The sequence below is a fragment of the Arvicanthis niloticus genome, chromosome 7 (assembly GCF_011762505.2).
Source record: "Arvicanthis niloticus isolate mArvNil1 chromosome 7, mArvNil1.pat.X, whole genome shotgun sequence".
NCBI lineage: Eukaryota > Metazoa > Chordata > Mammalia > Rodentia > Muridae > Arvicanthis > Arvicanthis niloticus.
This window is the reverse complement of record NC_047664.1, coordinates 11,531,452-11,592,399: the sequence shown is the minus strand read 5'-3', so window position 1 is coordinate 11,592,399 and position 60,948 is coordinate 11,531,452. Positions and strand designations below refer to the sequence as shown.

General features: G+C 43.5%; 2 protein-coding genes across 3 annotated transcripts; one reads left to right on the top strand and one right to left on the bottom strand.

Moving 5' to 3' along the window:
• The first annotated feature begins 520 nt into the window (after nucleotides 1-520).
• Nucleotides 521-13,939, top strand: LOC117712791 (glutathione S-transferase alpha-2). Of its 2 annotated transcripts, none has more exons than XM_034508935.2 (7): nucleotides 521-544; nucleotides 4,181-4,285; nucleotides 7,351-7,402; nucleotides 8,211-8,343; nucleotides 10,226-10,367; nucleotides 12,826-12,957; nucleotides 13,743-13,939. In XM_034508935.2, the coding sequence occupies exons 2-7, from the start codon at nucleotides 4,199-4,201 to the stop codon at nucleotides 13,863-13,865; spliced, it is 669 nt and encodes a 222-aa protein (XP_034364826.1). In that variant the 5' UTR covers nucleotides 521-544; nucleotides 4,181-4,198; the 3' UTR covers nucleotides 13,866-13,939. The 2 variants fall into 2 exon arrangements, with proteins under 2 accessions (XP_034364826.1, XP_076794046.1); XM_076937931.1 differs by lacking the exon at nucleotides 521-544 and adding an exon at nucleotides 1,179-1,231.
• Nucleotides 13,940-29,141: 15,202 nt separating this feature from the next.
• On the bottom strand, nucleotides 29,142-41,949 carry LOC117712712 (glutathione S-transferase alpha-2-like). Its single transcript, XM_034508813.1, has 7 exons — nucleotides 41,883-41,949; nucleotides 38,830-38,934; nucleotides 35,726-35,777; nucleotides 34,783-34,915; nucleotides 32,752-32,893; nucleotides 30,162-30,293; nucleotides 29,142-29,372 (listed from the first exon to the last, which is right to left on the bottom strand). Exons 2-7 carry the CDS (start codon nucleotides 38,914-38,916, stop codon nucleotides 29,250-29,252), a joined length of 669 nt encoding a protein of 222 aa, XP_034364704.1. The 5' UTR covers nucleotides 38,917-38,934; nucleotides 41,883-41,949; the 3' UTR covers nucleotides 29,142-29,249.
• Nucleotides 41,950-60,948: the final 18,999 nt, after the last annotated feature.

Below are 60,948 nucleotides of genomic sequence, written 5' to 3'. Positions count from 1 at the left end.
ACTCTTTCACGAGCAGTGTTCAAACTCTAGTCATTCCTGTGGCAGAGGCTGAGGCTGAGGTCCTGTGCTGGTGCATGTCACCCTGAAAGGCTGCATAAAGAGGTTGTCATCTGTTTTTAGCAAAGTGAAGGGCCCTTGAGGAATGAAGTTCTATAGCTGAAGAGAAATTATCAGTGGACACCAAGATAAAAAGAAGCTAGCCCTGCTCACTGGTAGGGTATCCAGCCTCAGGCATGTGTATCTGGCCTCAGCCAGATCATGAGGTAATGATTAACAACAAAGACCCATGAACCAACCATTGTAACTAAAATCACAAATCAGCTTGTGGGTGTGTGAGTGAAGCCAGTGCTGTTGACCTTGTGGATAAGAGCTATGTGTCTGAACTTGGCAGGAAGAATGAGTTATTCTCACTAGATTGGAAATGACATTGCTAATGGTGACTAAGCAACTTTCCCACAGGAGTAACTGCAGGGACTCACAGGCTGCACTGAGACCTAGAGCAGGCTGGACAGAGTGTGGATGATCATCCCGATAAAAGTTAAGTGTGAGTTGTGACACTCCTTTCTGCCTTTCAGCTCTTGATTTTTTAATCAAAACAGGACAAAGATCAGGACAGATGTCATGCTATTGTGGGATATATATATATATATATATATATATATATATATATATATGATGCATGCTTCATCAGACAAAATAGGCAGGGGCAGTGTTACCTGTATGTTCAACTTAGCCTTGAATCTGAGACAGTGTATTAATTCTGTAATTTAGGGCTAGTTAACAAGACATCCCTCAGATCCAATAGTTGAATGTCGCATCGTTACACAGCTGACGGTTCCGAGGGTTGACTCTATGGTTCTTTTTAGCTTCTAGTGAAGTTTTTCCTCCTTCCTTTTTTCCCTTCTAAAGCTAGATGTCTCTTTAGGGTCAATCAAAGAAGCATGGAGGAGAGATGATTTAGGGACACACAGCATTAAACCAAGGAATACATGAATGGATCTAGATCTCCAGGGAAAGGTTGTAGCTTGTCAGCCCCTCCCCGTGACTTGTTACCTTTCTAGTTGATCATGAAACTCTGGAATCTTGGACTCTATGCATATCTATGGGAGGGGCTGTTTCCTATTGGTCCCCATGCTCTCTGCAAGAACTGTCACCTTATTAAACTAGCATGCACACTCCTCTAGAGCTGGAGCTGGGCGCTGAGTGGAGAAGCAGCCAGGACTCTCACTAGGTCAGTACTCTCTTTTGTAACCTGCATAATGTGTTCTCAGGTCTGCATCACTGCAAAATAGTTTTTAATGTTTTATTTAGTCAGCATGCACTAATTGTATAAAATAACTGGATTTATTATATAACTTTCACTCCTGTATGTAATAAACTCTGATCACAATCCATGCCCATTACCACTGATTTACCTGCAGTTGGTTCTGGTTACTGAATTGCTTTGAGACTGAACAACCAGTAGCAACCTATTGTTCTTCCTCTGTTCCTCTCTCTCCCTCCCCCTCCCTGCCTAACTCTGTCCATCTTCCTCCTTTCCTTCTTCTCTCCTGTGCTTTATTCTTCCCTTCGTCTGTTCCTTCCTGTCCTCCTGCTCCTCTTTTTCTCCTTCTGCTTCTCTGTCTGTCCCCTCACCTTCTCCTTCAGTTTCACTGAGCCAAAGGGTGAGGCTTAATGTATTTGCAAGGGAATCTAAGTACATGGGATTTAGGATAGTGAGGAGTGGACCTGGCTTGTCCTCCCAGGCAGAAGGGAGATCGATAATGTCTTCTCTTGAGTTGCATTCTGAAACCCACAGGAACTTGCAGAGTCCTCTCACCCCAGACTCTCTCCCAGGCCACCCTCCCAAAGCACATTCCCAGTTTGGTTTTCTAGATCGTTTGTGTCATACCGTTTTCTATTACTTTGATAATTCTGTTGAAAGACTAGCAGGTCTCATACTTAGGATCTGTTACTTTCTTACTAGTTTATTATTTAAATACCCAACACAACCTGTGGGTTGAAATGGTGAGCCTGAGAAAACAAGAGGGGAAAAAGAGTGAATCTTGAACTATTGAGCCTTGTGATATCTGGGGATGGTGGCCTGAACATGCCACCATGTCCTATGTTTTCTACGTGATCACAAAGGTGTGTATAAGGGAATGAGTGGCAGACAAGAAAAGGATAATCTTTGGAAAACATAAAAGGTCTGTGAAAATATAGCTGGAAGAAATCAGTCTGTGGAACGAGGTCAAATACAAGCTCCGACACTGAGCAGTTGTGTGGCCAATCCCATGCTGAGGATCAAGGCATCCACAAAATGGTGAAGGCCAAGGACTCTCAGGTAGCATGCAACTCTAAATCTGGGAGGTTAGAGAGAGCCACCCAGCTCAGCATGACCGCCATGTATAAGGCGCATGTCACCAAGAAGGCTGCAAGGCAATAACCTGATCAGTGCTGTGCAATGTCTGCGGCATGGGAAGGATGGTGTAAAGGACTTCCCTGAAAACCTCAGCATCTCAGAGTCCTGGTGACATCCCCAGACTGAAGCTGTCCAGGGCAAACTAGCACTCATGGGGGAAACCAAAGAAAATCAGAAAGGCAAAAAGAGCAGAGCTTTATAATGTGCAGCAGGCAGCTGTGAGGTGACCATGAGGAGCCGCTGCTACCTGAGTGTAGGGAGGCCAACAGCTAATGGGGAAGAATGCTGCTGAGGCCTGGGATTGGTGACCAGCAGGCAGAGGCCACCACTCTAGAGGATCTGATGTCTTCTAGGGTTTATAGCCACTGCACCCAGGAGCGCACACATAGAAACACACACACACACACACACACACACACACACCATGTATAAATAAAAGTAGAATCCTTTTAAAAAGACAGACTCTGAAACTTCCTATCATATCACAAGTTAAAATCTCTACCCATGGCCATGATTTGAGTTAGTTACAATCACTGAGCAGCAGGGACCCAGCATGTCTGCCCACTGCAGGAACTCAGCTGCATTCACCAGGGTTTTCTACTCATGACACTGGAGAGACATCAGTCTCTCTGTCCTGTCCAGCAGGGCATTAAACAGTGATCTGGAGAGGTCACCTGAAAGAGAGTGGAGGTGGGTTGGTGGAGGGGGGACAACAAGCTAAGACGAAAAGAATGGCGATCTGTCTATAGTCTGATCAAATCGCAATCTTTACTTTTTCACACAGGGGTTATATACACAAAAAGGCAGGATGTGGGAAAGGGGATGACACAGGAACGTCAGTGTTCAGGGGGAGTACAGATACCTTCCAGAACAGACTATCAGCTGGGTGAAGGTTCAAGGGACAGGTCACTATGACTCCGCCTATAATTCACTTGTCGTTATCTAAGTTCATACTGTCCACCAAGGCTACATATCTACAAGGTCTATGATGACACAGGTTGGCAAATTTCCACCAAAGCTGCTTGTTTACAATAGCTGCTAGCCATCTGTTTCAGTGTTTTTCCACAGAGACCCAAGACTTTGTGTTAGCAGGCTGATTTAGGCCTATGGCTGATTTTAGGCCTTCAGTGTATAAGCGAGGCTGCCCCCGACATCTCTTCTGTAAATTTGCAAGAGCGACAGCTCTGCATCAAGGGACTTTCTGATTTTAAAAAGTCCAGTGAGCACTTACTCACGATGTGGTGCGCACCAAAGGCAGCTAGTTGCCCTGGCATGTGAAGCTGACACATCAGCTACTCTCCTTCTGCACCATGAAACACTGTTCAGTCTCACAGTGAGAAACAGAACAGCAGCAAGAGATGACCCTTCTCCTCCCGGGAAACTTTGGCACTGGCACAGCCAGGGTGACACAACCCAGAGGAAGCTGCCGAACTAAATAGTCCAGGAGCCAAGAGCCGGGAGGGACCGTGTCTCATCCCCTCTGGGATGGCTCTGCTCTCCAAGGCTCAACAGGCTCCCAGGTTTTTAATCACTGCAGAATCCTGACAACTCTGTTTTATGTCCTCAAGGTGAAGGCCTATGGCCAGCTGAGACTGGTTTGGTGCAATTGCAGGTTGATGGTGACCAATGGGTGAGAAATTAAGTTACAAACTTCTCCCTCGGCTTCCTGCAAGCCAACCATGGAGGAAGCAGACTGCCCTTCTCCAGGGTGCATTACTAAACACACCCCACACTACAGGCTCCCCCGGGTTGACCTCTCTGCCTGTTCCCTCCTACCAGTGAACCACAGTTGCTGCTATGGCTGGGAAGCCCGTGCTTCACTACTTCAATGCCCGGGGCAGGATGGAGTGCATCAGGTGGCTCCTGGCTGCAGCAGGGGTGGAGGTAGGTTGTGCAGTGCTCTGCACTGGGCCTCAGATCCAGTTTAACATGCTTCTCGAAGCTGAGAGACTCCATGCCTGGAGAAGTGTGGGAAGTTTGTCTTAAATGGTACTTGTCTTGTACTAAAAAAAGAGATGGACTGATTCGAAATAGTATAATTTTACTGTGCTTTCTATGAAGAATACATTCACAATTAAAAAACCTTTTCAGGAGGAAAAAAATCAAATACTTACTTGATTAGTTGCTTATTTGAGATTGATCAAATTATATACTGAGACACGTGGAAATAGGCATTTGAATATTGGTTATTAGGTGATACTAATTGCTTATTACAGATTTATGGTATGATAGTGTGGTTTTAGAAATGCCACTACTCTTTCAAAACGAGTGTGTATTTTTGGAGTACATAAGTTATGTGGTGTTTGTGGTGGGGACATGTGACCCCGCAAGTATATATACATTATAGTCTGTCTCAGAAGATGGGCACAGAGATGGACAGGGTGGACTGCAGCTGGGGTTATTGGAGCTGGGAATTGACAGATGAAGGATATTTGTATCTTGTAGTTTTATGACAGAGAACCTGGAGTTCCCATGATAAAGATGGTTTAAAGGAACCAGGACTGAAGTGATGGCTTAGTGGTTAGAATCCCAGCCTGTTCTTGCAGAGGGCTGCTACAGGCTGCTCACAAACTCCTGTCACTCTGACCCCAGAGGGTTTCCATGCATTTGACCATCATGGGCAATTGAGCAGACATGTGTATGGATGCATGCATGCATGTGTGGGCAGGCACACACACATACATACACAGAGAAAGAGAGAGCAAGAGAGAAAGAGAGAAAGAGAGCCGGGTGGTGGTGGCACACGCCTTTAATCCCAGCACTTGGGAGGCAGAGGCAGGTGGATTTGATTTCTGAGTTCAAGGCCAGCCTGGTCTACAGAGTGAGTTCCAGGACAGCCAGGGCTACACAGAGAAACCCTGGAGAGAGAGAGAGAGAGAGAGAGAGAGAGAGAGAGAGAGAGAGAGAGAGAGGACTTTCCATATATAGTATTAAAAAAACATAAAAAGGGATAAACTATACCAGAAAACTAAATAGAGTTAAATTCAAAACACGTCCACAAATGAGATGCCTGACACAAAAGGTTGTAACAAACGACCTGTCAAAGCAGAGCAACACTCAGTTTCTCAGGTATCAAATACCAGGCACAGGGCTGTCTGGAAGGTAGGAGTGGTGAGTGAGAAAGAGCTCGAATCTTCAGGGGCCTCCATGTCTATGAGCTTCAGCTTTCAGTGTAAGTGGCCCAAGTGAGAAGGACAGCAGCCTTCAGCTGTTAAATGTTTTCCTGTCAGCTGCTGAGCAGAAAACGCTGGTAGGCTTTAGTGCTGCCCTCTAGAGGCGTGATTGAGGAAAAACCCCTCCCGTTCACACCATGTGAGCTCAGCAGTTGGGAAAGACTGGGGATGAAGTAGTAGACACTGCTAGCTGAGAATCTTGCCCTCGGATAGGAGCAGACTGGGAGCCTTAAAGGATGAAGTGGCACCCTGGGAAGGCTGCTGGTGTCCTCCTTCAGTGTAATGGCAACCTGTCCACCTCACCTTAACTGTGGAATCACACCTTCTCCATTCCTATATGAACAGGATTCTGGCTGGATCCGTTCTGAATGAAGGACAGCATAAGAACTGAGACGTTCCAGTGCTGTCCCCAGGGGAGAATGCTTTAAATAAACACATAGCTGGGTCCAGAGTCTAAATGAGAGCTTTGTGGCTCTGGGATATGTGCTGAGCCACTGGGTTGTTGAGTTCATCACAAGAGGAAGGCAGGGATGGGGCCATCTGCACAGAAGCCTTCCTCTGCTGAGTAGCTGAGAAGGCAGTGGGCAGGGCTGTTAGAGACCCTGGCCCAAACCTTCCAGATGAGATGTGCCTGCAGCTGGCCATTGACATCAACCTCACCATCGACTTCACCCCACCAACCTATCACAATTCAGCCCCTGTCTGTGATGCTCAACAGTCAGCTCTCCCTGTGCCTCTCTGGAGGCTGTGCAAGTGGCTGCTGCTTCCCCTCACATTGCCTATCAACCCAATCCTGTGGGGTTGTGGAACCATCAGCAGATTGTCTCACCAAGCAAGGGTGAAGCCAATGTTCAACCTTGCAAGGCTAAAAACTTCTTTAAAATATGAAGGAAAAAGAGTGGTTTAGATTACTCTAGAGGGTTTGAGAGATGGCTGGGCCTAAAGATTAATCATGGGTTCAGATCCGAGTGATATATGTAAAAGACCATGGTGGGTTGTTATTGGGTATGTGCACACAAAAAGATTTAATACTCACACATAAAATAAATAAATATTTGAAAAACACAACAATAGTCCTAAGACTGAGATGTAAGCACTTTAACAGGGGCTGTGTAATGGCTTAGCTGTTTAGAGGTCTTACTGCACATGCAGACAATCTACTGTGGTTTGAAGCACCAGATAAGACAGCTAATAACTGTCTGTTACTCCAGCCCCAAGAGACTCTCTAACTCCTGGTCTCCATGATCTTGACCTATAAGAGGGATGTATTCACATGTACAAGCCATAGACACACAAACACACACACACACTCACACACACACACGTTTGCAAACATGCACAATTAAAATTATTAAGACTAAATCCTGAAGAAACAAAACCCAAGTAGTCATGGGTCCATGCTGTATGCCATGATGGAGATCTGGAGTGTTCTATCCTGATCTTACTGGAGTTAGCAGGCTTTCCTGAGAGCCCCAAATCTCAACAAAGTCCCAGTGCTTGCCTGCCAGTGAGATCACTCTCTTCTTAGAACCTCAGCATTCGCCCTTGTGGGTTCAAGGTAGAGGAACACTCCAAGAAGGAGCAGCTTGGTTGTTCTCAATATCCTTTTGTTGATGGATCTAATATGAATTTCCAAGTGGCCGTGATCAGACTCCTTTGTATCTACTGGAGGTTTTCACTTCTGCACATGAAGTACCCATCAGGGGTCACTGAGTTCAAAAGTCTACAATAAAACAGAATGAGTTACTGAGCGTGCTTTTACTTCTCTGCTTTCAGTTTGAAGAGAAGTTAATACAGAGGCCAGAAGATCTGGAAAAGTTAAAAAAAGGTAACAGTATCTGTATGACTGCAGTGAGGTGCCGCAGAGAAGGCTGTCTGAAGGTGATGTTGTGGGCAGTGGGTGGGAACAGTCAGAATGGAAGAGTGACAGTGTGATGTAGGTGGTGGGGCTCCCTGAGTGGTCTGAAATGGGAACAGTGGGGACAGGGTGTGGTCAGATGTCTCCAAGGATTTGTCTGCTGACTTGTGGGTTTTTTCTCATTTTTTTTCTGCCTCAGAGTGAGCTAGTTCACTCACACTCATTCACTTCCTCTGTGTTTTACCCCCGCTGCCCATCAACCAGACAAACACATGACCAGGGGTTAAATCATGATGGAGAAATAGCTGGGATGGTTTTCTTGAGCATTTTGATTATAGCTACTGATGAGTTACTATTCCCTGACAGAGACAGGCTGGAGGACCACAAGGTGGCTCACTACATAGGAAACTGTCTTACATCACCCTCATGCCATGAACATAATGAGACTTTCAAAGTTCTGTACCTAGCTCTGTTGCATGGTGGCCCTTGGCTGTCCCTCCTCACCTCATGAATGTACCCAGGGACATGAACATAAAACCATGCATGAGGGATATAACATGTGTGTGGGTAGGAAATAGAGGGGGATGACAGATGCTCAAAACAGGATGAGGTGGGTGAGACAGAGAGGAAACAGGGGCTGAAATACAGAGATTCCCCTAGAAAGACTGGCAGCCGAGCCTTCATCATTCCTCTGCATGTTCAGACATGTCAATCCTTTTCTGCTCCCGAGAACTGAGACTTGGACAGTTGACAGAGTTTTCCTTTTATCTTTTCACAGATGGGAATTTGATTTTTGACCAGGTGCCCATGGTGGAGATTGACGGGATGAAGCTAGTACAGACCAGAGCCATCCTCAACTACATTGCCACCAAATATGACCTCTATGGGAAGGACTTGAAGGAGAGGACCCTGTATGATGTATTTCCTGTTATTACCCCAGTGGGAAACAAGGGAAGGACTTGGGTTCCTCTTTCAGTGAGCAAGAGAGTGGCAGGGTTTGTGTCTAGGAGCAGGCTGGTTCTCAGCATAAACACTTAGGCCAAGTATGGCAGAGTCTGTGGAGGGGAGGGAAGAGCAGATAGGGTGGGTTCAGGTGTGACTACAGCAGAGGATGAGGCCCTCAGCACAGCACAGGGACCCAGCTCCTGAGCATGGTGGAATCATGCCTTCAGGTGCTCAAGCTTCAGGGACTGGATCACGGTCACCTGAAGCTTTTCATTCAAGACTGAAGCATCCAGGCTGATGGCAGCACTCCCACTGGGACCCACTCTGCTCTGGCAGAATCCTTCATTCATAAAACCCATGTGGGAGTATCACAGTTTCTTCAAGAGCCATATGTGGTACTAGCAGCAACACTAATGGGGGAGACATGTGTATGGGGAATGGGCGCTTGGCTTTAGCTGTGCATGTACAGAGATACTCCTCGCAGCATTAGCTATAATTTTCTACTGGTGAATCAGTCACAATGTTCAGTAATAGATAACAGAGGAGCCCAGGTTCCAATTTTAGCCGTGATAATAGATGGTGTGGTGAGGGAAGCAGAAAAAGATAAAGAGCAAGCATTATATTATGTAAAGGAAGCAAACACTGGCCACGTGTTCCATGGCTCATTTCATGGAAAATGTTCCTGTCCTTAGCATGGATAAGAAGGAAGTGGAGGGGAATGGGGATCACACTCTTGTAACACTGCAGTGTGCTCACGTTGTTTGACTGCTACAGATGTACTGAGCCACAGAATCCTATCTTTCAAGGGGCCAAAAATGCTATGGTGTGAAAATGTCACAATGACTCTCTTTTCCAAAAAGAATTCTATAAAATACAGTTTAGAACAAGGGAAAACATACATCTGGTGATATGTTGTGGATTAACAGAATAAAGAAATAGACAACTTGTCACTTGGTGGTGGGGTGACCACTTTTAATCTAAACCAAGCACTCAGGAGACAGAGGCAGGCAGATGTCTATGAATTCAAGGCCAGCCTGATCTCTAGAGTGAGTTCCAGTATAGCTACATAGTGAAACGCTACCATTAAAAAAAAAAAAAAAAAAAAAAAAAAAAAAAAGACAAGTTTTGACAAAGGTTAAGAAGCCTAGAATCTGGCAGCAGCATGTGGAGGTCATACAGACTTGCTTCATGAGAAATGGATGGAGAACTTGTAACACTGACCAAGAATGACTCTGGGCTGTGAAGCATAATGAGAGATGAACAGAGAAATTTCTGGTGGGTGAACAGAGGGATCTGTTTGACTTATAGGAGCTGCAGCTTGCTAGCTCTGAGAATCTCAAACAAACCATGAGAAAGAGAGAGAGAGAGAGAGAGAGAGAGAGAGAGAGAGGGAGAGAGAAAGACAGAGACAGAGAGAGACAGAGAGAGAGACAGAGAAAGAGAGAGAGAGAGAATTCCCATTGCAGAGTTCTGGTTATGTTCTGAGATGCCACCAAGTATCTCATGACTGCATATCCAGAGGGGTCAGTGATTCTTTATGCTTGGGTTGGGCCATGTGTGTGTAACAATTCTTTTTTAAACTGGGAAGAGTGGAAGGAAGAGGGGAAACAGTGGTCTAGATACAATGTATGAGAGAAGACCTTTAAAAAAATTGTAAAAGTGTATCAGGACCAACACAACGTTCAAGGGGAAAGTCAATATATCTGTTAATTATAAGAGACAATGACAAACTAGAGGGAAACAACTTTGTGACCACCTTTCAGTGTACATTTCTCAGGGTTTCAGATTAAAATGTTACATAGGGAACCACTGACAACTCGTGACAATTTGGATAATTTTGTCTCTTAGGATTGACATGTACACAGAAGGTATTTTTGATCTGACTGAAATGATCCTGCAACTGAAACTATGTCCACCTGACCAAAGAGAAGCCAAGACTTCTTTGGCAAAAGACAGGACCAAAAACCGTTTCTTGCCTGCCTTTGAAAAGGTAAGTAGGATCTTTGAAGTCCTTTCAGGGACAAGAGAAAGGCAGAGGCTGGAGACAAAGGCTGCTGCACCACTGGCCTTCACTTCCACGAGCCTGTGTGCAGCTCCCTGCCCCACAGGCACCGTGTAAAACAGCCTGGGATGGAGCACCACGTGCTCATGCCCATCTAGCATCCAGTACTGAACAGGCTTCCTGGCTGCAACCAGCACTGGGCCTGTGGAAGGCTGAGCCACCCCAGAGAGGGACCTAGATCCTGAAGAATACAATGGGCTTCCTTTCCAGAGAAAACTGTAGAAAATAATAGACAGAGGAAAACATTCTGAGTTACACAGGGAGGCCAGAGAGCAGCTGCCTGTCAGGAGAAATGATAGCACTTCAAAGACAGAGGGGAAATACCTGAACAAGGACAGTGATGGAGGGTGGAGAGGAGGAGTCTGAGGAAGAGATGTTAAGGAAAACTGACCTGCAGGATGAGACTGGGGTCTCATCTTAAGAGATAAACCACACCCACTCAGCAAATGAAGGTCAATGCACACGTAGTACCATTCACAGTCAGGGCTTCTCTTTGGAGGTAAACCACGAACACTTAAGGAATACTTAACTTATGCCAAGTAAAAGATAAAAGCCCAAACTATGACCCTAGAGGATAAGGGCATCTTGCAAGTTCCCAAGAGACCTTGTTTTCTGTTCTAGAGGAGGTGAGACCTAAGAGAATGGAGTCCATAAATGAGGTGAACTGAAGTCTCGGGTCAATAGACCACTTTATTCAGAGCATCAGACAATTTTTACTCTGAGGGTTATGATGAGTCACATGAGCAAATTATACAATCATTAGAGCTGGCCAAGTTACAAGTGAGGAAACCATGTTTTTCCATGTAGGCATACAAATAGATAATAATTGACAGTTGTAATGAATAATCTGAGTTAAACTCACTCCTATCCACTAAAGCTGAGAGGGGCAGAAAAGCATAATCCAAGAACAATTCCATGTTTTTGGAGGAACTGAGGTCACAAGACTCCTGTCTTGGTTTCTTAGAGATTTTTCCACAAGCACTTAGAGATCTCCTCACATGACTCCAGCCTTGGACCAAGTTCTATCAGAACCTGAGTTGAAAACGCATTTTACAAAGAATCATCTTGTTTTTCATTCATCACTGAAAGTTCACTCACTGCTGCCTCTGCTTTGTGGAAGCTGGAAGGGCTTTGGGAGCCATCGGGTCCTCACACAATCCCCTGAGGCCTGTGGTGCTGACAGTCATGAGGCTGTCTCATAGAACAAACTGTCCATCCATCATGGCTGAAATTGTCTCTCTGAGCTTCATGAACTCCGTGTACACAGTGAGCCATGGACTGAAGACCACTTGATGCCTCCTTCTTTTGTATTTTTTTGGTCTTAGTTTTCTTTTCTTTCTTTCCTTTTTCTTTTCTTTTCTTTTCTTAAAGCAGAATGTCTCTATAGACTGGCCTCAAGCTCACAGACATCCACCTGCCTCTGCCTTTTGAGTGCTGGGATTAAATGTGCATGCCACCACACCTGGCTGCCGATGGTTTTCGATTGTGGTAGTGATCGCTTTTTTCCTCTGTATATATATGTACAGGATGGTGAGGTGACCACAGAGACTTCAGTGGGTCTTTCTTTGTAGCTCATGATGTGGCATGTTCTTTTCCTTTGGTTATCTGGGATTTTCATACCTATGTGAATGCCATATGACTGCAACCAACACAGTGTTATTCTTCAAGCTTCACACAACCAGAAATGTTGAGATAAATGTCAAATCAATATTTAAGAAACATAAATGCCCGCAGGATTGCAAGATTAGCATCCTATGGTGGTAAGTATGATCACCATGTTCATCTGTCCACTCATATCTCCATCGGTCCAACATTCATCAGGTCAAAGTTACTGACAGAGTCCAACTCTGTTCACCTTGTACAATTCAGCATGTCAATCATGACCAGTGAAGGTAGGAGTCAGAGCCAATGCTGTAGTTCAGATCCCAGAGAAATGAGGAAGGCAGACAAAGGAGAAAGGCAGACACTGGATGTTCTCTGGGATGAATGATGCTGGCCTGAATGTGAAGCTTTGTTCATGAAAGACTAAACAGAGAGGATAGAGAGAGGAATGTCCTGAAATATCAGTGCTCCATCATTTTTGTACCAAGGGGAGAACCATATTGTGTCAGGGGCTAAGTGCTTGTCACGTGTGCAAAATATATGTAAGGGAGATGGTATGAGAGGGCTCTAGGCATGTGGCAGTGACAAAGAAAGGTCACCAGGCCTTTAAAGAGTTCACACAGCTGACTTCTCATGGCCCCTCTTGCACCATAGGCCTAGAGAATGTCTGTAGTTCTTCTATACCTGCCAAGCAAAGGCAGAGTGTTGCCTCAAGAGACTTGGGGAGAGTCAGGGCCCCAGCCCAACACTATGTCTTCATCATCAGTGTCCTTTAATTTTGCAGGTGTTGAAGAGCCACGGACAAGACTACCTTGTAGGCAACAGGCTGACCAGGGTGGACATCCACTTGCTGGAACTTCTCCTCTATGTTGAAGAGCTTGATGCCAGCCTTCTGACCCCTTTCCCACTGCTGAAGGTGAGGCCACCTCAGAGAGGCAGCCACACACATGCCTCTGACAATACAATGGTGGGCCTGTGGGCTGAGGTCTCACCCTCTGGCCTGCAAACTGGGCTACTAGACCCTCAGGTTGAGGCTTGAAAATAATCTTTTAATGTGTGGAGATTTGAGGATGGTATCCTAGGAAGAATACTTTGCCTTCTGTAATGAGAAAGATGAATGACCCTGAAGCTCTCTCCTTGGACCCCTGTTCCTGGCAGGATGCTTCTGGCCTCTGTTTTATCTACAGTCTCATGTCTTTGTGTCTTGTCTTTGCTCAACGTCTGAGCAGGCCTCTGTCATGTGATCACCTTCCCTCAGTTCTGTCTCCTGTTCTCTATAATATGCTTTCTTCTCCTGTCCCCTTCATGCTGACCCCACCCCACCTCCATGACCCCACCTTTTCTCCCAGTGTGGAAACTGGCCATGTTGCTTCTTGTTAGACTTGGACTTTTCCCGTCTCCATTTGCAAATCAGTTTTTCATGTCTTTTTCTTTCATTCTCTCTCCTTTCACACCTGAGAGACAGTGCCACAGAGACAGATCTTCAGGGCGTGTCTACAGGAGATGGTGATTGGATGTCAAAGGAGCTCTTAAGACAACTGATGCTGAGCTATGGTTTCTGGCTCATGGTTTTTCATGCTTCTCGTGTCTATACTGGAGCTGTTTTAAGGATGCAGTTGATGGTGTTCTGGGAGGTGCTCAAATTCCTGGGTTGTGCATATGAGTACTTCCAACTGTCAAGCTGTGCTTTCTGGATTACAGGCCTTCAAGAGCAGAATCAGCAGCCTCCCCAATGTGAAGAAGTTCCTCCAGCCTGGCAGCCAGAGAAAGCCTGCCCTGGATCCCAAACAAATTGAAGAAGCAAGGAAGACTTTCAAGTTTTAATTAAGTTGTGTTGATCGTGCCACAGATACTGGTCTCTAATGGTTTTCATTAATAAAACACAATTGTTGATCCTGGCTATTTTGCAATAATAATAATAATGAACAAATGGTATATGTTCCTCATATGTTCTAAGTATGAGCTAGATTGCTAGTATCACATACAAGGAGGAAGGCAAACAATAATCAGTTCAAGGAAAAGCAAAGCTTGTAAAGGAATGAGGAGAAATTAAAAAAAATAACACACAGTAAAAAAAAAAAAAAGATAAGGTGTAACTTACTAATATCAATGTAGAATAAACCAAAGAGTTTAAAAGCAAAATTAACTTACAAGAAGAAAAAGTCAAAAGAAAAAGGGAAAAAGATTTTAAAATGGGAAAAAAATTAAGATTAAAAACCACTAAGTTGGGGCAGCAGGCATTAGGCAGCTAGCAAAAGAAGTTTTAAAAGAGAAAAAAACAATGAAGAAAAGAGAAAACAAAATGAAATATTTAAAGGGAAGTAGGAGCTGGAGGGCTGGCACAGATAGCAAGAACATGGGTTGCTCTTGCAGAAAGAAGACCCAGGTTAGTTCCCTAGCTTCTATACAATGTCTCTCAACTATCTCTAACCCCACCTCTGTAGGACCCAACATCCTCTCCTGACCTCTATGTGCACTGAACACCTATTATACACATACACACACACACACACACACACACAAGCAAACCCCCTCAACACATAATGTAAAAAAAAAATTAAACATTTAATGTAAAAATAGAATATACAGGGAAAATATGCATCCAGGCAAAATAACAATAACAGAAAATATCTTTGAAATTTATCTCTCTGTAGCTATATATGGTAGCACATGCTGTTAATCCCAACACTTGGGAGGGAGAGCTTCGTGGATCTCTGTGAATCTGAGGCTAGACTGGTCTACATAGTGAGTTTCAGGACAACCAGAGCTGCAGAATCGATTTTCCAAATCTCAAAAAAAAAAAAAAAAAAAAAAAAAAAAGGAAATTAAAAAAAAAATTCTGTCCCTTTCCCAGTGGAATCCTCTGACTTTGTCCTTTCTGTGTAACATCAAACTTCTGGGCCCAGGCTGCCCTGCATATCTTGTGTTGAGGTCTAGCCTGGTGGGCATGCCTAATGCTACTCTTTAATACCCTGCCCCCCTTCCTCAGGTCTATCCTGAGCTCGACATCCTTGCGCTGGTATATTCTGATAAGCTCCACTTACACTGTTATCAACCTCCAGCTCAGAGCAGGGCCCACATCTTACACACAAGTCCAGCCCCTCCCCCCAAATGGGGGAGGCAGAGAGGTCCTTGTGCACACAGATAGCATGAGGGGATCAGGAATGTTAAACACAAGGGGCTCTCGCTTCAAAAAGAGGGCTGTGTAACCTCTTTTCCACCTAGAAGGCTGGATAGCCAAAACCACACTGGACGTCCCACCAGATCCTTATTAGGAGCTTGACAATATATGGAACAGGTCACCGTGGAAGGTGTCACATGGACCTTACAAAGAGTTTAGGTGTCTTATTGTTTCCATGTCTTAAGTGTTATTGTGCACATGGGACTGAGCCATTATCACCAGGAAATTTTTTTACCAAATTCTGCTGTGCTCAACTGTGACTAAAATAAAGTACTCAGGGTCAGATGGCCTTCCTGCCTTCATGTTTGTTCGGTTGGTTATATGTATATGTGATAATGGTTAAAGGAAAGGGGGGTGTGCATTTGGGAGAGATGTAAGGAGGGATGGACATTGAAAGGTTAGGAAAAAGGAAACAGAGTGGAGAATGGTGTAATTACATTTTAATTCAATTTTAAAATAAAAAAATCACAACGAATACCAGTGAAGGCATCACAAGATGACTCAGTGGGTAAAGGCACCACCTGCCATGACTAACCACCTAAATTTAACTCTCTGATTCCACACAGTGAAAGGAGAAACTAAAGTCAGTAGTCCTCTGACCTTTATACATGCACTGTGACACACATACATGTGTATACACTTACATATAAATAAATAAGTATAAAATACGGCCTGTGACGATGTGAGGGAACAGGAACACTTACTGGCGGCTTGTGGTGTGTAAACTTGAACAGACACTGTGAAAAGCAGTGTAGCTGTTCCTCAGAACACAGAAGATAAAACCACCATCTAATCCAGCTAAACCATTCCTGCGAATCTACCCAAAGACTCCAGGTCTACAACCACAAAGACAGCTGCATCTCCATGATCACAACAGCAGGAAATGGAACCAGCCCGAATAAAGATCTATGGTGTGCACACACAGTGGAATTTTATGCAATAATAAAGAAAAAATGAAATCATGGCATTTTTGTGAAAGTAGAAGAAACTGGAAGTCATTACATTAGGTGAAATAAGGAAAACTCAGGGTGCCTTAGCTTTCCTCTCATATAAAGAAACCGTGCTTATGTGCTTGTGAGTATGCATAAGTGTGAGTGTGTGTACATGCATGTGAGTGTATATGTGAGTGTGTGTGAGAATGTGTGTGCATGTGAGAGTGCGTTGTGTGTGTGCATGCATGTTAGAGTGTGTGTGGTGTGTGTGTGCGTGTGCACATGGGTGTGTGTGTGAGTGTATGTGTGCTTGTGAATGCGTGTAAGAGTGTGTTCGGGTGAGTATGTGTGTGCATGCATGTGTTCATGTTTGTAGGTCGCAAAACAGAAAAGATTGTGAGAACAGAGGAAGAGATTGGGGGGCAGAGAGAGAATATGTAACAGAATCAAGGTAAGAGGGGATCAGAACTGCCAAACCAAGCCGGGTAAAGGAAGGGCTTCCTTTAGCTGAAGAGGAGAGAGGGATGGGTGACAAGATGCATGTATAATTTATGCATGCTACACACGTGTGCTTGAGGACATCCTGATGAAACTCATTACCTTTCTGTGCTAACCTAAAGATTTATAATAGGTTCCACCTGCGATTTAAAAAGTAATAAATAAAAAGTTGTGACATTAACAGTTTTGCACCTGGCTTTAATAAGAATTATAACCTATTTTGTGTTCACTATGATAAAAGCAAGATTGTAAGAGAGAGCTTCGTTTTGCCACTCGCTGGTAGTTGGCAGTGGATAGGGGAAGGTATATAGTGTCTACTGTATCTGAAGACCAAGGAAATGCTCAGAGAACCAGTGTCATGAAGGTTGTTTAGAATGTTGAAAATCAGCAGAGCAAACTCCCAAACGGTACCAAAACCACTCGTAAATCTTCTAGCTACTTAAACTTTTTCTCTTTTGAGATTATAACATAATTATATCATTTCTCCCTTCCCTCTCCTCTCTCCAAATTCTCCAACACACTCTCCTTGTTCTCTAACTCCTAGGCTTTTCTCACCAATTGTGACAGCACGTGTGTATGAGTATACATGTCTATATCTAGCTACTGTTGACAGCTACTTTAACATTTTGGTTTGTATTTGAAAGCACGATCCTCTAACGTAGCCCAGGCTGGCTGAGAGTTCAAGGTCTTCCTGCCTCTTCCCTCCAGGTGTGGGGATTGTAGCCACGAGCTAAGATTTTACCATTTAAGAGAGCGTAATATGTTCGTGATTTAATTTTTACTTGAAGTTAAATTAGTAAACCTCTGTCCCAGACATAAAAAGCCAGCCATTGGCCAGGCAGTGGTGGAGCACACCTTTAATCCCAACACTCAGGAAGCAGAGGCAGAAGGATCTCTCTGAGTATGAGGCCAGCCTGGTCTACAGAGCAAGGTCTAGGACAGCCAGGGCTACACAGAGAAACCCTGTCTTGAAAAACAAAAAACAAAAAACAAAAACCAACAACAACAAAAAAAAAGCAAGCAAGCAAGCAAGCGAGCCACTGTGGTGCCTACACATAGTCTACCTAGAGAGCCTAGAAGCAGGGCAGTAAACTCCATGCCAGGCTGAGAGCCATATAGCCATATATGTGTGTGTGTGTGTGTGTGTGTGTGTGTGTGTGTGTGTGTGTATACATCATATACATATATATACTAATTATGAAACTAAACTAGATCTATAATTACTAGGTACATTTTACTCCTGAAATGCTAAGTCCCACATTAACGACCTCCAGACCACACAGGGATGGGAGAAGATATTTGGACACAATCACTCCCTTTCTTCCTTCGGTCATTGGCCTCTGGTGTCAGCACCTGTCAAAACTGCTCACTTCACCTGAACTCTGGATTTTACCGCCCTGCCCCCTGCCCCCCCCCACCCGCCCCCAGATGTCACTGGGGCTTGAAGACATCAGTTATCTCCGTTTGCACCTGGACTGTCCGAGTTCACATCCCACTACCACTTTCTCAGAAGCACTACTCCTTCAGACCTATCAACCCTCCATGTCAAGCCCCAGCTCCAACTCAATAAACAAACAAACAAACAAACCAAAACAAACCAAAAAACCAAACATGCCTAGGTTTTTCTACCCAGGACGATCAATTCTACTGGCTGGTGGGGAAAATCCCCCACAAGTTCCACAAGTATCTTCATTGAAATTCTTCACCTCAGTCTAACCCAGCTTCTAAAAGGCTCAGGCTGAAACTTCACTCCTCGCTCGTGCCAGAGCCAGCTGTGAGCCCGTGATACACAACCCAGGAGCCATTAGTTACTCACAGTCACCCTGCTGCCAGTGGCTCCTTTCCCCTCCCCCCCCCCCCCCCCCCCCCCCCCGCTACCTCCATGACCTGATGCTCTCACGTAAGCCCAGGTAAGGGCCTGGTCTCCCACAGTGGGCACGAGGACTCCAGAAAATAACTCACACATAACCCCAAACTCCACGAGGACTCCAAAGGACTATATGAAGATCTGTTTTACCTCTTCATCTTATGTGATAAAGAAGATTTGTGTTTTAGAAAGGCAGAACTTAAAAAGTCATAAGAGAAACCAATAAAACAAACAGGCTAGATCCTCCTCATAAAAGTCAAACACATGGTCCTTTCTCCCAAATGCACATTTTATTTATTATAAAACCATTAAAACCTCACTTAAAAGCTGGACATTGCAATAATGAAAACCACAATACAGTTAAAAACACTAGTAAAAACCCCATCCCTCCCCACCTGTCCTGGCACAAACAGATCTGGAACTTGAGATCGTGGTCAAGCCAGCTTTTCCACAGGCAAGGCTGTCCCTATGTTGAAGTCATGGTAAAGGACATCTGAACAATGGGTTCTTGACAGCCCTCCTCCTCAAATGAAGTACCTCCGGGACCACCAAACAGGACTTTGCAGGCCTCTGGCCCAGGCTCTGGCTAAAGAGAAAGCGGCTGGTCAGGTACATTCTTGCAGAGGTGATTTTCCAGGAATGATTCTGGACTTGGGCCTGTATCAGAATCTTCTGAAGGGCTTATTAAAACACAGGCTGCTATACCTTGCCTCTCCAGTTTCTGCTTCTGTGGCACTGGAGAGGGCGCCTGAGTAGGTAAAAGATTTTAACCAATTCCCTAGGTGACCTCGAGGCTTCCGGTCCTCAGACTCACAGCTGAGATGTGTCATTGAACCTAAGTGATAGGCTATGAGATGATTGATAGAATCCATCCCTCTAGAGAGGTGCTACCTAGGGACTCAACTCCACACCTGGAAAGCATGAACAGACTAGATCTTCCCCATCTGAGTCAAGAGCACAGTCACCCTTCCCAGCTGCATCTTGTTGGTCTTCCTCTGAATCCAGAACCCACGTGTAGGAATTGTTAGATTGGGTGGTAGTTTTCAGAACTCTCTGCCTTGGGCCTTAGGCAATGCAACTAACTAGGAGGAACACAGATGGTAGAACAAGCCACATTTTCTGATCCCCCCAAGAAATAAAATACCCTGTACCAAGGTACATGAAGCCATTTACCTCGATTTCGTTTGATCCGGAGATTGCAAGCTAGCGACACAATCACAAACATTGCAACAATACCCAAAGCGTCCAATCTAGGAATGTGCACGATAACACCATCAAAAGCTATTGAAAACCTAATATAAATGTTGTCATTCCAAAAGCTTATAAGTAGGTCAGGCCTCAAACCTGGGAAAGGAAAAGAATGCTTAGTCAGCAGCAGCAACAGCAGCAGCAGCCCCCAGAAAGAAAGCAGTTAAGATGGGAGAGGCAATCATAGGCCTTGAAGAAAAAGGGGGACTTGTGTGGGGTCCACCTAGACTGAGCTGATGTCTTGTCTACCTTTCTAAGAAACAGAGCATTAAGGACCTCCCAGGAGTTTGGTAGCAATCACCAGACCATGTTCAACCAGCTTACTCTCAAAGGGCCCAAGCTCCCAACATGCTCACCAAACAATCCGCTGCAGACCCACATCTCTAGGTGCACAGACAGAGGGACAAAGAAAGTTGGAGGGTCAGTTTGGTGGTCACAAAAGGGCCCAAAACTTATGCAAAGTTTAGACATCGTCATCAGACTTGCCCTGCAAAAGAAGATCCTGTTCGGCCCACCTTCTTCTAAATGCCACCCCCAAGCACCGCCCCCAAGGCACCCTATGGTTCCAGGCTCACTGGCCTTTTAGCCAGTTCTCTTTCTTCTCTTTCAGTCATTTGTATTCATTCCTGCCGGCTAAGGTCTGTACAATTACACTCAAGGCTCCAAAGCTTGGACATTGGCAGCAAGCTTCTGCTAACCCCGTAGCTGGCCTGGTAGGGCTCTCTCTGACCAAGGGCACTATATGCCAAGGAGAATCTGGAGTCAGGGGATGCTGCCATCAGTGAGGTCCACACCTCCTCATCCCCAAAGAATCCCATAGCTTCATAACCACCCAGCTCCACCTCCCATACTCCCTATCTTGCAGCCTCAACACTTAACCTCCAGGGTCTTACACTGTAGTCTCCAGGCACAGACTTCAGGCATTTAGCTACTTATCGGCTGAAATCAAGATTACCTAGAAGGAATCCGTTGCCCCAGACCCTGAGGAGGTAAAGGAGCCTGAACTTGGGCCCAAGGTCTGTGTAGATGAGACTGCAGAATTCTCTCTACTTGGGGATTCTAAGTTCCCTAAGACAGCAGACACCTGGAGGAAGCCCGTCTGCTTGCTCACAGGTGGATATCCTCCTGGCCTCCCTCTCTTAGCCCAGCACACTCAGCCAGACCTCTTGCTGTTCCCAGGCTGTTCCTAGCTTGTGTCTTTTCACTCACTGCTATCCTAGTCTCTCTTGTGTCACTGACCACACCTGCTTATTGGTGGCAGTCTTTCAGAGCAGGATAGAGTCTACAATGGATGGGGAGCCAGACTGAAACCTGATGCTTTCAAATCACTCTACCTTGTGGGCTGTTCCAGGATTCCCAGCCTCACCAGCATGCCTAAGGGAGTAAATACATTGGCACACCTGTGACTGTCTGTATTGCGCTCAAGAGCCCGAGATACAAACACTGGGGGATAGTGCAGCCCCTGACCTAGGCCTGTGGATCCTGACACCATCAGAAAAGACTGATCTGAGTTCTGACAGAATTCTTCAGAGCTGGAAGCAATCAGGGAGGTAGTACACAGAATCCTGTCTTGGGCACAGTCCTGGTTTGACCAATTACATGTGTGATCTTGGGCAATTACTTTAATAAACATGGGATTTTGAGACACAAAATGAAGATAAGAATTAGGGTGGGGAAGGAAGCTCAAGTCTTGGAGGGCTGGTGGACATCAGCTACTACTGGATCCGTTTTCCTGTGGGTGTCTCAGCAGACAGCGTCTCCTCTTTGCCCCAGGTATACTCTTGCCAGTAAGCAAGGAGACAGGTGGCTACAGCCACTCTCTGGTCTTAATGCTTGGCTTTCATCGTAATTGCTAATTAGTTAATAGGGACTGTGAGTGTGTGGTGCGTGCGTGCGTGCGTGCGTGCGTGCATGCGTGCACATTGCAACCTAGAGAGCAGCATTCCTTCATGGCCTCTGCTTCAATTCCTTCAATTCCTGCCTCAAGTTTCCTGCCTTGGCTTTCCTTAGAGACATGCAATTCAAATAATCCCTTCTTCTGTAGCTTGCCATGGTGTTCCATCATAGCAATAAAAAAGCAACCGAAGACAGACGTCTCTATGGGTCTCACATTGGCCCCTGTATCCTTGAAGAATCTGAAGCACATGGCCCATCCTTGTGAATTGGCAACAGTAACTCACAAATGTGCAGATACCCCTAACCTGGGACTCCCTCTACTGAGACCTTGCAAGCAGGAGACTGCAGCAGATTACTGCTGCAACAGGTGACCTGGATGGGCACAGTGATGAATGAAGTCAGGCCTAGGAGCCAGTGCCACCATTCCCATCCTCCTTTCAATCAATCTCAATCCAGAACTGGCCTACAGGTACTGCAGCCCCCACAAAAGAGGCTGCCTGGGCCCCACACAGTCATGACTGGGGTGGCCGGCATCCCTCAGAGTCTGTGGGTAAAGAACAGTGTGGAGCACAGAAAGCCACAGGGAGGCCTTGGAGACCTAGTAGGAAGCTGCAACCCCATGGCCAGGGCCCAGGTTCAGTTACTGTCTCACCCAGGATTATTCCAGAGTCCCTAAAGCATCTTGCGAGCCTGGATAAATGCCACTAAACCACAACCATCATACCTTGAGGTTGCACAGCAGAGCCAGTTGAGGGAGCAACAGTGCTCTTTCCACAGTGCCAAGAGTTCCCCACAGGTAGAAAATTTCTACTGTTGGCCTACCCAGACTCAGCAAAGGCAAAGGTTGGGACTGGAACCTGGGTATGACAATATCTAGTGGCCTGTAAGAAGTGACAACCACTCCCCACTCTTTTTTCATGCCTGGTGGGCCACATGACCAGTCTCCCAGGATTAAAGACGAATCTGTCACCAGAGGTGAAGGCCAGTGTCCCAGGTTGTAGTGTTAGAGGACAGAGCTGGTAACAAGGACAACACAGGAAGATATTCGGAGGCTCTGGATACACCTGCTTGACCCCGAGAGTATGCCAGACCCTACTCCTCATGTGCTGGTGGGAAACTTTGGAAGTCACATTGCTTGGTGCCAGGTGGGCACACTATGTCCTCACTTGTTGTAGAGGTCCAACAATGACACAGTTGGTCCCAGAATTGGGCCGTAGCTCTAGTTAGCTCAGAGGGACCCTTGTAGAGCATTCTTTGATTGTAGAGTATTGATTGATTAACTCTCTGTGTTTGTGTGTGTGTGTGTTTTCAAAGGATGAGGTCTGGGTATCCCAGCAATGATTATCTCATACTCAGAGCCAAGAATCCAGTAGAAGTTCAGTACACAAATCTGGATATCTTAACAATCTCAGTCTGGCATTGGAAGCCGGGAGAATTCCTAGGAAGCTAATTGTCTTCAGTTTGTGTTGGAATCCCAATACAGTTGGTCTTAATAGCACTGAAGGGATACCACAGCAACAGAGCAGATGAACTTGCCAATAAGCATGAGTCAAAGCAGGCAAAAAAGCAAGGTTTCCTTCTCCAGTGTCCTTCTCTCCCAGCTGTTACCAACAGGTGTCACCTACATTTAGGGTGGGTCTTCCCTCAAAGAATCTTTTCAAGGAAGGGGCTGGAGAGATGGCTTTCCTGTTAAGAACAATGGGTACTTTCTCAAAGGATGCAGATTTGATTCCCAGCACCCATGGCGACCCACATTCTGTGACTCCAGTTCTAGGGGATCCAGCACCCTATTCTGGTCTCCATGGGCACCAGACACACCTGTGAAAGACATACATGTGCATGCAAAACACTCATACATATACAAATAAATAAATATTAAGAAGAAAAGAGCAAGTCCCTCACAGGAGTGCCCAGCAGTTCCTGTTTTAGTTGACTCCAGGTGCAGTCAAGCTGACAGCCAAGACTAAGTATCAAGGTCACTGGAGGAGAGAGGGGCTCATTACTCAGGGAGTTGAGGAATTTCACAGGGTGTCTTGGGTTTGTCCACGCTGCAGTTGCTAGGGAGGAGGGCCCTGTGGTGGCTCTGACTGCAAGGCATGTTGGGAGTTCCACAGATGCAACATTCACCTGCATGCTGGTGGTCTTTTCAGTAGCTGAGACACCGTTTAGAAGCTGTCATGTCATGCTCCTATTAGAAACTCCCACAAATAAAAACATCAGTTCACAACTAGTTACAGGAAATTTTTTTGTCATCTAATGCTCAAGCTGGGGTGAGACTCAAGTGACAAACACATTACACAAAAATTAAAATATATGATTACTAGCTATGTATTAATTGTTCTCTCACCAAGCCCCTGCTGATTTTCACGGGAAGACTTTAACTCTTTAATGAATAAAAGTACTTTTTTTTTTCTGTTTTTCCTTCTCATGTATTAATTTATATATTTTAACTAGTACCAAATATGACATGACATTTTTATAGCTATATATTCTGGACTTTCTTCATTCATCTTGTTCATAGTGGCTTATGAAGGTCCTGGGAGGGGCCAACATGCAGCTTCACTTCCATTCCTTAGGAGATAAGGCTTTGTCAGACTTGCTGGCAGGATTCCCTGTGGATTCTCCAGTCCCAAACTCAGCACTCACATGTCTGTGTGGCCCTCCTGAGGGCCACCTTCAAGAGAAAGAACAATTACAAATTCATTTGGAATAACAAAAAACCCAGGATAGCAAGAACCATTCTCAACAATAAAAGAACTTCTGGGGGAATCACCATCCCTGACCTCAAACTGTACTACAGTGTGGTAATGATTAAAAACTGCATGGTATTGGTACAGAGACAGGCAGGAAGATCAATGGAATAGAATTGAAGATCCAGAAATGAACCCACACACATATGGTCACTTGATCTTTGACAAAGGAGCTAAAACCATCCAGTGGAAAAAGAACAGCATTTTCAACAAATGGTGCTGGTTCAACTGGAGGTCAGCATATAGAAGAATGCAAATCAATCCATTCTTATCCCCTTGTACAAAGCTCAAGTCCAAGTGGATAAAGGACCTTCACATAAAACCAGATACACTGAAACTAATAGAAGAGAAGGTGGGAAAGACCCTTGAATACCTAGGCACAGGGGAAAAGTTCCTGAACAGAACACCAATGGCTTATGCTCTAAGATCAAGAATTGACAAATAGGACCTCATAAAATTGCAAAGCTTCTGTAAGGCAAAGGACACTGTCAATAATACAAAACAGCAACCAACAGATTGGGAAAAGATCATTACCAATCCTACATCTGATAGAGGGCTAATATCCAATATATACAAAGAACTCAAGAAATTAGACTCCAGATAACCAAATAACCCTATTGAAAATGGGGTACAGAGCTAAACAAATAATTCTCAACTGAGGAAACTCAAATGGCCGAGAAGCACCTAAAGAAATGTTCAACATCCTTAGTCATCAGGGAAATGCAAATCAAAACAACCCTGAGATTTCACCTCACACCAGTCAGAATGGCTAAGATCAAAAACTCAGGTGATAGTAGATGCTGGCGAGGATGTGGAGAAAGAGGAACACTCTTCCATTGTTGGTGGGATTGCAAGATGGTGAAACCACTCTGGAAATCAGTCTGGCAGTTCCTCAGAAAATTGGACATAGCATTACCTGAGGACCCAGCTATACCACCCCTGGGCATATACCCAGAAGATGCTCCAACATATAACGAGGACATATGCTCCACTATGTTCAGCCTTATTTATAATAGCCAGAAGCTGGAAAGAACCCAGATGTCCTTAACAGAGGAATGGATACAAAAATGTGGTGCATCTACACAATGGAGTACTACTCAGCTATTAAAAACAATGAATTCGAGAAATTTTTAGGTAAATGGATGGAACTAGAAATTATTATCCTGGGCTGGAGACATAGCTCAGTGATTAAGGGCATTGACTGCTCTTCCAAAGGTTCCAAGTTCAATTCCCAGAAACCACATGGTGGCTCACAACCATCTGTAATGGGGTCTGATGCCCTCTTCTGGTGTGTCTGAAGACAGCTGCAGTATACTCATATAAATAAAATAAATAAATAAGATATTTTTTTTAAAAAAGAAATTATTATCCTGAGTGAGGTAACCCAATCACAAAAGAACACACATGGTATTTACTCACTGATATGCGGACGTTAGCCCAAAAGCTTGAACTAGCCAAGATTCAACTAACAGGCCACATGAAGCTCATGAAGAAGGAAGACCAAGTGTGGGTGCCTTGGTCCTACTTAGAAGGAGTAACAAAATACTCAAGGGAACAAATATAGAGACAAAGTGTGGGACAGAAACTGAAGGAGGGGCCGTCTGGAGACCATTCCACCTGGGTATCCGTCCCATGTCCAAAGGTAGCCACTGATGTGGATGTCAGGAAGTGCATGCTGACAGGAGCCTGATATAGCTGTCTCCTTAGAGGTCTGCCAGAGGCTGACATGTTCAGAGGCAGATGCTCACAGCTAACCATTGAACTGATCATGTGGTTCTCAATGGAGGAGTGAGAGAGAAGACTGAAGGAGCTGAAGGGGTTTGTGGCCCCATAAGGAGAGCAGCAACACCAACCAACCAGAGCTCCCAGGGTCTAAACCACCAGCCTGGGAGCACATAGGGAGAAACCCATGGCTCCAGCTGTAGGGAAGGATGGCCTTGTCGGGCATAGGTGGGAGAGGAGGTCCTTGATCCCATGAAGGCTGAACACTGAGGGGGGGGATTTGAGGAGGGGGTGGTGGGAGTGGGGTAGGTGGGGGCACATCCTCATAGAAGCAGGAGGAGGAGGGATAGGGGGTTCCTGGGTTGGGGGGGTATGGGGTAAGGGGATAAAATCTGAAATGTAAATATAATATCCAATTAAAAAATTAAAAACAAAAATGAAGCAGAAGGGAAGAGTGCTGGTGGGTTAACCCAGATACTAATGACAGGCAGCATGCAAAGAGCCACAATGCAGGGGTGCCAGTCAGCCAAGTGGCCAAGTTGTCTTCTGATTCTGCCTCTGAACTCCACCCCTCACCCCAAGTCCTCTCAAGAACTCATACTAATCTAACAACAACAACAACAAAAAAAAAAAAAAAAACAAAAAAACAAAAAACAAAACAACAGCAATCAGTGAGCTGAGGGTACCAAGGGACTAAGAGCAAGGAGAGACTTTCCAGAGAAACAGCATGTTTGGTTCTCTCTGATCAGTTAATTCAGAGTCACAAAGCTGGGGCTGGAGAATTGGTTCTGCAGTTAAGAGCATATAGGAAGTATACAGTGCAGACACGGGGCATCTGAGCAGCTCAAGTCTCAGCATTGACATCAAGCAGCTCATAACTCCAGCTCCAGGGTGATCCAAACACACACACACACACACACACACACACACACACACACACACAGTCCCTTTCTCTCTCAAATCAGCCACACCCCCTTCAGCCTTTCTTTCTACCTAGATGATAAAGTTTGCTATGCTGTGGCTTATCTGTTGTGTCTCCATCCCTGGCAGCATGGAGCAAACCCATTTCCCTTGGTAGCTAGATCAAGGATCAACTTTGCGATGGCATGGTGAGAGCTGTCAACTTGTCTATGTCTAGAATGAACTAAAACCTGTGAAAGTTTTTTTCTTCTTAATTAAATCATTCGAAGTGGGAAGGCCCACTTTAAATTCAGATCTCTTGAAGTGGGGAGATTTACCTTTAATGTGGATCACAACTTCTGCTGGCAGCCTATATAAAGGCCGTGAAAGAAAGAAGCTTGCTCTCTTTGCCTGCCTGTTCTCTTCATGCTAGCAAGTCCATTCCTTCTCGTGTACACTGAAGGATCAGCTGAGACATCCATCCTCCTTCACTGAACAACTACTGGATTCTTGGACATTCTATGAATCAGTCATTGTGGGACTAGCTGGGCTACCATTGTAACCCATTTTCTCTATCTATCTATCTATCTATCGATTGATCAATAGATAAGTATAGATATAGAAATAGATAGATATAGAAATAAACAAATAGATTCAATCTATAAGTTCTATTCCTCTAAAGAACCCTGACTAATAAAACCATGAACTAGAACCTTGAGGCCTTTTACCAGACCCTTGAGACCGAGGCTGCATAGCAGGTCACATGGTTTGGAGCCTGACCACAAGCCCTGGAAACGTGAAGAGTCAGAAACTACCTTTGTGCTATGCAACTTGAGGGTCTGCATCCCTCGAGGGCCTCATCATGGCTGCACGTGACCTTGATCCTATCTCCCTAATGGATGCATGTCAGAACATAGTCTAAGAATGGAGTCTGTGAGAATTCTAAGTGCTTGTAAGAAAACTCCAAGGAAACCGGATAAGAGTCTTGCTATCTCGGTTTTCTCCAAAGACTCTAAATTGATCTTGGAATGTGCTTTCGAGTCCCTACCAGGTATAGTGGATAGGAGTGAGTTCACTTCAGCTGCTGATATTCATGTGCCAGCTCTCCAGAGTGCTGCAGCCAGTTTAAAGAGGGGACAGATCTGCACAGCCCTTGCATATCCAAGTGGTTCCTGGCAGCTACTCTGACGAGGGGGTGACCAGGGCATCTTAATGTTCTCTAGTAATAATATGAGCCACACACATCAAATCTATTCTGTAGCTTTGGTTGTCCTGAAACTCACTATGTAGACCAGTCTAGCCTCAGATTCACAGAGATCCACGAAGCTCTCCCTCCCAAGTGCTGGGATTAACAGCATGTGCTACCATATATAGCTACAGAGAGATAAATTTCAAAGATATTTTCTGTTATTGTTATTTTGCCTGGATGCATATTTTCCCTGTATATTTTATTTTTACATTAAATGTTTAACTTTTTTTTACTTTATGTGTTGAGAGGGTTTGCTTGTGTGTGTGTGTGTGTGTGTGTGTGTGTGTGTGTGTGTGTATAATAGGTGTCCAGTGCACATAGAGGTTAGGAGAGGATGTTGGGTCCTATGGAGGTTGGGTTAGAGATAGTTGAGAGACGTCGTCGTATAGATGCTAGGGAACTAACCTGGGTCTTCTGCAAGAGCAACCCATGTTCTTGCTATCTGTGCCAGCCCTCCAGCTCCTACTTCCCTTTAAATATTTCACTTTGTTTTCTCTTTTCCTCATTGTTTTTTCTCTTTTAAAACTTCTTTTGCTAGCTGCCTAATGCCTGATGCCCCACTTAGTCATTTTTAATCTTAAAATTTTTTTCCAATTTTAAAATTTTTTTCCCTTTTTTTTTTTTTTTTTTACTTTCTCTTCTTGTAAGTTAATTTTGTTTTTAAACTCTTTGGTTTATTCTACATTGATGTTAGTAAGTTACACGTTATCTTTTTTTTTTTTTTTACTGTGTGTTGTTTTTTAATTTCTCCTCATTCCTTTAAAAACTTTGCTTTTCCTTGAACTGATTATTGTTTGCCTTCCTCTTTGTATGTGATGCTAGCAATCTGAGCTCATACAGAACATATGAAGAACATATACCATTTGTTCATTTTTATTATTGCAAAATAGCCAGGATCAACAATTGTGTTTTATTATTGAAAACCATTAGAGACCAGTATCTGTGGCACGATCAACACAACTTAACTAAAGCTTGAAAGTCTTCCTTATTTCTTCGATTTGTTTGGCATCCGTGGCAGGCTTTCTCTGGCTGCCAGGCTGGAGGAACTTCTTCACATTGGGGAGGCTGCTGATTCTGCTCTTGAAGGCCTGTAATCCAGAAAGCACAGCTTGACAGTTGGAAGTACTCATGTGCACAACCCAGGAATTTGAGCACCTCCCAGAACACCATCAACTGCATCCTTGCAACAGCTCCAGTATAGACATGAGAAGCATGAAAAACCATGAGCCAGAAACGATAGTTTGGCATCAGTTGTCTTAAGAGCTCCTTGGACATCCAATTACCATCTCCTCTAGACACACCCTGTAGATCTGTCTCTGTGGCACTGCCTCTCAGGTGTGAAAGGAGAGAGAATGAAAGAAAAAGAAAGACATGAAAAACTGATTTGCAAATGGAGACAGGAAACGTCCAAGTCTAACAAGAAGCAACATGGCCAGTTTTCACACTGGGAAAAAAGGTGGGGTCATGGAGGTGGGGTGGGGTCAGCATGAAGGGGACAGGAGAAGAAAGCATATTATAGAGAACAGAAGACAGAACTGAGGGAAGGTGATCACATGACAGAGGCCTGCTCAGACGTTGAGCAAAGACAAGACACAAAGACATGAGACTGTAGATAAAACAGAGGCCAGAAGCATCCTGCCAGGAACAGGGGTCCAAGGAGAGAGCTTCAGGGTCATTCATCTTTCTCATTACAGAAGGCAAAGTATTCTTCCTAGGATACCATCCTCAAATCTCCACACATAAAAAGATTATTTTCAAGCCTCAACCTGAGGGTCTAGTAGCCCAGTTTGCAGGCCAGAGGGTGAGACCTCAGCCCACAGGCCCACCATTGTATTGTCAGAGGCATGTGTGTGGCTGCCTCTCTGAGGTGGCCTCACCTTCAGCAGTGGGAAAGGGGTCAGAAGGCTGGGGTCAAGCTCTTCAACATAGAGGAGAAGTTCCAGCAAGTGGATGTCCACCCTGGTCAGCCTGTTGCCTACAAGGTAGTCTTGTCCGTGGCTCTTCAACACCTGCAAAATTAAAGGACACTGATGATGAAGACATAGTGTTGGGCTGGGGCCCTGACTCTCCCCAAGTCTCTTGAGGCAACACTCTGCCTTTGCTTGGCAGGTATAGAAGAACTACAGACATTCTCTAGGCCTATGGTGCAAGAGGGGCCATGAGAAGTCAGCTGTCTGAACTCTTAAAGGCCTGGTGACCTTTCTTTGTCACTGCCACATGCCTAGAGCCCTCTCATACCATCTCCCTTACATATATTTTGCACACGTGACAAGCACTTAGCCCCAGACAATATGGTTCTCCCCCTTGTACGAAAATGATGGAGCACTGATATTTCAGGACATTCTTCTCTCTATCCTCTCTGTTTAGTCTTTCATGGACAAAGCTTCACATTCAGGCCAGCGTCATTCACCCCAGAGAACATCCAGTGTCTGCCTTTCTCCTTTGTCTGCCTTCCTCATTTCTCTGGGATCTGAACTACAGCATTGGCTCTGACTCCTACCTTCACTGGTCATGATTGACATGCTGAATTGTACAAGGTGAACAGAGTTGGACTCTGTCAGTAACTTTGACCTGATGAATGTTGGACCGATGGAGATATGAGTGGACAGATGAACATGGTGATCATACTTACCACCATAGGATGCTAATCTTGCAATCCTGCGGGCATTTATGTTTCTTAAATATTGATTTGACATTTATCTCAACATTTCTGGTTGTGTGAAGCTTGAAGAATAACACTGTGTTGGTTGCAGTCATATGGCATTCACATAGGTATGAAAATCCCAGATAACCAAAGGAAAAGAACATGCCACATCATGAGCTACAAAGAAAGACCCACTGAAGTCTCTGTGGTCACCTCACCATCCTGTACATATATATACAGAGGAAAAAAGCGATCACTACCACAATTGAAAACCATCGGCAGCCAGGTGTGGTGGCATGCACATTTAATCCCAGCACTCAAAAGGCAGAGGCAGGTGGATGTCTGTGAGCTTGAGGCCAGTCTATAGAGACATTCTGCTTTAAGAAGAAAAAAAGAAAAAGGAAAGAAAGAAAAGAAAACTAAGACCAAAAAAAAAAAAAATACAAAAGGAGGAGGCATCAAGTGGTCTTCAGTCCATGGCTCACTGTGTACATGGAATTCATGAAGCTCAGAGAGACAATTTCAGCCATGATGGATGGACAGTTTGTTCTATGAGACAGCCTCATGTCTGTCAGCACCACAGGCTTCAGGGGACTGTGTGAGGACCCGATGGCTCCTAAATCCCTCCCAGCTTCCACAGAGCAGAGGCAGCAGTGAGTGAACTTTCAGTGATGAATGAAAAACAAGGTGATTCTTTGTAAAATGGGTTTTCAATTCAGGTTATGTTGGAACTTGGTCCAAGGCTGGAGTCATGTGAGGAGATCTCTGAGTGCTTGTGGGAAAATCTCTAAGAAACCAAGACAGGAGTCTTGTGACCTCAGTTCCTCCAAAAACATGGAATTGTTCTTGGATTATGCTTTTCTGCCCCTCTCAGCTTTAGTGGATAGGAATGAGTTTAACTCAGATTATTCATTACAACTGTCAATTATTATCTATTTGTATGCCTACATGGAAAAACATGGTTTCCTCACTTGTAACTTGGCCAGCTCTAATGATTGTATAATTTGCTCATGTGACTCATGATAACCCTCAGAGTGAAAACTGTCTGATGCTCTGAATAAAGTTGTCTATTGCCCTAGACTTCAGTTCACTTCATTTATGGACTCCATTCTCTTAGGTCTCACCTCCTCTAGAACAGAAAACAAGGTCTCTTGGGAACTTGCAAGATGCCCTTATCCTCTAGGGTCATAGTTTGGGCTTTTATCTTTTACTTGGCATAAGTTAAGTATTCCTTAAGTGTTCGTGGTTTACCTCCAAAGAGAAGCCCTGACTGTGAATGGTACTACGTGTGCATTGACCTTCATTTGCTGAGTGGGTGTGGTTTATCTCTTAAGATGAGACCCCAGTCTCATCCTGCAGGTCAGTTTTCCTTAACATCTCTTCCTCAGACTCCTCCTCTCCACCCTCCATCACTGTCCTTGTTCAGGTATTTTCCCTCTGTCTTTGAAGCGCTATCATTTCTCCTGACAGGCAGCTGCTCTCTGGCCTCCCTGTGTAACTCAGAATGTTTTCCTCTGTCTATTATTTTCTACAGTTTTCTCTGGAAAGGAAGCCCATTGTATTCTTCAGGATCTAGGTCCCTCTCTGGGGTGGCTCAGCCTTCCACAGGCCCAGTGCTGGTTGCAGCCAGGAAGCCTGTTCAGTACTCGATTCTAGATGGGCATGAGCACGTGGTGCTCCATCCCAGGCCGTTTTACACAGTTCCCTGTGGGGCAGGGAGCTGCACACAGGCTCATGAAAGTGAAGGCCAGTGGTGCAGCAGCCTTTGTCTCCAGCCTCTGCCTTTCTCTTGTCCCTGAAAGGACTTCAAAGATCCTACTTACCTTTTCAAAGGCAGGCAAGAAACGGTTTTTGGTCCTGTCTTTTGCCAAAGAAGTCTTGGCTTCTCTTTGGTCAGGTGGACATAGTATCAGTTGCAGGATCATTTCAGTCAGATCAAAAATACCTTCTGTGTACATGTCAATCCTAAGAGACAAAATTATCCAAATTGTCACGAGTTGTCAGTGGTTCCCTATGTAACATTTTAATCTGAAAACCTGAGAAATGTACACTGAAAGGTGGTCACAAAGTTGTTTCCCTCTAGTTTGTCATTGTCTCTTATAATTAACAGATATATTGACTTTCCCCTTGAACGTTGTGTTGGTCCTGATACACTTTTACAATTTTATTAAAGGTCTTCTCTCATACATTGTATCTAGACCACTGTTTCCCCTCTTCCTTCCACTCTTCCCAGTTTAAAAAAGAATTGTTACACACACATGGCCCAACCCAAGCACAAAGAATCACTGACCCCTCTGGATATGCAGTCATGAGATACTTGGTGGCATCTCAGAAGATAACCAGCAACTCTACAATGGCAATTCTCTCTCTCTCTTTCTCTGTCTCTCTGTCTCTGTCTCTGTCTCTGTCTGTCTCTCTCTCTCTCCTCTCTCTCTCTCTCTCTCTCTCTCTCTCTCTCTCTCTCTCTCTCTTTCATGGTTTGTTTGAGATTCTCAGAGCTAACAAGCTGCAGCTCCTATAATTCAAACAGATCCCTTGGTTCAGCCACCAGAAATTTCTCTGTTCATCTCTCATTATTCTGCACAGCCCAGAGTCATTCTTGGTCAGTGTTACAAGTTCTCCATCCATTTCTCATGAAGCAAGTCTGTATGACCTCCACATGCTGCTGCCAGATTCTAGGCTTCTTAACCTTTGTCAAAACTTGTCTCTCTCTCTTTTTTTTAATGGCAGGGTTTCACTAAATAGCTATACTGGAACTCACTCTAGAGATCAGGCTGGCCTTGAATTCATAGACATCTGCCTGCCTCTGTCTCCTGAGTGCTTGGCTAAGATTAAAGGTGGTCACCCCACCACCAAGTGGCAACTTGTCTATTTCTTTATTCTGTTAATCCACAACATATCACCAGATGTATGTTTTCCCTTGTTCTAAACTGTATTTTATACAATTCTTTTTGGAAAAGAGAGTCATTGTGACATTTTCACACCATAGCATTTTTGGCCCCTTGAAAGATAGGATGCTGTGGCTCAGTACATCTGTAGCAGTCAAACAACGTGAGCACACTGCAGTGTTACAAGAGTGTGATCCCCATTCCCCTCCACTTCCTTCTTATCCGTGCTAAGGATAGGAACATTTTCCATGAAATGAGCCATGGAACACGTGGCCAGTGTTTGCTTCCTTTACATAATATAATGCTTGCTCTTTATCTTTTTCTGCTTCCCTCACCAGGCCATCTATTATCACGGCTAAAATTGGAGCCTGGGCTCCTCTGTTATCTATTACTGAACATTGTGACTGATTCACCAGTAGAAAATTATAGCTAATGCTGCGAGGAGTATCTCTGTACATGCACAGCTAAAGCCAAGCGCCCATTCCCCATACACATGTCTCCCCCATTAGTGTTGCTGCTAGTACCACATATGGCTCTTGAAGAAACTGTGATACTCCCACATGGGTTTTATGAATGAAGGATTCTGCCAGAGCAGAGTGGGTCCCAGTGGGAGTGCTGCCATCAGCCTGGTCTTGAATGAAAAGCTTCAGGTGACCGTGATCCAGTCCCTGAAGCTTGAGCACCTGAAGGCATGATTCCACCATGCTCAGGAGCCATGGCCCCTCATGTTTGCAGCTGGGGCCCTGTGCTGTGCTGGGGGCCTCATCCTCTGCTGTAGTCACATCTGAACCCACCCCATCTGCTCTTCCCTCCCCTCCACAGACTCTGCCATACTTGGCCTAAGTGTTTATGCTGAGAACCAGCCTGCTCCTACACACAAACCCTGCCACTCTCTTGCTCACTGAAAGAGGAACCCAAGTCCTTCCCTTGTTTCCCACTGGGGTAATAACAGGAAATACATCATACAGGGTCCTCTCCTTCAAGTCCTTCCCATAGAGGTCATATTTGGTGGCAATGTAGTTGAGGATGGCTCTGGTCTGTACTAGCTTCATCCCGTCAATCTCCACCATGGGCACCTGGTCAAAAATCAAATTCCCATCTGTGAAAAGATAAAAGGAAAACTCTGTCAACTGTCCAAGTCTCAGTTCTCGGGAGCAGAAAAGGATTGACATGTATGAACATGCAGAGGAATGATGAAGGCTCGGCTGCCAGTCTTTCTAGGGGAATCTCTGTATTTCAGCCCCTGTTTCCTCTCTGTCTCACCCACCTCATCCTGTTTTGAGCATCTGTCATCCCCCTCTATTTCCTACCCACACACATGTTATATCCCTCATGCATGGTTTTATGTTCATGTCCCTGGGTACATTTGTGAGGTGAGGAGGGACAGCCGAGGGCCACCATGCAACAGAGCTAGGTACAGAATTTTGAAAGTCTCATTATGTTCATGGCATGAGGGTGTTGTAAGACAGTTTCCTATGTAGTGAGCCACCTTGTGGTCCTCCAGCCTGTCTCTGTCAGGGGATAGTAACTCATCAGTAGCTATAATCAAAATGCTCAAGAAAACTATCCCAGCTGTTTCTCTACCATGATTTAACCCCTGGTCATGTGTTTGTCTGGTTGATGGGCAGCGGGGGTAAAACACAGAGGAAGTGAGTGAGTGTGAGTGAACTAGCTCACTCTGAGGCAGAAAAAAAAATGAGAAAACACCCACAAGTCAGCAGATAAGTCCTTGGAGACATCTGACCACACCCCTGTCCCCACTGTTCCCATTTCAGACCACTCAGGGAGCCCCACCACATACATCACACTGTCACTCTTCCATTCTGACTGTTCCCACCCACTGCCCACAACATCACCTTCAGACAGCCTTCCCTGAGGCGCCTCACTGCAGTCATACAGATACTGTTACCTTTTTTTAACTTTTCCAGATCTTCTGGCCTCTGTATTAACTTCTCTTCAAACTGAAAGCAGAGAAGTAAAAGCACACTCAGTAGCTCATTCTGTGTTGTTGTAGACTTTTGAACTCAGTGACCCCTGATGGGTACTTCATGTGCAGAAGTGAAAACTTCCAGTAGATACAAAGGAGTCTGATCACAGCCACTTGGAAATTCATATTAGATCCATCAACAACAGGATACTGAGAACAACCAAGCTGCTCCTTCTTGGAGTGTTCTTCTACCTTGAACCCACGAGGGCCAACGCTTTTTTTGTTTTTTTTCTTTTGTTTTGTTTTGGAGACAGGGTTTCTCTGTGTAGCCCTGACTGTCCTGGAACTCACTCTGTAGACCAGGCTGGCCTCGAACTCAGAAATCCACCTGCCTCTGCCTCCCAAGTGCTAGCATTAAAGGCGTGCGCCACCACCGCCCGGCAGAGGGCGAATGCTAAGGTCCTAAGAAGAGAGTGATCTCACTGGCAGGCAAGCACTGGGACTTTGTTGAGATTTGGGGCTCTCAGGAAAGCCTGCTAACTCCAGTAAGATCAGGATAGAACACTCCAGATCTCCATCATGGCATACAGCATGGACCCATGACTACTTGGGTTTTGTTTCTTCCGGATTTAGTCATAATTATTTTAATTGTGCATGTTTGCAAACGTGTGTGTGTGTGTGTGTGTGTGTGTGTGTGTGTTTGTGTGTGTCTATGGCTTGTACATATGAATACATCCCTCTTATAGGTCAAGCTCATAGAAGCCAGGAGTTAGAGAGTCTCTTGGGGCTGGAGTAACAGACAGTTATTAGCTGTCTTATCTGGTGCTTCAAACCACAGTACATTGTCTGCATGTGCAGTAAGACCTCTAAACAGCTAAGCCATTACACAACCACTGTTAAAGTCGCTTACATCTCAGTCTCAGGACTATTGTTGTGTTTTTCAAATATTTATTTATTTTATGTGTGAGTATTAAATCTTTTTGTGTGCACATACCCAATAACAACCCACCATGGTCTTTTACATATATCACTCGGATCTGAACCCATGTTTAATCTTTAGGCCCAGCCATCTCTCAAACCCTCTAGAGTAATCTAAACCGCTCTTTTTCCTTCATATTTTAAAGAAGTTTTTAGCCTTACAAGGTTGAACATTGGCTTCACCCTTGCTTGGCGAGACAATCTGCTGATGGCTCCACAACCCCACAGGATTGGGTTGATAGGCAACGTCAGGGGAAGCAGCAGCCACTTGCACAGCCTCCAGAGAGGCACAGGGAGAGCTGACTGTTGAGCATCACAGACAGGGGCTGAATTGTGATAGGTTGGTGGGGTGAAGTCGATGGTGAGGTTGATGTCAATGGCCAGCTGCAGGCACATCTCATCTGGAAGGTTTGGGCCAGGGTCTCTAACAGCCCTGCCACTGCCTTCTCATCTACTCAGCAGAGGAAGGCTTCTGTGCAGATGGCCCCATCCCTGCCTTCCTCTTGTGCTGAACTCAACAACCCAGTGGCTCAGCACATATCTCAGAGCCACAAAGCTGTCATTTAGACTCTGGACCCAGCTATGTGTTTATTTAAAGCATTCTCCCCTGGGGACAGCACTGGAACGTCTCAGTTCTTATGCTGTCCTTCATTCAGAAAGGATCCAGCCAGAATCCTGTTCATATAGGAATGGAGAAGGTGTGATTCCACAGTTGAGGTGAGGTGGACAGGTTGCCATTACACTGAAGGAGGACACCAGCAGCCTTCCCAGGGTGCCACTTCATCCTTAAGGCTCCCAGTCTGCTCCTATCCGAGGGCAAGATTCTCAGCTAGCAGTGTCTACTACTTCATCCCCAGTCTTTCCCAACTGCTGAGCTCACATGGTGTGAATGGGAGGGGTTTTTCCTCAATGACGCCTCTAGAGGGCAGCACTAAAGCCTACCAGCGTTTTCTGCTCAGCAGCTGACAGGAAAACATTTAACAGCTGAAGGCTGCTGTCCTTCTCACTTGGGCCACTTACACTGAAAGCTGAAGCTCATAGACATGGAGGCCCCTGAAGATTCGAGCTCTTTCTCACTCACCACTCCTACCTTCCAGACAGCCCTGTGCCTGAGAAACTGAGTATTGCTCTGCTTTGACAGGTCGTTTGTTACAACCTTTTGTGTCAGGCATCTCATTTGTGGACGTGTTTTGAATTTAACTCTATTTAGTTTTCTGGTATAGTTTATCACTTTTTATGTTTTTTTATACTATATATGGAAAGTCCTCTCTCTCTCTCTCTCTCTCTCTCTCTCTCTCTCTCTCTCGTTTTGTGTGTGTCTGTATGTGTGCCTGCCCTCGAGTATGTGCATCCATGCACATGTCTGCTCAATTGCCCATGATGGTCAAAGGCATGGAAACCCTCTGGGGTCAGAGTGACAGGAGTTTGTGAGCAGCCTGTAGCAGCCCTCTGCAAGAACAGGCTGGGATTCTAACCCCTGAGCCATCACTTCAGTCCTGGTTCCTTTAAATCATCTTTATCATGGAAACTCCAGGTTCTTTGTCATAAAACTACAAGATACAAATATCCTTCATCTGTCAATTCCCAGCTCCAATAACCCCAGCTGCAGTCCACCCTGTCCATCTCTGTGCCCATCTTCTGAGACAGACTATAATGTATATACACTTGTGGGGTCACATGTCCCCACTGCAAACACCTCACATAACTTATGCACTCCAAAAATACGCACTCGTTTTGAAAGAACAGTGGCATTTCTAAAACCACACTATCATACCATAAATCTGTAATAAGCAATTAGCATCACCTAATAACCAATATTCAAATGCCTATTTCTACATGTCTCAGTATGTAATTTGATCAATCACAAATAAGCAATTAATCAAGTATTTGATTTTTTCCTCCTGAAAAGGTCTCTTAATTGTGAATTCTATTCTTCATAGAAAGCACAGTAAAATTTCACTATTTCAAATTAGTCCATCTCTTTTTTAGTACAAGACAAGTACCATTTAAGACAAACTTCCCACACTTCTTCAGGCACGGAGTCTCTCAGCTTCAAGAAGCATGTTAAACTGGATCTGATGTCCAGTGCAGAACACTGCACAACCTACCTCCACCCCTGCTGCAGCCAGGAGCCACCTGATGCACTCCATCCTGCCCCGGGCATTGAAGTAGTGAAGCACGGGCTTCCCAGCCATAGCAGCAACTGTGGTTCACTGGTAGGAGGGAACAGGCAGAGAGGTCAGCCCCGGGGGAGCCTGTAGTGTGGGGTGTGTTTAGTAATGCACCCTGGAGAACAGGCAGTCTGCCTCCTCCATGGTTGGCTTGCAGGAAGCCGAGGGAGAAGTTTGTAACTTAATTTCTCACCCATTGGTCACCATCAACCTGCAATTGCACCAAACCAGTCTCAGCTGGCCATAGACCTTCACCTTGAGGACATAAAACAGAGTTGTCAGGATTCTGCAGTGATTAAAAACCTGGGAGCCTGTTGAGCCTTGGAAAGCAGAGCCATCCCAGAGGGGATGAGACACAGTCCCTCCCGGTTCTTTGGCTCCTGGACTATTTAGTTTGGCAGCTTCCTCTGGGTTGTGTCACCCTGGCTGTGCCAATGCCAAAGTTTCCCGGGAGGAGAAGGGTCATCTCTTGCTGCTGTTCTGTTTCTCGCTGTGAGGCTGAACAGTGTTTCATGGTGCAGAAGGAGAGTAGCTGATGTGTCAGCTTCACATGCCAGGGCAACTAGCTGCCTTTGGTGCGCACCACATCATGGGTAAGTGCTCACTGGACTTTTTAAAATCAGAAAGTCCCTTGATGCAGAGCTGTCGCTCTTGCAAGTTTACAGAAGAGATGTCGGGGGCAGCCTCGCTTATACACTGAAGGCCTAAAATCAGCCATAGGCCTAAGTCAGCCTGCTAACACAAAGTCTTGGGTCTCTGTGGAAAAACACTGAAACAGATGGCTAGCAGCTATTGTAAACAAGCAGCTTTGTGGAAATTTGCCAGCCTGGGTCATCATAGACCTTGTAGATACGTAGCCTTGGTGAACAGTACGAACTTAGATAAGGACAAGTGAATCATAGTGAACCTTCACCCAGCCGATACTCTGTTCTGGAAGGTATCTGTACTCCCCCTGAACACTTAGGTTCCTGTGTCATCCCCTTTCCCACATCCTGCCTTTTTGTGTATATAACCCCTGTGTGAAAAAGTAAAGATTGCGATTTGATCAGATCGCCATTCTTTTCGTCTTAGCTTGTTGTCCCCCCTCCACCAACCCACCTCCACTCTCTTTCAGGTGACCTCTCCAGATCACTGTTTAATGCCCTGCTGGACAGGACAGAGAGACTGATGTCTCTCCAGTGTCATGAGTAGAAAACCCTGGTGAATGCAGCTGAGTTCCTGCAGTGGGCAGACATGCTGGGTCCCTGCTGCTCAGTGATTGTAACTAACTCAAATCATGGCCATGGGTAGAGTCTTTAACTTGTGATATGATAGGAAGTTTCAGAGTCTGTCTTTTTAAAAGGATTCTACTTTTATTTATACATGGTGTGTGTGGGGTGGGGTGGTGTGTGTGTGTGTGTGTGTGTGTGTGTGTGTGTGTGTGTTTCTATGTGTGCGCTCCTGGGTGCAGTGGCTATAAACCCTAGAAGACATCAGATCCTCTAGAGTGGTGGCCTCTGCCTGCTGGTCACCATTCCCAGGCCTCAGCAGCATTCTTCCCCATTAGCTGTTGGCCTCCCTACACTCAGGTAGCAGCGGCTCCTCATGGTCACCTCACAGCTGCCTGCTGCACATTATAAAGCTCTGCTCTTTTTGCCTTTCTGATTTTCTTTGGTTTCCCCCATGAGTGCTAGTTTGCCCTGGACAGCTTCAGTCTGGGGATGTTACTGGGACTCTGAGATGCTGAGGCTCTCAGGGAAGTCCTTCACACCATCCTTCCCATGCCGCAGACATTGCACAGCACTGATCAGGCTATTGCCTTGCATCCTTCTTGGTGACATGTGCCTTATACATGGCAGCCATGCTGAGCTGGGTGGCTCTCTCTAATCTCCCAGATTTAGAGTTGCATGCTACCTGAGAGTCCTTGGCCTTCACCATTTTGTGGATGCCTTGATCCTCAGCATGGGATTGGCCACACAACTGCTCAGTGTCGGAGCTTGTATTTGACCTCGTTCCACAGACTGATTTCTTCCAGCTATATTTTTTACAGACCTTTTATGTTTTCCAAAGATTATCCTTTTCTTGTCTGCCACTCATTCCCTTATACACACCTTTGTGATCACGTAGAAAACATAGGACATGGTGGCATGTTCAGGCCACCATCCCCAGATATCACAGGGCTCAATAGTTCAAGATTCACACTTTTTTCCCCTCTTGTTTTCTCAGGCTCACCATTTCAACCCACAGGTTGTGTTGGGTATTTAAATAATAAACTAGTGGTAAAGTAACAGATCCTAAGTATGAGACCTGCTAGTCTTTCAACAGAATTATCAAAGCAATGGAAATCCGCATAACAGACACAAATGATCTAGAAAACCAAACTGGGAATGTGCTTTGGGAGGGTGGCCTGGGAGAGAGTCTGGGGTGAGAGGACTCTGCAAGTTCTCTGTGGGTTTCAGAATGCAACTCAAGAGAAGACATTATCGATCTCCCTTCTGCCTGGGAGGACAAGCCAGGTCCACTCCTCACTATCCTAAATCCCATGTACTTAGATTCCCTTGCAAATACATTAAGCCTCACCCTTTGGCTCAGTGAAACTGAAGGAGAAGGTGAGGGGACAGACAGAAGCAGAAGGAGAAAAAGAGGAGCAGGAGGAGAGGAAGGAACAGATGAAGGGAAGAATAAAGCACAGGAGAGAAGAAGGAAAGGAGGAAGATGGACAGAGTTAGGCAGGAGGGGAAGGGAGAGAGAGGAACAGAGGAAGAACAATAGGTTGCTACTGGTTGTTCAGTCTCAAAGCAATTCAGTAACCAGAACCAACTGCAGGTAAATCAGTGGTAATGGGCATGGATTGTGATCAGAGTTTATTACGTACAGGAGTGAAAGTTATATAATAAATCCAGTTATTTTATACAATTAGTGCATGCTGACTAAATAAAACATTAAAAAACTATTTTGCAGTGATGCAGACCTGAGAACACATTATGCAGGTTACAAAAGAGAGTACTGACCTAGTGAGAGTCCTGGCTGCTTCTCCACTCAGCTCCCAGCTCCAGCTCCAGAGGAGTGTGCATGCTACTTTAATAAGGTGACAGTTCTTACAGAGAGCATGGGGACCAATAGGAAACAGCCCCTCCCATAGACATGCATAGAGTCCAAGATTCCAGAGTTTCATGATAGACTAGAAAGGTGACAAGTCACGGGGAGGGGCTGACAAGCTACAACCTTTCCCTGAAGATCTAGATCCATTCATGTATTCCTTGGTTTAATGCTGTGTGTCCCTAAATCATCTCTCCTCCATGCTTCTGTGATTGACCCTAAAGAGACATCTAGCTTAAGAAGGGAAGAAAGGAAGGAGGGAAAACTTCACTAGAAGCTAAAAAGAACCATAGAGTCAACCCTCAGAACCGTCAGCTGTGTAACGATGCGACATTCAACTATTGGATCTGAGGGATGTCTTGTTAACTAGCCCTAAATTACAGAATTAATACACTGTCTCAGATTCAAGGCTAAGTTGAACATACAGGTAACACTGCCCCTGCCTATTTTGTCTGATGAAGCATGCTAATATCCCACAATAGCATGACATCTGTCCTGATCTTTGTCCTGTTTTGATTAAAAAATCAAGAGCTGAAAGGCAGAAAGGAGTGTCACAACTCACACTTAACTTTTATCAGGATGACCATCCACACTCTGTCCAGCCTGCTCTAGGTCTCAGTGCAGCCTGTGAGTCCCTGCAGTTACTCCTGTGGGAAAGTTGCTTAGTCACCATTAGCAATGTCATTTCCAATCTAGTGAGAATAACTCATTCTTCCTGCCAAGTTCAGACACATAGCTCTTATCCACAAGGTCAACAGCACTGGCTTCACTCACACACCCACAAGCTGATTTGTGATTTTAGTTACAATGGTTGGTTCATGGGTCTTTGTTGTTAATCATTACCTCATGATCTGGCTGAGGCCAGATACACATGCCTGAGGCTGGATACCCTACCAGTGAGCAGGGCTAGCTTCTTTTTATCTTGGTGTCCACTGATAATTTCTCTTCAGCTATAGAACTTCATTCCTCAAGGGCCCTTCACTTAGCTAAAAACAGATGACAACCTCTTTATACAGCCTTTCAGGGTGACATGCACCAGCACAGGACCTCAGCCTCTGCCACAGGGATGACTAGAGTTTGAACACTGCTCGTGAAAGAGTCCATGTCACAGCCTGAGAGTTTATGGCAGAGGAGGAAAGGAAACCCGTGGTGAAAGGAGAGTGTCCCAGGAGAGCAATGTGAAGACCCAGCAGAGAGAACTGGGACATCTGAAGTATAGAGCAAGGACTGAGTCAGGAGTCCTGCTGAGGACTGCCTTAGAGCTGAGTGTATTGTCCCAGCCTGGAAAGGAAGGAAGCAGTCAGCTGCCTGCCCATTCTGTGCCATTTGCCTGTGGTCATGTGGCGTCTCTGTTCTTCAAGCCTGCCTGCACTTTAGGCTTTCTCTGCAGCCCAGGCTCTGTACTCATGCTTCTTCAGCTGGACCTCCTCCTCTCTATCCTCTTCAGCCTTTTCCTCTCCATCCTCTGGGCATGCTGCACTGCCTCTATCAGGTCCCCATCCAGATGCCCTGAGAGAGGAGTTCTCCAGGTCTTGTTCCAAGCTCCCATGGCTGGCCCTGTGTGCAGCATAGAGAGAGGCCACGATGAACATGTGACCAAATTCCATTTAGTGTTGGAGACTTTATTCCAGATAAAGTCCTGGACTTTATCTGCAGTAAAAACTTAATGTGTCCTTCAAATGTGTTCTTTAAAGTTACTTTAATCTAGGAATTTTTCCCAGGGCTGAGAGTGGCCCTTGGTGGTATAGCTTGTTCTGGCATGCTCCCAAGAGCCTCGGGGACAGAGTCCCATTGTGGAAAAGACAAGTTCAAAGGTATAAAGTCAGTTAATCTATCTGTGTGTGACAGTTAACCTAGGTGTGCATGAGTTAACCTAGAAATGTGTGACAGTTAATCTAGAAGTGTGTAACAGTAAGTCTATCTGTGTGTGACAGTTAATCTAAAAGTGACTGTTTTCTAGAGGCTACCTCTGTGTTTTCACCCTGCTCTATGTCAGTCTTTGCCTTCCTTCAGGAGTCAGGTATGGTCTGAGGAGTATTAGATATTTTTGTGCCTTGTGCTCACTTGGCATTTTCTGACCATTTGAGTTGATGCTGTGTTTTTGTAAAATGTCCCATATTTGATGCTCTTCTCTGTGTGTGCCTTCCATACACTGTCACATTCATTACATAGGGTACGAGTCCTTGTAGACTATGTGTAAACATATCCTCATCTTGTCTCTAGTCTACTTTGGACCCTTCTTTGCTTTTTATTAGTCAGCACTTCCTATTCCACTGAACCCAGCCATTTCTCCACGGGTTTTTATGTGTTGGAGATAGCATTCAGAATGAGGATGTGGCCTCTGCATGTACTCACTGCCTCTGCGTCCTTCAGCCACCCAGACATACATTTCTATGCGCTATAACCCTATTGTATGTGTTCATCTATACTGTATACACTACTCTATGTGCCATGATCCTAGCACATGTGTTTAACCCACTCACACATATAAGTGTATGAGATACTAAGGAGTGTGTCTAACCCACCTATACCCACAGTTCTATATGCATTGATCCTAGAATGTATGATTAGCCCTCCCATGAATATAATTCTATGTACCAAATGTGTGTTTAACCCACTTACACATGATCCTAGCATGTGTGCTTTACCCATAAATACATACAGTTCTATATGCCGTGATCCTAATGTGTGTGATTAACCCACCTATACATACACACCTACAGGCAATGATATTAGTGTGTGTTCAACCCACCATGCTGTGTGGTTTCAATGAGAATGGTTCCCATAGGCTCATTATATGTTTGCATACATGACCCCCAGTTGGTGGACCTGTTTGGGAAGGATTAGGAGGTGTGTCCTTATTGGAGAAGGTACATCACAGGACTGGGGTGGGGAATGTTTTAAAAGCCTACACTATTCTAGTTAGCTCTCTGCCTGGTGTGTGTTGATCACAATATGAGCTTTCAGCTTACTGCTCCAGCACCATGCCTACCAGCCTAGTCCCTTGTTCTCCACTGTGATGTTAATGATCTTACTGCCTGAACCTGAAAGCCCTCAATAAACTTGTCTTAAACTGCCTTGGTCAGGATGTCTCATCACAGCAACAGAAGAGTAAGGCACATGTGTCCAGTTCTCCCTGCATTTCTTAATTTATTTGTACCTGAGTGATTTAAAATGAGAAGTTTGTATCCATATTAGCTTTTCAGTCTAACATATATCATCAATTATTAATGCAACCCTATCTCTGATAGGTGACAAACCTAACTCAATATGTGTAAATGCATGTCTTCACTCCCAATATGCACTAAAACATATGATTATTAGTAGTACACGGAGGGAAATATGATGGGCTAATGAGATGTCTGCAAAGTATTGTTGTTGTTATTTTGTTTGGTTTTGTTGTGAGCTGTCAACTCTGTGTTTAGAACGCTGCTTCCTAAGGAGTTTTAAGTCGCTTCTGGTCTGCCCTAACTCGTATGGAGGGTTAGTATTCGTTTGGAATGCTGCTGCTTGTTAGCTTTGTGTTACATTTTACCACACCTGTCTGCTTTTTATTAATCACCATTTCCTGTTACATAGCATTTTATCAAGGTCCAAACAGTCAGGGTCATACAGAGTTTACCTGCTTCTTACCACAGCCATGTTCCCAGCCCCTTTGGTTTGTCCTGCCCTATACTCATGCCTTTGAGGGCTTTCAGGTTCAGGCAGTAAGATCATGCCTTTCCTTCTTTCTGATATGTACCTGTGTGCCTCCTCCCAGCCCTCCCTTCTCTCACAAGGACAACATGCTTCTGTGCTTCAGTTACTGTTTTCACTAAGGTCACAGAATTTGTACCCTAAGTTCATAAAGAACCTCATTTAGCTTGGTTTTGTTTTGATAGTTACAAAGTCTGCGAGTGTTTGGATGCACATTTTGGACATTTTTTTTTTCTCCCAGCATTTTGGAGTTTTGTGTGTGTGTGTGTGTGTGTGTGTGTGTGTGTGTGTATCTTTGAGGTTGAGGGGTGAGAGTGAGGAGGTAGATCTTTGAATTCGAGGCTAACCTGGTCTACAGAGGGAATACCAGGACAGCCAGGGCTACACAGAAAAACTCTGTCTCGAAAAAAAAAAAAAAAAAAAAAAATTGGCTACAGTGCAGCATGTCAACTCCCTCAGACCACAAGAGCTGGTGATTTCAGAAAATTAACAGGTTCTGAGAAGCGCCAGACCTTTGTTCTGGGTACTTGGACCCTGTCTGTCTGTCTGTCTGTCTGTCTGTCTGTCTGCTTTCTGGGTGTGCTACCTGACACCTCCTCAGTGACCCACATCTTAATCCAAGATCAAGTTTTCAATCTCAGTGGCACATGATCCATGATTTTAGTGTCTGCTGATGCCTACCTTGGAAACTTGCCTTGATCCAAGTACCTCAGTCTCCTTACAGATCTCCCTACTTTGTCCTCTGGCTCTCTGGCCAGTTGCTTTACTCAGAGTCCTTCCTCTTGTACTACAGATTTTGCCAGTATCCTGCATACAGAACCCTACCTTAGAGGCTCTGTAACTTTGTGCCATTAAAACCTTCCAGGGAGCCATTATTACCTTCAGGGTGAATCCCAGTGGTTTGTGAAGCCTGCATGGGCCAGCCATCATTTCAAGCCTTCCTCGCCTCAGCCTCTCTTTCTTCTAGACAGATCTCCACCAGAGCCTCTGCCCAGAGGCCCTCCTCTGAGAGGCGTGAAAACCCTGTAGTGTTGGCTCTCTCTTGCAACACTCCTGATTACCTCAAGCTCACGGAACTTGTCACTGCCTGCTGGAAGTTTCTCCTGACATACACAGACCTGGAACAGACAACAGCTCCTTATGGGTATACTATTTATAAGCTACACCTTTGCATTTAGACTGCTTGAATTGAAATCATGGCACTGGTGTTTGGTTCTGCGCTGTCTTGCAGGTTTCAGTTCCCCATCTGTGGAAAGGGAAGATGGTAACATGCACTATGTAAGGTTGTTGTGAGAACTAAAGTGGTCAGGGACTGAGTATTAATTATGGCACTCCTATTCTTGCAGCCATGTTTCCTACACAGCAACCTTTAATCTGATAAGATTGTAGACACTGGATAAGAAAATAGACTAATATACATTTTGGTGAGTAACAATGAATTGTTTTTTCTTAGGGTTGTATAGTTAGATAGTATGTGTGAGTATGTGTGTGCTTATGAATGCCTCTGTATATTTTGTCTTTTTATCAGTTCTGTGCATTAATTTTATGCTGTCACTGAAACTCAGGGAAAAAGGTAATGTAATATTTTTGATGCGCTTTTAATGAAAAAAAATAGTATATGCAACTTCTATATCCAATTATATGAATATAAGAACATATACACACAAACATTGAGAAGAACATAAAGTAATATGCATTAGAGTGGGAAAGTGTTGAAAAATTAATTTTCTTTTAAAATATACTAGAATTTTAATATAATATCATCATTTTGCCCATAATAAATTAATATTAGGAAAAGAGTCATGAAGAAAACAAACCTTCCTAGGTTAGGAAAGTCAGGGAGCCAGGTAGAAAGGAAGAAGCAGGAAGCAGAAAAATCATTCTATTATTATATAGACCTGTTCAGCTGGCCACTGTCCAGTGTCAGCAGTGTAGTGCAGCTCTGTATGATGCTGTGTTCTACAGTGCAGGTAGCCCTTCATAACACAGGAATCAGAATGGTTAGCTTGAGTCTTTCTAGTACTCCAAGCTACCTGGGGTACTGAGATGGATGACCAGCTAAATGAAGTCTAGCCTGGGCAAATCAACAAGATCCCATTTTACAATAAAATGGAAAATGGTGTCACATGCCTATAACCCTAGTGCTTGTCAAGTGAAAGCAGGAGAGGTAATGCCATGGCTAATCTGAGCTACAAAGGGAGTTCCCGGCTAGTCAAGGTTACATAGTAAAGCCTTGTCTCCTCAGGATACTCAAGATGGGGGCTGAGGAAATGGTCCAGAGGTTAAGTGCTCTTTTAAAGGACTGGAGTTTGTTTTCTAGTATCCACACAAGGTAGTAACCACTATCTGTATTTCTAGCTCCAGAAGTTCTAATGCTAATTTGTCTGTGAGCACATGCCCCCAGAAAGGCGCATGTGCACACACACACATACACTCTCTCACACACACACACACTCACTCACACTCACATAAATAATAATAAGCTAAGGTTGAAAAAGAGGGATGGGGATACAGCCTAGTGACAGAGCTGTGTGAGGTATAACTTCAACCGCCTGTACCACAAAATCAAACGAAAGAATAGCCATCGTGGTGCAGGATTAACTTTGCTCTGCATCAATTCAACTGCCCCCCTGTCTCATGCTGCTACGGTTTATAACTGTACACGAACTCTGAGTTCACTGTCTCCAGTGCTCACTAACATTTGCTCACTGCCTTATCTCTGAGCCCAGCACTTCAGACGTAAAGTAGAGCTCAGAACGCTGCTAGTGGGAGTGCGATGTAAATGCGAGCGACACGGCTCACAAGTCCCCCAGGAAGCTATGTTAGGATACTTTGTGTGGATGATGTGCACGAACAGAGAGGAGTTGAGCATGTCCACAGACTGCAGGAATCTCAGCCCCTGGGCCCCTAGAGTGGGACTCAACAGGTCATGGGGTCAAGGGAGTGCTTAAAGTTCTGGAAGAGTGTCTTCCAGAGAGAGAGGCAGAATTTCACCAGAAAGAAATAGTTGAGTCTAGATAAATATTTATTAGTCAGAAATGAATCCAAAGTAAACACTGGGTTCAGGAACAAAGGACACAAAGTCAAAATTTCATGTCATTTGCATCTGAGGTCATCTGAGTTCAGTAAGCCCAGGTGGAGATGGTCAGTGCCAGGAAGCAAGAGGTCAAAGTACCAGAGTTAATGTGGGGCCTTAAAGGGAATGGCTGAAGTCAGGCTTGGAAAACACCAGATGTTCACTGGAATGTGGTCATAGAAACTTGACTGTTTTATAGCACATCTAACAAATTAGAGAATCTCTGCGCATTTGCGACTTTATTTTCGAGATGGGGTCTTACTATGTGATCCTGGTTGTGTGACTTTCATTCTTTATCAATGTCTGAGTATCACCGAATTTACCTAGGAGTTGACAACGAATTATGGGACAGGAGAATTCAAAACGGCATTTGCCCAAAGCTTACAGGATTTCTTCAGGCAGGAGGATCAGTTTTTTCAAATAGTATGTTAGAAAATTTTTTGGCAGAAATAAATTCATACTGCCCATGGTTCCCACAGGAAGGAACCTTGAATAAGAAAACCTAGAAAACAGTTGGACAAGTTTCACGAACTATGAAGGCATATCCTAACACCCTTTGCCTTTGAGAGCTTGTAAAAGATGCTATTGATAATCGAATAAGGGGTGACAGTGAGTTGGGGAAAGGAGAGTATTTATAGGCCCAAGAGAGGCAGCCTTAGATGAGAGGAACTGGGTTTAAAAGAATTTGAAAAACAAAAAAGGACAGAGCACTGAGCAGTATCCATAATTCTGCTTTCTTTGTCCCTTGGTGCTCCAATGTCCATGTGTCTCATTGTGTTTCTGTTCACGTGTCTCATTGTAAGAATGATTGGTCATCTATGTTTTATGTTCTATGTTTAATGTTCAAAAGAATGTTAAAATTGCTTGATCCAACACTTGGTCTAGTTTAACTTGGTTTTCAAAGGCAGTTTTTATTATGCAGAGCAGCAGCTGATAAGTTTGCTTAACACCTGTAGCTAAGAGTCTAGCTGAGCTAGAAAAGCTGCTTTTAAAGGGACCAGCAGGTTTTTTGGATTAAATAAGGAAGTTAAGAGTTGTTTGTCATAGAAAAATCTCTGTGACAAGGTGCTTTTATCTTGAAATTACAACTAGAAAAATTGAGAAATTTTGTTTGGTTTAAATATATAAGATGTGTTGTCACTTCATTTTTGTTTGTAATTGGTTTTAAGGTATAAACATGTTCTACATGTCTTCGTTATAGATTATCGGCCTAAAGTTATTGGATATGATAAAAAAAAGGTTTACAACCTTGGTAACAAAGGTTGACTTAAGACTGGTAACTCAGGGTTAGAGTCATTCGGAAACCAGATGTAGAAAGATAAGATTTAAGAACAATGTCTCTTTAGTGAGATATTAAAAGCTGCACTATCATGCATTCATATATAAGAATTGGCAGCAAAACTTTGTAACATAAAGGTAATCTACTTGGTGTTGATTTTAGAGAAAATAGATTGCTTACATCATTAAAGATTGGTTTTGTTTCTCAAAAATATGGTTATAATCTAATGTTGCAAAAGAGCCTTAAAAACATAGTTAAACTGCCAATATTCCATTGGCTACAGTTGGCAGTTCAATTGAGAGTTTGAGATTTTTTGATTTACCCATGTTTATAGAGAAAAGATACAACACTTATCTTTTAAAGTTTAAAGTTTAAATTTAAAGTTAAAAAAAAAAAAAATTGCAGTAGTACTGGCCTAGCCAGGCCTCAGAGAACAGGCCAGAGATTAAGAGCATTTACATTTGAATTAAGATAATACAGACTGAGCTGCAGAAGCCCAGGTGCTAAGCATTCCTTTTGTCCTGGGTCTTCAGACCAGATCCTAGAAATGGGTGAGGAATTTGTCTTTTGCCTTCCTTGTATTTTGGAGGAGGGGTAATTCTAAGACCCAAAGACTGTTTACAACAGTCTGTGGGCTGAGAGTTATGATTATGCTGGAGACATTAAAATTATGCCTACTTCCCTCCATGAGTTATAACTGTACCTGCTGACAAAAATATTGTTCAATTTGTTTTTATTCCTTTATATCCAAAGGTGTTAAAAATGAGATGCTTTGGATTCCTCTAATATATGTAACAATTATTAGAGGATAAGGTTGGCTTTTATCTGATATTCTCACTCAGCTAAAAAAGATTGGTTATTAAATTAATCCAAAATAAAGTTCAGATTTAAGGTTTATACAGCCTGACTTGCCTACTCCGGCTGCCATTCCAGTAAATGCTTATAGAATTATTATAGATATAAAAGATGTTTTTATACCATTCCTTTACATTTCTGGTAAAGGTGGGAGGTTTGCAGTCAGTAAATTTATTCATAATTTTTGAGAGCCCATGAAGCGATATTGTTAGAAATAATTGCTTCAAAAAATGGTTAATTGCTTTACATTATATATATAATATTGTTGTTGCTTTAATACAGAAAATTAGGTTTAAATCTTTTAGTGTATATTATTTATTACATGATACTTCATGAGCAGATTTCTCTAAAGAAGTTTTTCTGCAAGCCTTTGCACCAATATAACGAGCTTTAAAAATTTTTGGAGTAGTTGTTGCTCCAGAAAGGATTCAAAGGCAGTATCTTTTCAATATTTGAGACCTCAGTTATATCCTAAGCAGATTGTGACACGGAAAATTCTAATAAAAATAGATAGTTGGTGCTAGAGAGATGGCTCAGCCGTTAAAGGCTAGACCTATAATTAAAATATAAAAGTTGAATTCCCAGCAACCACATGGTGGCTCACAACCATTTGTGGTGGGATCTAGCGCTATCCTCTGGCTTGTAAGTGTACATGCAAAAAGAAAATGGTTTACTTTTAATCTTGATTTGTGTTTAGTGATTTTTAAAAGTTGTTAAGAGATATTAATTGGCTAAAATCTCATCTTAAGCTTACCATAGGAGGATTTAAACTTCTGTTTGATATTTTCAAAGGGATGCAAGTCCTAATTCCCCTTGACAATTAACTAATAAAGGAGAGATAGCTTTGCTGAATATAGAGTAAGCTGTTAGTTATCAACAGATAAATTATATAGACTGATAAATTGTTGGCTGTTTGTGTTATTACTACTCATATGTCCACAGCAGCCCTTTGACAAAAGAAACCATTAATATAGATTTATTTTTCTATATCTACAAATAAAGTTTAAACATCCTATTATAAAATTATAATTGTGTTAATACAAGACTATATGATAAAATCCTAAAAGCATTTTGGATAAAAGGTTTATTCCTTATTCCAAATAGCAATTAAATTGGTTATTGAAAAATAATGATATTTGGCCTATTACATGGCAAACATTTTAGACAAATTTGATAATCATATGTTACAGTTTTTCTCTATGCATGCTTTTATATTTCCTAAAATTTACTATGCATGCAGCCCATAAAAAAGATGTTTGCTATATTTACTATATTTACAGATGCCTCATCTATTGAGAAGACAGTATATGTAATTAAATCATATGTGCATTTTCTTGAGTTTCCCCTGCTTCAACACAAATAATTAAATTATGTGTTGTAGCCACTGTTTGAAATGCTAAAAAAATCAAGCTTTCAATTTATATACTCACAGCCAGTATATGGCTCATGATTTATAATTGCTTAAAATTGCTTCTTTTTTAGATAGAGCTAATTCTCAAATTTTATTTATAAAAATACAGCTTAATTTATGAAACATGTACTGTTTCTTAACTTTATAAGGCATTTAAAAGCTCATTGGATTGTCTGAGCCACAGGACAATGCCAGAGCAGATTTGTATACTAGACATATTCTAGGCCTTTCAAAAATAATTGGCCATACAATCTTATTCTTTACAACATCAGAAGATTAATAGCTTAAGACAACAATTTGACATTTCTAGAAAGTGTACAAGTTAAATTGCAAAAACTTGTTGTCAATATCTTCAATTTTTTCATAATGGTCTTAAGCCTTGAGGACTTATATGTAATCAATTTTGGCAAATAGATGTTATTCATTTTTGATTAAAAAATTAAAATATGTACATGTGACTTGATACCTTTTAGACCTTTTAGATGCAACTACTTTAACAAGAGAGCAACTAAAAATATAATTAGTTATTGCCTATATTATTTTCCTGTGCTTGGTGTTCCATATCAGACTAAGATAGATAATGGAACTGGCTATTACAGTTATTTAGCTACAGTCAAACATTTGAGATGTTTTGTTGACAATTTAATATTACTGATATTTCCTTATTATCCTCAAGGACAAGAAATTGTGAAAGAGATTATGAAACTTTAAAATAATATTTTCATAATTCTCTAAATATGGGAAAAGCAGCTAGTGGTGCTTCTTCCCTGGTTTTACAAGTAATTCTAAAAAATATGGCTTTTTTGAAACTAGAAAGGGGGAATTATACCCCACAAGGTCACCAAAAACACACCTTGCTTTTGTCTTGCTTTAAATTTTCTGCAAACTGATGCTAAAGGTCAGTCTGCAGTGGATTGCTACTGGCATCCAGTTACTTCTAGCTTATTTGCCAGGGTCTTGTGGAGAGACCCCTTAACACTTAGTACTTGGTGTGGTCCCGATCCTGTTTTAATTTGTGGTCGTGGGTCAGTCTACATTTTTTAGAAAAAGAAATCAGAGCCTGATGGCTGCCTAAAAGACTGGTCCTCAAATGGACACAGATCTTGAGCCTAATAATTATGATTCTAATGATGAAGCTGGCTCAAAATCTTTATCAACCAGCTTATTTAACTTGGTATATAGTCTCCACTCTTACTGGAGAGTAAGTAAATTTTTACTAAGCCACCCATTTGGTGGCTAGACTTGTGTCTGATCCCTGCTAATTAGCAGTTGGATTAGATACTGAAACACTTCCACTTCCAACCTTATTTTCTACATTGCTTGAATAATCATGTTGCTTTTAACCTTTGAACCTTGTATTTTAAGCAGATTGGTTGCCCTCACACAGGATCGTTCTCAGCAAGCTCAGCTATTCATCATGGCAGTTACACATCACTGTGAAGAACTGCATCTAATGCATGCCCACAGGTCCTTTGGTCTGAATGTGGTCTTGGTCTAAAGAGTGTGCCAATGATGGCCAGTTAGTCAATGATGGGTAAAAGTGTTTTGAGCTCCTATAAACCTAAGACAGAGGCATACATCATTATGCTATGTGTGATTTCCTCAATGACAGGTAATTATAGGAGTAATTTTTAGCTCCCATAAACCTAAGGCAGAGGCATACATCAATATGCTATGTATGATTTCCTCAATGACAGGTAATAGAGGAGTAATATAAATGCCAACCTAAGCCAGGCACGGTCGCCCAGCCACTCGAGACCCTAGACGGGATGAAACTGTGCCCCGTCCAGATATTGGCACTGCCATCTTAAAAAATTAAGGAGGGAACTGTGCCCTTCCCCCAGGCCTGAGCAGGCCTGCAAAGTCATTTACCATAATAGACCAAGCAACAGTAGGACCTAGGAGATGCATTACATTACCAGCCTTGGCACCTTGGAGCCTGCTACCTGAGCTAAGAAGAATGGACTGCCTGCTGAGCTAGCCTTGACACCTTCCCGGACTGCTATCTCCTTGCCTAGCCCCTGGGCTGAACCAAGAAGAGACTCTGGGGGTGGAGCTTCCCTTCATATGTGAAAGCAAATTATTAAACTTCGAGCCTTGATCAGAGAACTTTGTCTTGGCTTCATCTCTTCCTGCCCATTTCCCTATTCTCAGCCTCTCTTACAGGTGAATCCAGTTCAACACTGTTGCTGCTGGCGGCAACATCATCTGACCAAACTCATGCAGGGTCAGGTGCTACCAAAAAAAATGTCAAGAGAGCTATTTAGTTAGTTAGTTAGTTAGCTAGTTAGTTAGTTTTAAATTTTATGTACATTGGTGTTCTGCTTCCATGTCTGAGGGTGTCATATCCCCAGAACTGGAATTACAGACAGTTATGAGCTTCCATGTGAGTGCTGAGAATTGAACCTGGCTCCTTTGGAAGAGCAGCCAGTGTTCCTAACCACTGAGCAATCTCTCTAGCCCTGTTCTCTTCATTTTGCAGGGAAAGTGCCAGAAGTCCAGAAGATAAAGACTTGCTTAGTAATCTGCTGGTCGGCAAAGCTAGATCTCCAGGCTTCTGAGGCCAAAGTCTAGGGCTGCCTCATCTTGCCATGTATTTCTCACCCGTGGTGGGAGGAAGAGGTGAAGCATGGTAAACAGATTAAGAACCTGACAAACGCTATCACCTTTAAAAGCAAATGAGTGTGTCAAACCAGAGCAAGCAGATGCAGGAGAGCTCCTGTAGTAATAACCACTGCAAAGATAGAAAGTAACAATGTTGCAGAGCTAGAGAAGTTACCATTCTATTTGGAAGGCCAAAATGATTCGTGTATTTGGGAAAACAACTAATATGAAAGCAGCTGTAAATGGTAACAGAGAAAAAAGTGTGTGTGTCTGTATGTATGAGTGTTGTATGTGTGCATACATGTGTATGATTGTGTGCGTGTATGCATGCATATGCATGAGTGTGTGTGTTTGTGTAGTACACAAACCACATCTGCAATTGAGATCTGAGTGTCCTTTGCAGGTGATTCTGCCAGTGTGTGTGTGTGTGTGTGTGTGTGTGTGTATACAGGTATGCGCGTGCACAAGTGTGTGTCCACCATATCTGCAGTAGAGATCCCAGTGCCCTGTGCAGATGAACCCTCTATTGTGTGCAGAGACGGTTCTGCTCATTCGTAGACGGCAAGCAGAGCCATGTCAACCTGTGCATTGGCAGAAGCTGCCTAGACATGAGGTGTGACCAAAGCCACAGGCTGGTGTCTGGGGGTAGAGGAGGTGGATGGTGGGCAGAGACACTCCTCTGGAGTCAGTTTTATTACTTTTAGATGTTAATTCTTTTGAAAACTACAAAAACTGCTGGGAGATGGTTAGAGGTGGAGACACACAGCTTCTGAAGGACAAAGACGGGAGGTGGCAGTGAAAGAATTACAAGACCCTCTGGTCGCTAGGATCACAACGCCTTCTGAGGCGCATGCTCACCAGGCAGAGTCAAGCCCATATAAGCACCAAGAGCTAGTAGAAGCCATTCCTCCCAAGGCACAATCAATGCCTAAGTGGGTTCCTGGGTGACGCCACTTGTTTTCACAGTCCTTGTGAATGACAGGGAGTGCAGAAGACTGTCCCTGCACAACTTGCTTTCTGTCAAAATTACTTTTCTTTCCAGCATCTTCTTTGCAAACTTGTATGCAATTGGGTCAAGAGTCCCAGTGCAGTCTGTGGCTGAAAGACCATTTTGTGTCCACTGGTGGAAGGTGTGGAGGAATATACAGGTCAGAAATGTAATGCAGATAATTTAAATGAGTCTGTAGAAGATAGAACCATCACATGATCACTTTATTACATTTTTTTTATTTATTCCTAGCTTGTCCTGGCTTTATAATGTTTGCCACATTTCCACTCCTGTTCCTTAACTACTCTTCAGCATGTTTATTATTTCCTGCAGCTTCATGGATGTGTTTATCTTTGTCTTCAGCTAAAATGTTCATTAGTATCTACTATAATGCTGTTTCAGAGGTTGTGACTCCTTCTGTTTTTTTTTGTTGTTGTTGTTGTTGGTTTTTTTTTTTTTTTTTTTTGGACCAGGCTGGCCTCGAATTCAGAAATCCACCTGCCTCTGCCTCCCAAGTGCTGGGATTAAAGGCATGCACCACCACTGCCCGGCCTTCTGTTTGTTTCTATCATGGTAAGTTCATCCTTCAATTATAATAGATAGTTTTGCTGGGTATAGCAATATGAGTTAGCAATTACTGTCTTTCAACACTTGAGATACATTATTCAGCGATTTTCTTGCTTACAAGGTTTCTGTTTTTTTAAAAAAAAAATCTATTGTTTTTCTCATGTATTTGCCATTGCATGTGACTTAAATACTTTATTCATGCAACTTTGAATATTTTTCTTTGTTCTGTATGTTAGTGTTTTAACTATAATGCAACATGGAGGTTCTTTCCTTTGTTTGCCCATCTGTTCTTTATGTCTCTTGAGTCTAGATTAGCATTTATTTCTCTGGGTTTAGAGAAGTTTTCTCCTATGTGATTCTACTGAATATATTGTTTATGCCTTTAGCCTGTTCTTCTTTTTCTAGATCCATGATTTGTAAATCTGGCCTTTACTTGCTGAGCCATCTCCCTGATCCAAATTTTGTTTTCTAATGGTTTATACTACAGAACCCAAGTGTTCACATTTTCTCTTTTGTTTATACTGATTTATACATTTATATTTTATCTATGTTGGCTTTTGTTCCTGATAATCCATTCTATATAATGTATTCTATTGATGAGGTTTTAATGAGTATTTTAAAAAATTTACTAAACTTTACATATATAAATTTTCAATTGGATTATTTTTAATATTTAATCCCTTTATTTAAGTCTTGTTTCATTTCCTGTGGTGACTTTACTTTTTTTTTTTTTTTTTTTTTGGTTTTTTAAGACAGGGTTTCTCTGTGTAGTCTTGGCTGTCCTGGAACTCACTCTGTAGACCAGGCTGGCCTTGAACTCAGAAATCTGCCTGCCTCTGCCTCCCAAGTGCTGGGATTAAAGGCGTGTGCCACCACTGCCCGGCTGTGACTTTACTATTTTATTCAGTTATTTATATGCATTGTCTTTAACTTCACTTAGGATTTTATCATATATTCTCTGGTTTCAATAAATGTTCTTATAATCACATTTTCATTATATCTCTTAATTAATTTATTGGTTTATTATTTGTGTGCACAAGTGCCATGGTGTGCACATAGAGTTGTACCTTGATCTCTATGTAGCGATAACTCATAGGATATGTAGAGCAAACTCATAGGCTCTCTCCTTGCCATGTGGGATGCAGGGATTGAACTCAGGTTATCTGGCTTGGTGGCAATGGCCTTTACCTGCATAGGCAGTCAACAAAAGCATGAAGCAGGGGAAGAGTCCTTTATTCCCACTTTAAGCACAAAAGCAAACAAGCAAACAAAACGTAGTATGCTCTGAGCATGGCAGCTCAACCAAGAATCTTATAATCATTCTTTAAATCCTTTGTCCTGGATGTTGGCTAATTTGGGGGAATTAATGTGGAATCAGTATTTTTGGGGGGGGGGGTTGTACTGCTCTGATTTTTCCTGATTCTTACTATATTGGGATTTATTCATTTAGGGTTATGTTGTTGCTCTAATTTCTCATGGTTTTGTCTTTTTTTAATTATATGCATTCTCTTTTAATCTATTTATCATATGCATATTGATGATCTTCAAAGGTCTAAGTGGGACTAGATCGTGGCAGATGTGAGGTGCAGGGTTCAGAATTTAGATCTTCAGTCTCTGTGTCCCTGGAAGCTGGTATAATCCCTGTATTACTCCCAGATAGAGTAGCAATAGTTCAAGTAACTGCAACTTCTGTGTACACCATGCAAAAATTGTATTATCCAGTTAAAAGCAATGGTCCACTTAGCTTTCATAACTGTTGAAATACAAACACCAGGATAGTGTGGCACATAGGGTATTAGTTACTAAGATTAGGTGAGGAGGGGAAGCAGTCTGTGTAAAGATAGGGATCAGGGTTAGATCAACTCAGAAAACAAAGTGTGCCAAATGACTGAGGAGGGAACATTGTGAGAGTGTTGGGGTCCAAACACTTTAGGGATTATTACACTATGGAAGTAAATAATAGGAAGGATTGGAGATGAGAAAGGAAAAGGGATTTCAAACAAGAAAGAGGTGTGGATTGTAGATGGGGAGAAAAGTGGAATGTACTGTTTTCTGCAGCGTTGCTGTGGTAATCGTGAATTGCCTTAGTTTGATCTCTTCTGAAAATGTCATTTTTTCCCCCGTCAAATTTAAAGGATGTCTTTCTTGTATATAAATATTTATGATGGATAGCTATATACTTTCAGGGCTTGAAGTACATCATTTGCCTTCCAGAATTTTAGTGTTCCTTTTGAGAGCTCTGATATGCTTGCTTTTGTAGATAAGTTTATGGTTTTCTTTTATGTAGCCTTTGTGTGTGTGTATGTGTGTATATGTACACATATGTTTATATATGTGTGTTTAGACATATGAATGTGTGGGTGCACATACCTGTGTGTATTCCTGCAGAGGTCATATATGGATGTCAGTGTGTGTGTGTGCGTGCATGTGTGTACACATATGTTTATATATGTGTGTTTAGACATACGAATGTGTGGGTGCACATACCTGCGTGTATTCCTGCAGAGGTCATGATGTCAGTGTGTGCGCGCGCATGTATGTACACATATGTTTATATATGTGTGTTTAGACATATGAATGTGTGGGTGCACATACATGCGTGTATTCCTGCAGAGGTCATCGGTGGATGTTAAGTGTCCTGCTCTACCACTCTCAAAATATTTTAAATATCCACATTTTAAATTATTTACTTTATGTATTGGTGTATATAAGTGTGCCATGGCATGCATGTGGCAGTCAGAAGAAAATTTTATGGCCTTAGTTCTCTGTTTCCATCTTTACCTGGGTTCTGGGGCTCAAACCCAGGTCATTGGATTTGCATGGCAAGAACTTTCCCTTCTGATCCTAAACATAAAACAAAACATTCAATTTGGCATTTTCAAAGTTAGATGGTAAAAAGATTTTTAGAAGAATATTCTAGCCGGGCAGTGGTGGTGCACACCTTTAATCCCAGCACTTGGGAGGCAGAGGTAGGCGGATTTCTGATTTTGAGGCCAGCCTGGTCTACAGAGTGAGTTTCCAGATAGCCAGGGCTACACAGAAAAACCCTGTCTTGAAAAAACTGAAGAAGAAGAAGAAGAAGAAGAAGAAGAAGAAGAGGAGGAGGAGGAGGAGGAGGAGGAGGAGGAGGAGGAGGAGGAGGAGGAGGAGGAGGAGGAGGAGGAGGAGGAGGGGAGGAGGAGGAGGAGGAGGGGAGGAGGAGGAGGAGGGGAGGAGGAGGAGGAGGGGAGGAGGAGGAGGGGTGGAGGGGGGAAGGAGAAGGGGAAGGAGAATGAAAAGGGGAAGAGGAAGAGGAAGAAGAGGAGAAAGAGGAAGAAGAGGAAGAGGAGGAAGAGGAGGAGGAGGAAGAGAAAGAAGTAGAAGGAGAACAAGAAGAAGACTCTACTCATATTAAGATGTACATTACCAGGGAATTAATTTTATTATAATGCAATAGTCAAAAAGGGAGAGTAAATTTAACACTAATAGGTGATCCATGAGTAATTAGGAACACAGAACCCAGAGATTACAAAACACTGAAATTCCTTAGTCATTGACTGAAAGCCATGCTACAGTAGGATATGAACTTTGATTGTACACACTCATTATCAAAATTATCTTTCTATTAAGTAACTTCTCCCAGTTGCAAATATGGGGCTTCCAAAGGCCAGGGACAAAGACAGGGACAAAGGTGGATATAAATTTTGCTGAGACAACACAAATGAGGCCTAGAGATTAGATTATTTGTTGTGGGTCACACAGTTTCATCATCCACGGTGATATCTAACGGTGACTCTCCCTTCTACAAACAACCTAGGCAGTAGCTAATAGAACCTCATTAGCAGAGAAGGGCATTGAAGTTTAGAGCAAAGAGGAAACTTGACCACATTTAACCTCTTGAGTATTGGGTTCCTTCTTCTAGCTTAAAGCCAGGGCTCTTCTGTCCCACGCTGAAGCCCTACACATTCTGTGTGCTGTTCTTAAAATTCCTGTTCCATAGTTACCCAGCTAAACTAATTGACGAGCATAATTCCACATGGGCATAGACAGAGGCTTGTCACCTTGACCCTGTCAAGTTGGCAATATGAACCCCCACATAAAAGAATGTGCCTATAATTCTAGACTAGTATTGCAAGTAACATTTTCATCTTGGAAAAATGTATAATTAATGATGAATTTTCTCTTATTTTTATTAGCTATTTGCGTGAAACTCCCTTTTAACAGATTGTTCTCAAATTTTTTTGGCAATCTGATATGAAAACATTTTTAGAAGACCATAAACTTGGTGTATACTACTATGCCTTCCTTGTTGGGTTTACAGTAAAGGTAGTCCTTATGTGCACCAGCCATTCCCAAAACCTCAACAGCAGCTTGTCAAGACAGGCCCACCTATGCCATAGTGGTAAGAACAACATAAGAGGAATCAACCACTTTCTTGGATTTAAGTCCCATTCCACAAGATGAAACCCATCCCTGGCACCATTACCGTGTCAAGAACTGGTGGGTAGACAGGTCTCTAAGGA

Coding starts and splice junctions, on each gene's coding strand:
- LOC117712791 (XM_034508935.2), top strand. CDS start 4,199: ATGGCTGGGAAGCCCGTGCTTCACTACTTCAATGCCCGGGGCAGGATG. Junction 7,403..8,210: donor TCTGGAAAAGTTAAAAAAAG/GTAACAGTATCT, acceptor ATCTTTTCACAG/ATGGGAATTTGATTTTTGAC. Junction 8,344..10,225: donor GACTTGAAGGAGAGGACCCT/GTATGATGTATT, acceptor TTTGTCTCTTAG/GATTGACATGTACACAGAAG.
- LOC117712712 (XM_034508813.1), bottom strand. CDS start 38,916: ATGGCTGGGAAGCCCGTGCTTCACTACTTCAATGCCCGGGGCAGGATG. Junction 35,778..38,829: donor TGGCTGCAGCAGGGGTGGAG/GTAGGTTGTGCA, acceptor CTCTGCTTTCAG/TTTGAAGAGAAGTTAATACA. Junction 29,373..30,161: donor CCCCTTTCCCACTGCTGAAG/GTGAGGCCACCT, acceptor TCTGGATTACAG/GCCTTCAAGAGCAGAATCAG.